Source organism: Culicoides brevitarsis, chromosome 3 (assembly GCF_036172545.1).
Source record: "Culicoides brevitarsis isolate CSIRO-B50_1 chromosome 3, AGI_CSIRO_Cbre_v1, whole genome shotgun sequence".
NCBI lineage: Eukaryota > Metazoa > Arthropoda > Insecta > Diptera > Ceratopogonidae > Culicoides > Culicoides brevitarsis.
The window spans coordinates 34,285,138-34,346,822 of NC_087087.1; the positions used below are offsets into that span (position 1 = coordinate 34,285,138).

A 61,685-nucleotide genomic window follows, 5' to 3' on the forward strand; every position below is an offset into this window, starting at 1 on the left:
GCATTTCATTTGTGAGAGCGACAAGCATAAAACATAACCAAGGTACCTTGGCAACAACATAAATGAGGCGTGTGTATGTGATTATGTGATAAAAGTGTTCGTCGACATGCAGCGCAAAAGAATAGTTTGTTAAGGTTCAACGGAAAAACAAATATGCATGGGAAAATGTTACATGATTTTTTTTTTGCAACGTTTTTTTCTAAGTATTTTACTACATGAATGACTTGAGAACAATTTGTGTTTGTGTGTGAATATTTGCGAGGAAAGTCACCTTTCTCTTCCTGTTCTTACGATTTTTTTCATAACTTAATTGCTTACGTTGTTGTGTAAAGTCATGCGGCAGTTAACCGAAACACCGCTATAGACATTTCCGCTAGATCACCTCCATTTGTTTATGACGTACCGTAATCTCGTTAACATCTCACTTACGCACAATGTTGAAAAATGATTTTTTTTTTTGATTGATAACATCAAAAATTTCGCGGTTTTTGAAGAAATAAAAAAAACTAAAGACAAGTAAAGAACGAAGCGTGAAAAAAATGCAAACAATGAACCGGGTCTTTAGTGGTTTTTATATCAACACGTTTTGTAGAGTAAACGAGTTGATAGAAAGGTTGCGCTCGCAGCATTTTATAGCTTTTAAAAAGAAGAGGAAAAAAAACGGAAAAACAAAATAAAAATCGTGATCAAATATATCTGTACTTTTGGTTCGTCGCTCGGTATCTAAGCTGAGCATTTGAAAAGAGATACGGTAGTCTGTGGTTTTGCTGTTATTTATGGTAGGATGATGACCGAGGAAAAGATATCAATCTAGAATTGAATCGCGAATGAGGTTTTGACAGGTTATTGAGTTACTTAGATCTCTATTGTTTTCAGTAGTTTTCTATTTTCTACCGGGTCAGCGTTAAATGTGTTGAAAGCTTTCACGAAAAAATGTTTCGTTAGTTATTTCATCGATTTGAAAGATTCATGGTTTTGTGAAGATGGAGTTCTTCATAATATAGAACGAACTTTTGGTTTTTATTGCTTCCGTAATTAGTTGACTGATTTTTAAGCTTCTTCTAATATGGTTTCATATTACCCGATTTAATCATTTCATATTAAAAAAAATATGACATGAGATTTTTTGATGCTTTTAAATTAGTTAGGCCTAAATTAATCGAAAAAAAACTAAATTCAAAATTCTGGCACGAGCTTCTGAGATTTTGGACATTTTTTAGTGGATTTGGGTATATCAAAGTATGTCTTTGACATACCCGAACTCACTAAAGATACATAGAAACACTTGAGCTCATTCCAGAATTTCAAATTTAGGTTTTTTCGACTGTTTTAGGCTTAACTAATACGAAACCATTAAAAATATCATGCCACATTTTTTTTAATGAAATGATGAAATCGGGTTATGTGGTTTGTTCTTCGTTGATGTTGTTGATAGGTTAATATTTCGATGATTTGAAGTCACTTTTCACGTATTTCAGGGCATTTTTCTTGAATTCATTTATATTATCACAGTTAGTTTCGTACAGTCTTGACATTTCATTGAATATTTTGACACCTTTGTACCATACTGATCCTTGTTCGTTGTATGATATATCTTACCATTATATGATACCTTATATGATACAAAAAAGTAATGATTGGACTCTCTTTGAAGCCTTCAATTAATTTTTATGCTTGGTTTGGATTAATTGATAAACATCTTAACCTTATTGGGTTATTTTTCTGTAATAAAAAAAAATGTAAAAATAGTTCCATATTTTGTTTAAATTTACCTCACTGATGATCTTCAAGTTAATTTTTTCTTCCTCCATACATCAAGTTGATATCTAAATTGAATTAAAACAAAAAAAAACAAGTAATTAAAAATTTTTCAAGTTTACTTCTTTAAAGAATAAAAAATAGAATTTTCAGACATGTAATTAAAAATCTCAAAGAATTAATTACCAATGTCGAAGTACCATGCCGAATCCCATAAAAAGTGTAATTGAATTAAATTATAATTGCTCGGGCAAAGCTCATTATAGCCATAACTTAAAATAAACAGATAAGCAACCGCTAATCCATTCTCTCTCTTTAAAGTCTTCCAAAGTGAATTTCTTCGCTCGCTAAATTTAATACAAGAGTAAAAACATAAAAAAAATAGACAAAAGCCATAAAAAATTACAACTTGCGCGTAACTATGAGAATTTAGCTTGTTTTTCCATTCAAACGCGTTGTGTACAGAATTTAAGTAGGAAGTGTAAAAGTGTAGCAAAAGAAATTTACAGTTGCATCAGTAACCTACTATGGGGCTCTGTGTGTGTTTTGAGAAAAGAAGCCAACAAGTGATGAAGAATTGTTACAAGAGGCGGTGTTGTTATACATTTTTTTTCGTTGTTTTTTTTCTATAATAATTAAGAAGAAGACGACGAAGAGAGATGATGGAAGTGTGTTACTAATTATAATAATTTCGAACAATAATCTTTAACGGATTACGGTTGTACAGCAATTAAAACGAGTTTGTTTGTTTGCCGTGACTCGTTTAGAGCTTTGTGCAACCTTTTTGTGGACTGCATTTGTCCACAAGTTTGTTAAGAAAAGTCGATTTAATTAGCAAACAATGCATTAGAAGAGTTAATGAGGTGTGAAGAGGGAATTGCAAAGGCCATGTCATCGTTAAAGAAACGAGATAATTACGAAATTTGAACCGGAAAAGGCATCAAAAGAGATCAAATGACACTTATGACATTGAAATTTGATACAAAAATGCCTTAATTTCGATTCTAACTCATTTTTGCTTTAATTAAATCTAAACTCACCAAAATCCATGGAGATGAACATCATTCAATGCCAAATCGATCCAATTGTAACTCGTCTGAATTTGTTTGAAGTCTGTAAAAAAGAAGAAAGAGAATCATTACAATTTGTACTAATTCGAAGGAAAACACGAAAAAACTGCCACAGACGTTTTGTGAACTCGACACAAACACACAAATTTCATTCAATTTAGTTTGTAGCAATTTGTAGCAACAACTATAACATCTTTTGTTTGCATGTTACAACTGTCAATAACAATAATTTCGGTGATTTCAACTGGGAAATTTCGTGTTGTGCGGAGAAAAATTTGCTTTTTTATTTATTATTCAACCGAGATGAAAAGGTTCATTTGAGTGAATTTAAATGAATTTAATTGTCATCTTTTGTTCGAGTGCGATGACGTTACCGCATAACGAAGAAGAAGAAGAGATGAATGACTTTTGAAAAAAAAAATGATGAAGTTTGTTGTTGAAGAATGCAAAATTTTTAGTAGATTTTTTTTTTACAGACAATTGTTTGAATATTATGTAAGATTTTTGTGAATTTTAAGCTGTAAAAAAATTAAAGAAATTAATTATTTTTTAAAAAAAAATTACAAAAAATGATTGAAATAATTTTTATTTTTTTTTATATTATTTTTAAAAAATTTTGATTAAATTGAAATTAAAATGAATTAAATTTTAGAATTAATTTCAATTTTTTTTTTTTTAATTTTTAGAATAATTTTTTTAACTTTTAAATCGAAATGAATTTTAAAATTTTTTGAAATAATTTTTAAAAATTTTATAATTATTTTTTTTAAGTTTTCAAGTTGAAATAATTGAAAATTTATTAAAATTATTTTCAAAAATTTTTAGAATAAATTTAAAATTTTTCTTAACTTTTCATAAAAAATTGAATAATTATTAGTTAAATTAAATTAAATAATTTTTTTAACTCATAAAATAAATTTCAATTTTTTATAAACTTTTAAATTATTTAAAAAAATTTTTGAATTATTTTTAAAAAATTTTAGAATTTACTTCATTTAAAATAAAAAAAAAATATTTTTAAAAAAATTAAAAAGTTTAAAAATTTATTAATTTTATCAATTTATTAATTTTAAAATTTTTTAATTTTTTTTATTTTTAAAATATTTTTTTTTTTAATTTTAAATTGAAATTTTTTTAAAATTATTTTTAAAATAAAAAAAAATTAAAAAAAAATTTTTACATTAAAAAAATAGCTTTAAATAATTATTTTTATTCGTTTCTGTTCATTGATGAGAAAAATTTCAAACCATGAATCTTTGAAAATTAACTTTGTTGCCGCATTAATGCACTTTTTACTCTTTTGAAGCGATAATCGTGTCTTTGCATGTCTGATAATGTCCCATTGATTCACACCTTTCTTTTTTTCTCATTCAGGTATTCAACCGCTTTATTGCAAATTTCAAAGCATATATTAGAAGCTCCATAAAAAATTGAAAAAAAAACTTACTAATTACAGAAAAAGTTTCGAACATCAAAGCGTGTGCGCAAACAAAAAAATATTAATAAATTGAATAAAAGAGAATTGCGTTCGCACTTTTACTTGTTGTTGTTGTTGGTACTTAGTCTCGATACCCATTTGTGCAAAAAAATAAAATAAAAAAAATAATATTAATTAAAAAAGTTGTAGGTAAGAGGTAATAAAAGTATCAAATAACAATGAAATGAACAACAAACACTTGTTCAAAAAAAAAAAAAAATTATTAATAATAAAAAAGAGCTTAACGGTGAAATTTCCCTTTTTATTCGTCGTCGTATGAAGAAGAAGGTCTCTGGACACGTACGTCGATCGTCAAGCGTTTCACCGAAACAATTATATAGAAAATTTTCTCATATCACTCGATTCCGCTTGATATGCGTTCCATGATGAACCGAGACAAACAAAAAAAAACAAGAAAATGCTGATGAAACAAATACATGGAAAATTTTTACATCGCAGACACTGCGTTGATTCCGACTCATTCATACTAATAATGATAAATAAAATAAAATAAAATAGAGATGATGACGATAGGAAAAAAAATACACAATAAAAATATTGACAAGCCAGAGGAAATAAATTTATAGGCAAACACAATTTGCGGTGATTTTTTGCCGTTAAAAAAAAGTAAAGAAGCAAGTGAAGAAAGCATTTGTCATAGTTTCTTGACTTTTACCTTGAGTAACAATAAAATAATGATGATCGATGAATTTCTCCCATTTCTTCGATGTTTTTACGTTGCTTTGTTGTTCTTCGAAGTTTGATGGGCAGTGAATGGGTGAATATTAAATTCATTAATTTTGTCTGTCTGAGTATTTTTAGTTGTAAGTTGGTCAAGTGAAACAAGTTGATGCGGCTATTGTGCAGCATTTGCGATGATTTTGTGAGAGATTTGCATTATTTAACGGAAGTTTGTTGAAGAATTTTTTTTATTTTATTTTTTAAGATTTTTTAAAATTTATTATTTTTAACGTTAAATTATTTTTTTTAGTTATTAAAATAAATTAAGTTAATAATTAATTAATTTTTTAATTTAATTTATTTTTTTTTAAATAAAAATAAATTAAATTATTTTAAATTTTTATTTTTTTTAAAATTTAATGAAATAATTTAAATTATTACAAAAATAAAATTTAAAAAAAAATTAATTAATTTAATTTTTAATTTATTGAAATTTAATTTTTTAAAAAAATTAAATAAAAAAAATTAATTAACTAAAATTTTAAAGAATTGAATTTTATTAATTTTTTTATTTATTTTTTTTTATAAATTTTTATTTTTATTTTTAAATTAATTAAAAAATAAAATTAATTTATTTGAAAAATTTTTATAATTAAATTAAAAAAATTAAAAATTTAACTAATTTAATTTTAGTTTTTTTTATTTAATTTTAAATTAATTAAATTTATTTTTATTCAAATTTTTTAAAAATTTATGAATTTAAAAATTTTATTTAAAAAAAAAATTAGAAAATTTATTAAAGAATTGAATTTTATTTTTTTTTTTTTTTATTTTAATTTTTTAATTTTTTTTTTTTTTTTTTAAAAATAAAAAAAATTTAATAAAATTTTAGTTTAATTAATTTTATTTAAAAAAATTAAACTAAAATTTTTTCCATTTTATTTTTTTTAAGTATTATTTTAAAAAAAAATTAAAATATCGTTAAAAACTTTTCTTTTTCGCAAAATAACAGCAGTTTAATGTGCTTTGACCCATGATCTTCTAAAGATCATAATTTTACTACCGACTGCATATCTCCGACAAATGACCCCCACTCCCAGATTTTTTTTAGCTAACGGCATGCACTCCCTCAAATGCATTTTTTATCATCGCAACATCATCAGATTATAAGGAGGTCATCAATATTTATTTATTTTTTATCTTTTTTACCGTTATTCAGATATTTTTTCATGTATTTACATATTTTTTTGTTATTTCTCTTTCTCTCGGAATATAATTTTATGTTCATGCATTTTTTTAAACAATTTTCTGTCCTAAATTCTTCACGTGTAATTTTTTACAACATCTTTTTTTTGACAGTCATCATCATTATCATTACGCACCATCGCTTAGTTGAAGCTCGTGTCATGCGGTTCAAACACGTTCAGAAAAACTAAAATATAATTCGGTAGAAAAACGTGAGATTAATCAATTTTTGTTTTTAGATTGGTTCAATTTTTTACCAATTTTAATTTTTTTTAACTAAAAAAAATTTTCATGAGTCCAAACTTTCATTTAAACATCGCGCGGCGTTTATGTGCACGATAAAGGTTCATGAACCCACAAATTAATCAACATTCACCTGCAGACTCGAAAAAAAAATGAATTACTGGTTACATGATGATAATTTTTTTTAATAAAATTAAATAAATCATCTCACGACATTTTCGTATTGACGTTTTTTTTTGTTGTGACGTGCAAAATTATGCAGTGCAAAAAAAAATTAAACTTACATAATTGAAATTTTCAACTTTTCGCAGTTCGATCCCGCGATGAAGATGACGCGATGTCGATATGTTGATGATAGTAAGTGCATAAATGTTAAAAGCGCTGTAATTATTTACATATTTTCTCTTTTTTTCTTGCTTATCATGGCCTTGCATTGTAGTGAAGAGCTATTATCGGCATAAAATTTTTAAACTTTTTTTTTTATTAAATTGTTATTTATGAGCAACAGGTCCACCAAAGTCATGTAAAAGTCATAATTTATTCATGTTCCATCATCGTCATCGTCGTTCGGCGGCATTGTAGGCAACGTGAAATTTGTCTGAAATTGGTTTCGAATGAATTATGTTGATGGTTGGCGGAGGAGACCTACAGAGTGGAGAAAAGTTTTCTTTAAAAATTTAGAAATTTAATGTGATTTTTGAAGAAATTTTATCATTTTTCTAAATTATTTTTTTTTTTTAAATATTTTTTTATTCTTTAAAGTTTTTTTAAATTTTTAAAAAAAATTTTTTTTATTTTTATTTAAAAATTTTTTTAATTTAAATTTTTTTATTTTTTTTTTTAAAGTTATTTTTTTATTCTTTAAAGTCATAAAATAATTTTTTTAAATTTATTTTTAAATTTTTTATTTCATTTTTTTATATTTCTTATTTTTTTTAAAGTCGTAAAATAATTTTTTTAATTTTTTATTAAATTTTTTTAATTAAAAATTTATTTTTTTATATTTTTTAATTTTTTTTTAAAAATCATAAAATAATTTAATTTTTTTAAAAATTTTTTAATCAAAATAAATTTTTTGAAATTTTTTTTATTTATTTATTTTTTCGATACTTTTTATATTTATTTAATTTATTTAAAAATAAAAATTTTTAAATTTTTTTAAAATTATTTTTTTTTTTAAATTCTTCAAATTATTTTTTTAACTTCACTCCCAAAAAAATCCAAACAAAATGATTTCTTTTTACTCGAAATTGAGTCATTATGTCGTTCTTTAACACAAATTCCGTTCATTAAAGCAAAAAAATTCTCAACTTTATCTTGTTTACTTTTTATTTTATCCGCGAAATTGCCAAACAAGAAGCACATAAACTCAAAATTGGTCATTAAAACTCATAAAATTGACATTTTAAAGTCATTTACATCAAAAGATCATTTAAAATCTGTGTCACTTTTCCTGTCTTTCGCAAAATCTAACCTTTTTTCAGGTAACTTTGTGCCCCAAGTGACAACGAACTGCTTATAATTACTCAATTTTAGCAAATTCTCACATAAACTGCATTGCAAAAAAAAAATCAAAGCACTTTGCAAACTCGTTTCGATAATATGAATATGACAGATATGCGAAAAAAAAAACAATTTAGTTCTCTGAAAAATACTTTAGAGTTCATTTCATTCAACAACAACAAGACAATCATTAATTTTTCGTTCAGTTACTTGCGAAATATCATAAATTCCTTCGAGACTCACACACAAACGTCGATCTATTAATAGTTGCAAGCAGCGCGCTTGTTGTATTAAATCCAATTTGAGTCAAGTGGTTTTTCGGTTTTGCACTGCTTCAACTACTGTTGTACTATAAATTATAAATATTTGCCTCAACTCCGCCGTAGACAAGTTCGGAATAATCATCGATAGACGTGCAACAACCAATTTTGATTTCACATGAGATTAACTTTTGTACTGCCTCTGACTCGAATGAGTTGTAGCCAGCTGTATTAACAACAAGCTCTTGGATTGAAATATTTCTCGAGATATTTATTCACAAAAGTCGAATAATTGCTGTGTTTAACGAAAAATATTTATAGTGCGAAATGTTTGGTTTGAGGCACATTTTTGTAAAGGAAAAATTTACGCTTTTGGAAGTTTCATAATTTTTTTTTTTAAATTAAAAAAAAAAAATTAAAAGAACAAAAAATTAACAAAATTTCAAAATGTGTATTGGGAAAAAGTTTAAAAATTTGCATTGGGTCTAAATAAAAATGTGTAAAAAATTTTAAAATTTGCATTGGGACAAAATTTTTAAAATTTGCATTGGGTCATAATGCAAAATGCTCATTGGGACAAAATTTTAAAATTTGCATTGGGTCATAATTCAAAATGCTCATTGGGACAAAATTTTAAAATTTGCATTGGGTCATAATTCAAAATGTTCATTGGGACAAAATTTTAAAATTTGCATTGGGAAAAGATTTTAAAATTTGCATTGGGTCAAAATTCAAAATGCTCATTGGGACAAAATTTTTAAAATTTGCATTGGGTCATAATTCAAAATGCTCATTGGGACAAAATTTTAAAATTTGCATTGGGTCATAATTCAAAATGCTCATTGGAACAAAATTTTAAAATTTGCAATGGGTTAAAATTTATTTTTTTTTAAACTTAAATTAATCAAAAAAATTCAAAAACTTACCTTGAATCTGTTAAAATCACGAATTATGGAGTCATGACAAGTTTTAATTCAAAATCCGCTTAAACTTCTTCTTATACTGTAAGTCAATTAACTTTGAAGTACTTTTAGTAAATTTGTTTCTCTCTCATGCGATGACCAAATACCTTCAAGTTATTGTAGGTGAGGGAAATTTTTGATTGATGAATAATGCCTAAAATAATAAATCAACGTGAAGAATGTCTTAATGATGTCTGAGTCGGCTTTAATGAAGTTGTTTCGACTTAACCAACTCTTTAAAAATAGCAACTTTTATGCATGCATGAATAGCAATAATTTAATGAAAAAAATTCTCACAACTTTATTCTAAAATAAATAACGCACCTCATTAAACATCTCATCATCATCACATATCGGTTGCACTTTTTTTTTGTGTTCACAAAAGCCTTTCAAAGCAAAACTTTGATGCAAAAACAAACAAAAAAGTAGATTTGCCTTTCGATTCCATGCCATTCACATGCAGACTGCGTATAGCCGTTAATCGTAGTGCAATGATCTCTGTTACGTTTTGTTTACTTTTTGCATCAAAATACTTGTCTTTTTATTGCTCTGCCATGCCATACGAGAGCGTTTCAGGTTCAGTTGCATTTTATTGCATTTAAAATATGTAATAATACGTAAATGACAATAAAGGCATGCGTCTCACAGGCTTTTTAATTGCAATGCAAGCGAAAAACTTTCATAATTGCAAGTTGTAAAATTTTCCACGTTGGTGTCTCTCTCTCGGATCTGCAAGAAATTTGATTTAATTTGAAATGTGAACATATGTGAACAATTTCATAATTTATGCAAATGCGAAAAACTGGTACTACGGCCTTTTGTTTACTTGGCGATTTCCGCACTTTTTGATTAAAAGCATAAACAAACGATGCAAGGTTGCGAAGAATTTGCGTTTAAATTCCATCTGCAAGTATTTCGCTGAATATCGCGTCAAATATTGAAATAATGCTCAAATATTGAATTACCGAGCAAATATCAAGTTTTCGTTTTTAGAGTTGATGCTTGGTTTGGAATAATTGGAATTGGCTTCGTTTATGAGTAAGTAACCAAATATCAGAAATGTTTGTTAAACTAATGAAGAGTTTCTTCAAATATGTTGTAATTACTTCATTTTTTAACCAAATACAGTCATCCGAGATTATTTGCTAATGAAGTTTCATTTGAAATTATTTCTGGAATATTTATATTTTAAAAAAAAATTAAAAATTAATTAATGAATAAAAAAAATAATAAAATAAAATTTAATATTAATTTATTAAAAAAATATTAATTCATTAATTTTATTTTTTTTTTAATTTTATATTTAAATATTTTTAAAAAATATAATATTTTAATAAATAAAAATTAAAATAAAAAAAAATTAATTAATTAATAATAATAAAAAAAAATAAATTAAAAAATATTTAAAAAAATAAAATTAAATTATTAAAAATAAATATAAACCTAAATATAATTAATTTAATTTTTTTATTATTTTTTATTAAATATATTTTTTTAATTTTTTTTATATTTTTTTTTAATTTTTTTAAATATTTTTTTTTTTATCAAACGATTATTATAAAATAATATTTTATCAAAATCTTTTAAATTTATAAATATTTCAGAAAAAAATAAAATCAAAATTAAATATTAAAATTAATTTTTAAAAAATAAATAAAATTTATTATTAATAATTATAAAAAATAAATAAATTTTTAAAAAATAAAAAAATTAAAAATTAAATAATTAATTAAAAAATAATAAAAAAAAATTAAATTAAATTAAATTAATTAAAAAATAATTAAATATTAATAAATTAGTAAAAAAATATTTTTAAATATCAATCAATTTATTTTTTATTAATTTTTCTAAATTTTTATTATTATATTCAAATATATATTTTTTTTAAACAATATTAATTAATTAATAAAATAATAAAAATTTAAAAAAATTAAATAAAATTAATAATTATTTTTTTTATTTAAATTTTTTTGATATTTTTTTTTAAGCGACTTTTCATATCTAAAATTTTATTAAATACCTTACCAAATGTGACGTCAATGATTTTCCATTTTATCTCCTTTTTTCGAATGGAATTTTCATTCATCCAGTAGCTATTTGAGAAAAGTCACTTCAAACTAACAACAACGTCAAGTACAACTTTTTTAATAAAAATATACAACAATCTGAACAAGAATTTGATATATTGCTGTTTTTGTTGCTTTATTGTCACAAGTATCGCGACAACGAACGAGCCAATGAAAAAAAGCAAAGCAAAAAAAAAATCCCCGAGGGAAAGGAGATGACATCGAATCCGATTGAGTAAACCAATAAGCTCGAATATCAAATGCTGTGAAAGGGCAAAGAATGTCTCTCGCTCTCGGATATTCGTAAAAGGCGTCAAGAGAAAAAAAAAATGTAAAACGAGTTCATTCAGAAGAAAGTGAAATTGCGTTATAAGAAGGATATTATGAGATAGTGATCTGAACACATTTCTCTCGTTTAACAACGTCGTTTTCGTTACGTATGTGCAATATTATTAATAATAATAAAAGTAATCATGTTTCCTTATTATTCGCAATATTATTTACATATTCGCGATTTTTTATTATTTTTTTCATTTTGTACTCCTACGAGACGCGTTATTATGTTGCATTCACATTTCGCTACACTCTATTTGTGTATTTACTCCAGAGTGACAGAGGTGAAAATAATTTAAATTATAAAATTTATTTCTCTCATGTTCGCACAGATTGCCAGCCAACCAACCAACATTACAATTAATTTGAACAAATAAACAAAAAATAAAATGAACCTGTTATTCATCGGTGAAATTCAACTTTTTTTTTCAGCTGTAAATTATATAAGTATCGCAACATTATCGCGCTCGCTACAAATTATAAATCGTCCCGTGTGCATGCGGAATGCAAAATAACGTAGCGAGAGAGAGACAGACAGGTCAACTGTAATCAAATTTTATGATTCAATTTCACATCGTTTATCGTCGTCGTCGTCGGCGCTGAGTCAGCTCTGAATGCGAAACAAAACTTTTTTTCTTTTTCGTAAATATTACCTGAGGACAATCACTTTCAAAAAAAGAGATTTGTAAAAAAATTACGTTGCTTCTTTTATGCTGTGATATACTTTTTAACTTTTTTTTTTTTTGACTAAAGTCGCCCGAGGGACGGTTTTTGCGTTTTTTCTTTTGTGCGTGTGGTTTGGGATGTTTTTGTGACAATTGCTGAAGAAGTGCGATTTTGGGAGATGAAGTGTCTGTGAAAGAGTAAAAAAGTTTAAAATTAATAAAAAAAAATAATTTTTAATACTTTTTATGAAAACAAAAAAAAAAATAAAATATAAAAAAACTCGGTGAAAAAATATGCGTTTAAAAAAAAAAAATTAATTATTTTGAAATTTTTAGAAAAATGAAAAAAATGTGAAATTTTTATAAAATTTAAATTATTTTGAAATTTTTATAAAATTTTAATTAATTTGAATTTTATTAAATTTTATTTATTTTGGAATTTTTATATAATTTAAAATATTTTGTAATTTATCAAATTTTAATTATTTTGAAATTTTTATTAAATTTTAATTATTTTGAAATTTTATAAAATTTATAAATAATTTTATATAAAATTAAAATTATTTTTGATATTTATAAAAAAAAAAAATTTTTGAAATTTTATAAAAAATTATTTTGAAATTTTTATATAATTTTTGTTTTTTGAAATTTTTATAAAATTTTAATTATTTTGAAATTTTTATAAAATTTTAATTATTTTGAAATTTTTATAAAATTTTATTTATTTTGAATTTTATTAAATTTAAATTATTTTGAAATTTTTATAAAATTTTAATTATTTTGAAATTTTTATAAAATTTAAATTATTTTGAAATTTTTATAAAATTTTGAAATTTTTAAAAAAATTTAATTATTTTGAAATTTTTTATAAAATTATTTTGAAATTTTTATAAAATTAAAATTAATTTGAAATTTTTATAAAATTAAAATTATTTTGAATTTTTAAAAAAAATTTAAAATATTAATTTTTCAAATAATTAATTTTTAAAAATTTTAATTAATTTTTCGAATAAAAATATTTAAATTTAGATCCTTCATTAAATGCGCTTAAATTGAACATTTTTATTGACTTTTTTTACATCACACGCACCTCTCATAATATCAATAATATTTCATTGGTTAAAATGATTAAATGTGTCTCGCTGAACTTTCTTTTGAATTGATTACAATTTATCACTTTTTTACGCATTATAAATATTCGGACAGGTACTTTTGATGTCTGCCTCGCCTTTTCATACCTTTCCTTTAATTCACCTTCCTTTAATTCAACAACACTCATTAATCCGCTTCAAACTTTTTTTTTAATTTTTACCTTCAAAGCCGGTTGCTGTAAATAAATAAATAAAAAAAGTGATAATTAAAAGGAATTTTTTATTTATTTTTTTTTTATTTGTAATTTTTTATAGGAAATCCAAATCAATCACCTTTTTGAGTGATGCGATGATGAGGAAAAGTACAATGACTTTTTTCCGAGCCAGTTTTGTAATGCAACACTTGCCATTGCGATCGCTTCATTAGATCGTGAGGAAGAAAGTTTTTGCCTTTAATTGTGTTTAATTTTTATAAATGCAACTTGTGTTACAAAAGAAAGTCGCGATACGAATCTTTACGGTTCATCATCGCCAACATTCATCATCCGTGCAGACAGACGCAAAAATTTAAGAGTCTTTGTGTCGCATTCATTGTCTTTTTATTTTGTTTCTTAATTTATCATTGTTATGCACAGGAAAAATTTTGTAATGAACGCAAATTAACATAATCCATAATACCTCATAATAATGAAAAATTGAAGATGGTGACTCGTTATGAAGTGTGTGAGAAGACAATTCATTGACCTATGATTTTATGATATCATTACGAACAACGCCTGTTACTTTACATTCACTTGAAAAAAATAAAACGCGTCGTCGTGTGCGATTCTGCAGATATTATGAAACACTTGAACTGATATCTGATATGCTGATACGGCGATAGTTTTGTGAGACGTCTTAACGTATCTTGTCAGAAAAGTGTTGCGAGATTAAATTTTATGGGTTGGAAGGGAATATTTTGCATTTAGAAAGTCGCTGGAGATGAAGTAAGGAATGATGATAAAATTTGATGTGCTATCAGTTTTCGAATAAAACTTCATAAATTTTATTTGTAACGTCTTTTGTAATCGAAAATGATGTTTTGAGATCGTTTTCTAAGTCATGTTAAAGAGAATTTTGCTAAATTTTAAAACAAAAGTCTATAAGTTTTTTTTTTCAAAAATATAAATAATTTAAAAAAGTTAATTTTAAAATTTTGTATATTTTTTTTAAGTAAATTTAATAATTTTAATTAAATAATTTAATTTCTTAAAATAGAAAAAATAATTTTACAATTTTTTTTTAAATTTTAATTAAAAATTTAATTGAAGTTAATCAATAATAATAATAAATAATTTATTTAAATTAGAAAAAAAATTTTTTTGAAGAATTTTGTAAAATTAATTTTTGAATTTGGCTTCAGTCATGTTGAAAAAAATTTTGCTAAATTAAAAAAAAATTTTAAAAATCTAAATAACTTAAAAAAATAAATTAAAAAATTTTTTTTTTTTTAATTAATTTTATAATTAACTATAATTAAAAATTTAATTTATTAAAAAATAAAATAATAAAAATAATTTTTTAAATTTTAATAAAATATTTAACTAAATTAATTAATTAATAATTTATAAAAATTTAAAAAAAATATTTTTAAAAATTTTGAAAAAAAAAACAATTTAACATAATCAACTCAAGTAAGTTTTATTTTAAAAATAAATTTTAAAATTTTGTATGTTTTTTAAATAAATTGAATAATTAAATAATTTAATTTAATAAAAATTAATTAATTAAAAAAAAATTGAAAAATTTTAACTCAAGAAAATTTTTGTTAATCTAAAGAAAATTATCAAAAAAAAAAAATCACTAAAACTATACAAAAAGTTACATCTTGCGCTTTCACAATAAAAAACCATCGAAAAAATTTCCAATAATTACATTGCATTAGATTTCATGTAGTATCTGAGATATGCCGAACGACACGTAAAAATTTATTAGTTAATAATATGATCATAAACTCATAAAGAAAACGCTCGAGGCCTTTAATTACCAAACCAAACTCGAACCGTTTTTCTGCTTTCGAAAAAAAAACCATAAAAGCAACTATTTCTAACTTTTTTTTTGCTTTATCAACATGCCACGTGATTTTAAATTTTTTATCTTGAATTTGTGTCAAGTCACCGGTAACTGTTCTGCTTTAATTATTATGTTGTAACTTCTTGCTGCCAGAGTGACACAGCGAAATTACTTCTTTCATCTTCATTTTTGTGAAGTACTTTTCTCTTGTAATTTATTTAAATTTTGAGTTCAGTGCAGACATGCATGTTTCAACTACTTTTTAATTGAAACAAACAGTAATGTTTGCGAAACAATTTCCACGAAAATCTTCAAAAGAAGTTTGTCATCCTTGCATCATTGTCGTTTGAAACGTGAAGAATGGCGAAAAAAATGACATTTTTATTAAATTAAATTTTCGCACCAAACGAAGAAAAAGCAACAAAAAGGTGAACAAAATTGAATTTTGTTTCGGTTTTTTCATGAGAAAGAAATTTTTCGTTGCAACAATTGCTGTCATCTAATGCCGAGCGGTTGTTGATCATGATGTTACAACATGTTTTATTGTCGTTATGTTCGTCGTTGACTTTATTAAATTTTTCGAGCAACTCTTCACTTTTGGATGGATGACGCTTGAGAACAGAAAATTTATGAAAAAATGTCAAAGTTGAAACTTTCCCAATAATTTCTTCCTTTATTTTATCTCTAAATCTCAATAAATCCGCATTTTTTTGTCTTTTCCTCGTTGCTACTTTAACCTTTATTTTTTTCTTCAATGCACGGCGGCGCGTAATTAACTCTCGTTTATGTTAATTCCCACTTTATTGACGGTTTATTATTTGTTAGAAGAGAAAATAATTTTTTTTTTTGCAAAAATCGTTAACTATTAGTCATTTGCTGTAAAGAAAAGAAGAAGAAAAAAATGTTTTGTCATAAAAAATAAATTTTTGAAGTACTTGAGAAAGAAAGTTACGGATTTGTAAACACAAAACACGATGATGGTGAAGATGATAAATGAATCGCGTATTAAAATAATAATAATTATTAAGAGAAGTTGAATGAATGGAGGAAGGAATGTTGATTAAGAAGGAACAGTCAAGGTGTTAATTTTGTCAGACAATTAAAATCAATCACAAATTATGAACTTTCTTCTTTTTATTTTTGTTGATGGAATGTTTTTGAGTGGTCGTTAAATACCAAAATTATTTAATTTTGCAAATAATGATGGTAGAAAAGTTTAAAATATTTGAAGAATTTTAAGTCTTTAAATGAATGCAAACTCGTTTAAAAGATAAATTTTGTTTAAAATAAAATTTTTAAAAATTTTGATAAATAAAAAAAATTAAGAAAATATTCTTAAAAGATTAAAAATAATCTTGAAAAAATGTTCAAGAATTTTTTTTATATTTTTCTATTTTTTTTAAATTAATTAATTTTGCAAAAAAAAATAAATTTTTAATTAATTTTGCAAAAAAAAACAAAATTTTAATTAATTTTGCAAAAAAAAAATAAATTTTTAATTAATTTTGCAAAAAAATAAATTTTTAAATTTGTAAAAAAATAAATTTTTAAATTAATTTTGTAAAAAAATAAATTTTTAAATTAATTTTGTAAAAAAATAAATTTTAAATTAATTGTGTAAAAAAATAATTTTGTTAATTAATTTTGTAAGAAAATAAATTTTTTAATTAATTTTGTAAAAAAATAATTTTTAAATTAATTCTGCAAGAAAACAACATTTTTATCAAAATTAAATCTAAATACATATTCTCAAAATTTTTAAAAATATTTTTCAAGATTTATCTTCAATTTTATTAATTCATTTTAATTAATTTTTTATTTTTTTTTTAATTTTTTCTTAAAAATTTTAGTTTGAAAAAATTAAAAAATTAAAATTTATTTAAAAAAAATTTAAACTTCTTCTTAAGAGACTTTTAGAGGTTCAAAAAAAAAAATAATGAGCAGGGTAAAAAAAATTCAATTCGTCACACATTTCCATCTCAATTTCAACTTTCTTCCTGTTTCACTCAAAAAAAAAATTTTTTCCGCACATTTATGAATAATTTAGAAAAATTGGCAGGAAATGTTTATCAATTCCCTTAAACACGAATTATTCACACAAGTGCCCCCAAAACTCAAACTCATTTCATGCTGCTTGCGTCGATCAATTCACCCATTGATTAAAGGTATCATACACTTATTATTATTATTTATTTGTTGTTGTTGTCGAACGAACGAACGAGCGATAAAAATTATACGAAGAGAAAAAAAACAATAAAAAGGCAATAAGGCATTAACTCATGCAAGCAGCGAGCAAGCGATAGATTGAACAGAAATTGTACTACTTGCTAATTGAATCAATTATCTGTACGTTCGCTTGCTTACTGCCTGCTGGCTCAGGAGTAATGGTAGCAAAACCAACTTCAATCAATTGTTCGTGTTTTCGTTATTTTTATTTATTTTTTTTTATTTAAAGTTATTGTGCTCGAACGAAGGAGAAATTTTTTTTCTCGCCAATGAATATTTTTTTTAATGTGATTGCATGAACGGATCAGGTGTTCAAAATCAATCGATGATTTGTTGAATCAATAAAACACGATATTTTATGATTTTTTTTCTCTTCTTTTTTTTCGCAGACTGACATGAAAAATGGGAAACTCTGGTTCGTTGCATAATCTCGCCCACGAAGAGCATTATCCGCCGGCATGGGTTCAGTCGATGCCACGCGATGCCTACCATCATCGTCAGTCGTCGGCGCATTTTCCGCATCATCAAGTCAAAGTTTTGCCCGAGTTGGCGGGCGGTCCCAAACTTCGTCCCACAAATAACGGGCAAATTTTGCAACAAGGCGGCACAATTAGCATCAAAAATCAAGGACTTCAGAGATCGCGGAGTGTTTCGGCGCCGCATCATTACGAACAAACGAAGCAAATGTCGACGTTTCAACCGCAATTTTTGAAAGCGCGATCACAGACACAGATTAATTTCATTCCGAGAGACTCGCCAACGCGAGATTTGAACAAACGTTTTGGGTCAGAGTCAGATATTCGGGAGAAATTGGCGAAAGAACAGCAGGAAACGCCGCCCAAATTGCCGCCAAAGCAGAATAAGAAACGACGAGCTCCTGATGTGCCAAATGCTAAGGTGAAAGAAATTTAATTTTAATTATATTTTTAAAAAAAATTGAAAAAATTATATTTTTTTCATTTTTTTCAAATTTAAATTTTCATTGAGAAATTAAATTTTAATTAATTTTTTGAATTAATATTTTTAATAATTTTTTCTTAAATTAATATTTTTAATAATTATTTTTTTTAAATTAATATTTTTGAATTTTAAAAAGAAAATATTTTTTAGAAGAAATTTAAAAATTTGATATTTTTTTAAATTAATATTTTTAATATTTTTTTCTAAAATTAATATTTTTAATAATTTTTTTTTAAATTAATATTTTTAATAATAATTTTTTTTAAATTAATATTTTTAATAATTTTTTTTTTAAATTAATATTTTTAATAATTATTTTTTAAAATTAATATTTTTCATATCTAATTAATTTTTTTTGAATTTTTTTTAAATTTTATTAATTTTATTTCTAAATTTTACCTTCAGATTCCTGTTCCTGTCTCTACAAGTTCCGTGAAATCAAGTCAAAATGGTTCAGCAGGTCGTAACGATGGCGTCAACCGCAAGCTGCGTCTCTTCAAAACAAAGGCTGAAATGAAAAAAGCTCAAGAAAACAACAACAACAAACAGTTACCACAAGAATCTTCCGACAACAGACCCAAAAGCTCTTACTTGCCTTCCGCATCCCGCAAATCGTCTCAAGAGTCCCCCGAGAGCCATAACAATTCGCATTTCGTGAGATCAACAAATCAAACCGCCTCCAAACCTGATTGGAAAAAAAGTGTTCCCAAAATCCCGAGCATCCCGCTGTTCCGTCGCGAAAAATCCTTCGACATCAGCTTGATGAGCGAGATGAACAAACGTCGCGAATTGTCTGAACAAAAGAATCGCGGCGCAATTTCACCTCCAACGCAACGTCGAAGCATCGGAGGTCGCATGGAAGACAGAAAGTTACCGAAAATTCCTGTTCCTCCGAAGATGGCAACAGAAAAACGAGCGGAAAGTAAACCTCCCGTCGTGAAATCTTACGTTCGGAAGCAAATCCAACCGATTTCGACGAAAAAAGATGATTTCCATGAAGAATTGTTGCGAGCGACAAAAAGACGTTCGTTAGTTTTGGACAAAGAACCGAAGGAAGAGACTTTTAAGAAGACCAGTAGTCCCGTGAAAGCTGAAATTGTGAAAAAAGAAGCATCTCCGACGAAGTTGCTACCAACAATTCCGAGCAAAAAATCCGTGTCGCCCGATAAAATTGTCATAAATGTCAAAGAAACGCCCGTTCGAGCAGTTACAGAGTCTCCGGATCGTGGTTCGGGTCCCAAAAGCTTCTATTTTGGGGGCGGGGTACCTTGCGAAGAAAAAATTCTTGAATCAGAAACCATTGAAGAAGATGTCGATCGTGAACAAATGGAGCTCATTGATCGTTTCGCGGAAAGTTTGCTCGCTATGAAGCACCAAAAATGCGCCATCTCGTCAGAATCCGCGCTTTCCTCCGACAACGAAGATTGTGACATAAGAAAACACGATTCAACGTTGCTTCAAGAGATAAATTTGCAACTTCGACCAACTTTGCCCCGAAAACAGTTTGAAATCCCTCGTTTTAGTCCCGCTGCTGCTTGGAGACTCCTCGCCGTCGAAGATGACAAACGCGATGACACCCTCGAATGGCTCAATAACGTCGAAAAGGCAAATAATTCGCAAATTATCGAAATCCGGCATGACGAAGCGGATCGCGGCGAGGAACGAATCGAACGAATTTACCGCGAACCCGTTCAAGGAGTTCAAACCGACAACAAAAGTGGCGATTCGGGCATTTCGGGAGATGCTGGTTTGGGTCCTGATCGTCTTACGGAGTCGCCGCGACGAAAAAAAGCTCTTTCCGGTGCATGGACCCCGCAACAAGATCTCGGCGAAGAAAGCAGTACCGATGACGATCCCGAGGAATCGATCAAACAACATCAAATTACGACGTATCATCATCGAGAGGGACACGTTTTTAGCTTGACACTGCCGCGAGACACACATACACCAACATTTAGTGACAAATCCGAAAAGCAGTCAAAGACAAAGATCCAAACGACGTACGAGGATGTGGATAATTTCAACACAATGCCAGTTATAGCATCAGATAATTGGTTTTTGAGTCGGTCCATTTCGACGCCAATTCCATTGGAAGCGCCCAAACAAATCGCGAATTCGTATCGGAATAGCGGCAATTTGGATAGATTGGAAGAAACGACGAAACCTGTGGATAATCACGAGACAATTAGTTATTTGACGAGTGGGAAGCACAAAATGTATCTGCCGAATAAGGAGGGATACAGTTTGCCAATTGTGGTGCCAAGTACGAGTTACGAAGATGAGATACAAGTGACGAAGATTCAACGTGCTCCGAGTTCGCCGAGGGAATTTAGTCCGAATAAGAGTGATGGGAGCGATGAAAAACGACCTGTAAGTAAATTTTTATTAAAAAAAACATTAAAGAAAATTATCTAAAAAAAAAAAATTAACGAAAAAAAAAAATTTTTTTATTGTGAAAATAATTTGCATTTAACTTTTTTTTTTTAATTCAATGATCAAATTTAATATTCCTCAAAAAAAAAAATTATTTTTTAGATTTAAACATTTTTTTAATTAATTTAATTTAACATTTATTAATTTTTCATATTTAAAAATTTTTTCAAATTAATTAAATTTGATGTTCATCGAAAAAAAAAATTTTTTTTCAAATTTTTCTGATCTTAATTTTTTTTTAAATTAATTTAAATAAATATTCATTAATTTTTTTTTTATTAATTTAATTTAATATTCATTGAAAATTTTTTTTTCTTATTTTTTAGATCTAAACATTTTTATTTTAAAATTAATTTAATTTAAAATTAATATTCATCGAAAAATAATTATTTTTTTTATTTAAAATTTTTTTAATTTAATTTTCATTGAAATTTTTTTTTGTTTTAAATTTTTATGATCCAAATTTTTTTTTTATTAATTTAATTTAATATTCATTGAATTCTTTGTTTTTAATTTTTCATATTTTATCTTTTAAATTAATTTTAAACTTACTATTCATCAAATAAAAATTTTTTTCAATATTTAATTTTCTTAATTTTTTTTTAATAATATTAATATTCATCAATTTTTATTTTTTAGAATTTTTTAACTTTTTTTTTATTTTTTAATTTTTTTTACTTTTTGTGTCAGCGTGTCAGTCAAAAATTTAAGAAAATATATAATTTTTTCAATTTCGGATGTTTTCAAGCCAACTTTCTTATTATTTTGAGCATTGAATTCGAAAAAAAAATTATTGTTTATTAATTTCATCTAAAATTTTAAAAATCTTATCTTACTATTTTTTTAGATTTTTAAAAGGCAAAATTAATAATAAATTTAAAAAATTTTTCAGGAGTTACCGATAAAAGTATCAAAAAGTAAGGGAAAATTCACATTCCAAAGCACCGTTCGCCAAGTACAACGCCGAAAAATTGCTGAAAAGCTCTCTAAAGAAGCAGAGGAGATGGAAGCGCAACGTTTGAGTGAACTTGAAGTCATGCGAAAGTAAGAAAAAAATTTTTTTCAACTTTTTTCAAGTTTAAAACTTTAAATTTTTAGGGTTGAAGAAGAATTCCAACGAAAACGAGCACGAGAAAAGGCAAATATCCGTCATCAGTTGCAACTTTTCACTCAAGAGGAGTCTCAACAGAATTTCACAAGCCTCCCCGTTGATTGGGATCCTGACACGGTAATTTTTTAAAACCTACAAGGCGTCTCCATTTCAATTTTTCATTAAAAAATTCAATTTTTAGAGACGTTCTGAGCCTGAAGGAGCAAGCCCGATTCCGGAACATTCGCCGACAGGACTGCGAAACACAGGAACGTACAAAAAGAAGTAAGTAACAGACTTGAAGGGCACAAAAAACGAACACAAGACAACTTTTCGAGACAAATACAGACAAAAAAAAGTGGGAAAAAAGTTATTAAAAAGTTTTCTCGTAATATTTTTAGCTCGAAAACAGAACTTACACGCATAAACAGCAACGAAACTTTCATTGACACAAAAACGCCATACATTTCTAGAATAATTGAACAAAAAAGTGGTAACCGCTTCGACGCAACAACAGCGAACAACAACAAAAACAAGGCAGTGGTCGACGTAAGTTGCCCTCTAAATGGCATTTAAATCGTAATTTGCACCACTTGTCATTCATATTTTCACGTTTTTTCACCATCATGACGCTCTTTTTCATTCACACATTGCACGAAAGTTCAAAAAACCCAAAAAAAACACCTTTGATTAATTTTTTTTTCGTAAATTTCGTTTCAGATTCAGCCATATCAGCAACGAACACTCCTTGGCGAACGACACCATCAATCTTCCGTCGTCGTCTCATCTGGCAGCAATTCGACATCCACACTAATTCCGGCGGGAAATCAATTTACTCGTGGTCATACATATCGCAGCAGCTCCGATAACAACAACAACAACTCATCCGAGATATCCGAGAAAAATTATCATATTTCATCATCGACGATGGCGACGAACAGCAGACACTTTGAGTCGTTAATGACATCTACACATCATCATGTAACGACGTCATACGACAAAATTTTTCAATAAATGGAAATTACTTTGCGATACATGAGACGGGGGGAGCAGAAATGTAGAGCAAAATTGTGACGCGACAGTTTTTATTGTGTTTTATTTTATTAGCTAGTCATCAAAGTTAATTAATGAAATTATTTTCTGAACTTGAGAGAAAAGATTGGAAATTATTCCTTATTTTTTTATTGAAAAAAGTTAGTTTAAGAGGAAAATAGGCAAGAAGTTGACAGAGTATCGTTAGAATGGAAATTTTTTTCAAGTTTTATCATTTATCTTACATGTTAATTGAAAGTCAAAAGAATTTTCAAGCAAAATTAAAAACAAATTTTTTCTTAATTTTTTTATAATTCAAAAAATTTTAAAAATTCGTATAAGAAAAGTTGAAAATTGCTCTAAAAATTTGGGTTAAGACTTCATCAGAGTAAAGTTAAGAAAATTTTTTAAATAATTTTTTTTTTTTTATTTTTTAAAAATTTTAATTATTTTTTTTTTCACTAAAAATTTATTTAAAAATTAAAAGAAATGAAGTACTAAAAAAATAATTTGAAAATTTAAAAAAATAATTTTCAAAAATTTTTAATAATTATTTAAAATTTTTATTAATTATTTAAAATTTAATGAACAGTTAAAAGTAAAGAAAAATAAAAAATAAATATATTTTTTAATTTAAATAAAGATTTTTCAAAAATTTATTACATTTTATTTTAATTTAATTTATTTTTTATTTTAATTTTTTTTTTTTAATTTAAAAATTGAAAAATAAAAATTAATTAAATTTTATTTCTTTTAATTTCTTAATTTCTTTTTTCCAAAAAAATATGCTAAATTTTAAAATTTTAAAGTTAAAAAAAGGCTCTAAAATTTTTTTTAATTTTTTTAAATATTTTTTTTTAATTTAAAAATAAAAAATTTGAGAAATATTTTTTAAAATTGGCAAAAAAAAAATTATTTTTTTTACATTTCTCTATTATGATTAATTATTTTTTTTAATTAAAAAAAATAAGTTTAATTACTAAATGTTTTTTTTTCAAAATTTTTCAAAGAGGCTCTAAAAATTTGGATTAAAATTTGATAAATGTGAACCTAAAAATTTAATAATTTTTTTAAAAAATATTTTTCAAAATATTTATTTAATTTTTTTTCAAACATATTTTTTTTATTTAAAAATAAAAATTAGAAAAATATTTAAAAAATTCTTTACTTTTAATTTTTAATTTTTTTGTTCCTTAATTAATTTTTTTTTATGTTTAATTTTTTTCTTTAAAAAATAAAAAATATCGAATATTTTTTTTTTTAATTTTAAAACGTAAAAAAAAAATCATTGAAAAAAATGTCATTGAACCAACAACTCCAAGTCAGACGCATTTTTTTTATAAAAAATTAAAACGAATGCAATTTTCCAAGAAACGAAAAATATTTACTCTGCATCAACATCTTGCCTCAAAGCATGAAACGAAAGTAATTTATCTCTTGTAACCCCTTTAAAGATGTCATTAACATTCGTCAGCATCTTCCATTGATTACCATTTGTCGCGTCATTTGTTATAAAAATTCATTTATTATGTTCTTAGACAAAACAAAAAAAAAAACAAATTTTTATTATATTGTACAGACAAAAGACCTATAAACATTGTTTTTAATATTATTTTATCGATTTATGATTTTTTTTGTATATTTTTACTTGAATTTTGTATAAATAGAGCAGTTATTAATATAAATAAACACTTTTTGTTTGTTTTCTTTATTAATTAATGAATTTGATATCTGGAGGCTAATTTATTCTAATTAGGGGAGTGTGGATGGAACAAAAAGCGTGGATGTCAAAAACAAGATTTCGAGTGTCGAAGCAATTTCCGCCCACAGAGCATTTCCGCAGGGATAATTTGTGTTTGCGCACACATTTATTTTTCGCAAATATCAATCACTTGTCGTTACTTGCGTCAATTTTGCACGCCATGTGTGTCAATAACTCTCGTACGAGGCGAAAATTTCCCGAGAAAGTATATTTGTCCTCGGCAAACATGGCAAACCGCATACAAATGACAACTCGGACTGTCTTCTTGTGTGCGAAAGTCATCAGAAAGTTATGATTATGATTGACTGACATCGTTTCATCATCATCTCCGTGCGACACACAGCAGAAGTAGTCGCAAATTAGTAGCTATTTATAGCTCATGTCTTACTTTTGCTCCGTTATTTTAAGGAAAACTGGTCAATTTGACGCCATTCAAGCCGATTTTCAAGAAGAAGCAAAGGGTTTGTCTGACGATGGGACAAAAAAAAAGATGTTTGTCGATGATGACGATGGGATATTTGCATATGGTCAAATAATGTGTGTTTTTTCAGGAAATTTGAGGCAAAAAAGGTTTATTCGATTTCAAGGGTAAGTGTGAGAAAGGACAAACAAAAACGAATGTTAAAAGGCAAGTTAATGTATTTTTCGTTTTTTTTTTGTGTGTCTGTTAAGGTCATGTTAAGGTGTTGTTGTTATCGGGTTCTGTTATCAGATGTCGTCAGTACAATAGAATTTATGTAGATTCGTATCAAGTTAAAGATTTTTTTAGATAAATTTTTAAGGAAAAAAAAATTTTTTTCGATTAAAAAATTAAATTTTTTTATAAAATTTCCTAAACTTTATTTTCAAACAAATATTTATATTTAATTTTATTTCAGATAGAAGAAATCTTTTAATACTTTTGATACAAAGAGAATATTTCAAATACTTGAGGAATATATGAAATCACTTACAAAGATTGTATCTTATGATGAAGATGACAAAAGAAGGAGAGCAACAAAAGAACATACAACTTTAACTTTTAAAAGTTACTTGAGCAGGTTAAGACAGGTCTTTCTCTATGAAAACTTTAACATATGAGTTTCTGAAAAATTAATTCCTTAAGTCTTGTGAAAAATTTTTGATCCTGAGCTCTACAAAAATTATTTTTTTTATTTAATTATTCTTTTTTTTAATTTTTTTAATTATTATTTATTTTTAGTTTTTTGAAAAATACGGATTTGATGTGATAAAATATTTGAACATAACATTTTTAATGACTTGACTCTTCATAAAAATAAATGAAGAAAATAAAATCTCAATTAGGTACAACAAAAATATTGATATTCTCGAAAATTTTATACAATTATGAATTTTTAATATAAGGCGAATAAAATTATTTTTTTCATTTTTGTCCCATAACAATTTTCATGATGGGGTGAAAAAAATTGAATAAAACAATTATTAAAATATGAAAATTTAATTATTAAATATTTTTTAACTTATTTTTATTTATTTTTTTCAGTTTCAATTTTTTGGCAGTTTTGATTATTAAAATATGAAAATTTAATTATTAAATATTTTTTAACTTATTTTTATTTATTTTTTTCAGTTTCAATTTTTTGGCAGTTTTGAGTTATAAAATGATTAAAAATGATAAATTAGAACCCTCTGATAAATTTTTATCCATTTGGAGCAATATTTGACAAAAATAGCTTTGACACAGTTTTTTTGCTCTTGATTTAGTTTTTAAAACAAAACTATGTCAAAGAAAAAATTTTTTTTCAGTTTCAATTTTTTGGCAGTTTTGAGTTATAAAATGATTAAAAATGATAAATTAGAACCCTCTGATAAATTTTTATCCATTTGGAGCAATATTTGACAAAAATAGCTTTGACACAGTTTTTGACACAGTTTTTTTGCTCTTGATTTAGTTTTTAAAACAAAACTATGTCAAAGAAAAAATTTTTTTTCAGTTTCAATTTTTTGGCAGTTTTGAGTTATAAAATGATTAAAAATGATAAATTAGAACCCTCTGATAAATTTTTATCCATTTGGAGCAAGATTTGACAAAAATAGCTTTGACACAGTTTTTGACACAGTTTTTTTGTTCTTGATTTAGTTTTCAAAACAAAACTATGTCAAAGAAAAATTTTTTTTTCAGTTTCAATTTTTTGGCAGTTTTGAGTTATAAAATGATTAAAAATGATAAATTAGAACCCTCTGATAAATTTTTATCCATTTGGAGCAATATTTGACAAAAATAGCTTTTACACAGTTTTTTTGCTCTTGATTTAGTTTTTAAAACAAAACTATGTCAAAGAAAAAATTTTTTTTCAGTTTCAATTTTTTGGCAGTTTTGAGTTATAAAATGATTAAAAATGATAAATTAGAACCCTCTGATAAATTTTTATCCATTTGGAGCAAGATTTGACAAAAATAGCTTTGACACAGTTTTTGACACAGTTTTTTTGCTCTTGATTTAGTTTTTAAAACAAAACTATGTCAAAGAAAAAATTTTTTTTCAGTTTCAATTTTTTGGCAGTTTTGAGTTATAAAATGATTAAAAATGATAAATTAGACCCTCTGATAAATTTTTATCCATTTGGAGCAAGATTTGACAAAAATAGCTTTGACACAGTTTTTGACACAGTTTTTTTGCTCTTGATTTAGTTTTTAAAACAAAACTATGTCAAAGAAAAAATTTTTTTTCAGTTTCAATTTTTTGGCAGTTTTGAGTTATAAAATGATTAAAAATGATAAATTAGAACCCTCTGATAAATTTTTATCCATTTGGAGCAAGATTTGACAAAAATAGCTTTGACACAGTTTTTGACACAGTTTTTTTGCTCTTGATTTAGTTTTTAAAACAAAACTATGTCAAAGAAAAAATTTTTTTTCAGTTTCAATTTTTTGGCAGTTTTGAGTTATAAAATGATTAAAAATGATAAATTAGAACCCTCTGATAAATTTTTATCCATTTGGAGCAAGATTTGACAAAAATAGCTTTGACACAGTTTTTGACACAGTTTTTTTGCTCTTGATTTAGTTTTTAAAACAAAACTATGTCAAAGAAAAAATTTTTTTTCAGTTTCAATTTTTTGGCAGTTTTGAGTTATAAAATGATTAAAAATGATAAATTAGAACCCTCTGATAAATTTTTATCCATTTGGAGCAATATTTGACAAAAATAGCTTTGACACAGTTTTTGACACAGTTTTTTTGCTCTTGATTTAGTTTTTAAAACAAAACTATGTCAAAGAAAAAATTTTTTTTCAGTTTCAATTTTTTGGCAGTTTTGAGTTATAAAATGATTAAAAATGATAAATTAGAACCCTCTGATAAATTTTTATCCATTTGGAGCAAGATTTGACAAAAATAGCTTTGACACAGTTTTTGACACAGTTTTTTTGTTCTTGATTTAGTTTTTAAAACAAAACTATGTCAAAGAAAAAATTTTTTTTCAGTTTCAATTTTTTGGCAGTTTTGAGTTATAAAATGATTAAAAATGATAAATTAGAACCCTCTGATAAATTTTTATCCATTTGGAGCAAGATTTGACAAAAATAGCTTTGACACAGTTTTTTTGCTCTTGATTTAGTTTTTAAAACACAGTTTTTTTGTTCTTGATTTAGTTTTTAAAACAAAACTATGTCAAAGAAAAAATTTTTTTTCAGTTTCAATTTTTTGGCAGTTTTGAGTTATAAAATGATTAAAAATGATAAATTAGAACCCTCTGATAAATTTTTATCCATTTGGAGCAATATTTGACAAAAATAGCTTTGACACAGTTTTTGACACAGTTTTTTTGCTCTTGATTTAGTTTTTAAAACAAAACTATGTCAAAGAAAAAATTTTTTTTCAGTTTCAATTTTTTGGCAGTTTTGAGTTATAAAATGGTTAAAAATGATAAATGGAGCGAAGAAGTGAGAAATTTCAATGAAGTGTGAAATTTTTAAAAATAAAAAAAATAAAAATTTTTATAAAAAATGTTTAAAATATTTTTATTTTAATTTAATTTTTTTTAATAAAATCGGATGGGGCAAAAATGAAAATATTAATTTTGTTAGCCTAATAAGCTTAGAATACATTAAAAACGGAAAATTGTTACCTCATGAAATCTGTTTTAATTTTGGAATTCTTCGTAGGTGACTTTTGCGTAGGATATCAAGCTCGAAACAAAATATCAATATTTCACATTTGATAAAATTTTAAAGAATGAAAGTCTTTTGTATCGAAAATCTTTGTTTTACGACTTTCTATTGTCTCGTCCCTCATCATCCTCAAATTTAAAGCATTAAAAGCAATAATTGCGCCAAAACGATACTTTTGCCAACATACGTCGCAGCTTCCGAACAAAAGCATCACACAAATAATTAATTTCATCACATGAGGTCCTTTTGTATAATTTTCCATTCAATTCGTGCAATAGATACCTTGGATGGTGCAAACAACGCGCTCGAAGGAAAATTGATTGAAACTTCCTGTGAGAATTGTCGTTGCGCTGCACGCACCGTCGCCGCACGACTCCTAATGGCAAAGGATTATTATTTATTGCTGTTTGGGCGACGAATCGTGGTTTGGGACGCAAAGTTGTTAATTAAAGTGATTCCGAGCAACAACTAATGTTCATTGCGTACCCAAGGGCGAAGATGTCGCACTATTTGCGGTTACATCCGTAACTGCTGCGGTTTCGAATTTATCTTCCAACGTTGCCTTTTATTGCAAAAGACATCAAAAGCAAACCCATTTGCGGAATAAATAAAAAAGACAACCAAAAATTTGATACACTTAACCCGTAACGGAGACATAAACACACAAATCAACTTTTTTTTTCGAGTCATATGCAGCTCATAAATTTTATCTAATTCCACAGAGAAATTGCGTATATGACTCTTTTTTGAAATGACATTTGGAAGGCATTACAATCGTCGTCGTCGTCGTCGAAAAAGCGGCAAACATTGGAAATTTACACAAAAACACGAGATGTACGGGAGAAATTTCGAGAGAGAGAGAGAAAGTTTTTACGGTACGTGAATGAAATAGAGAGACAAAGTTCGTCTGAAATTGAATGAATGGAACAAAGTTTGTTTGTTACATGAAGATAGGTATAGAGGAATAAACGCCCAAAAGATAAATGCCCAAAAATAATAAAAAATGTTTTTTTTTTTAATAAAAAATTTATTTTTATGTGTCTTATGAACTTTAGAATGAATATTTATTCAATTTTAGGCTTAAAACTGATCAAAAAGTGGCTTGTTAAATTTATCAGAGTTTGAACCTCCAAACTCTGATTTTTTTGTTACGTCAAATATCGACCCAATATGAACAGAAATGAACTTTAGAATGAATATTTATTCAATTTTAGGCTTAAAACTGATCAAAAAGTGGCTTGTTAAATTTATCAGAGTTTGTACTTCCAAACGCTGATTTTTTTGTTACGTCAAATATCGACCCAATATGAACAGAAATGAACTTTAGAATGAATATTTATTCAATTTTAGGCTTAAAACTGATCAAAAAGTGGCTTGTTAAATTTATCAGAGTTTGAACTTCCAAACTCTGATTTTTTTGTTACGTCAAATATCGACCCAATATGAACAGAAATGAACTTTAGAATGAATATTTATTCAATTTTAGGCTTAAAACTGATCAAAAAGTGACTTGTTAAATTTATCAGAGTTTTATCAGAGTTTGTACTTCCAAACTCTGATTTTTTTGTTACGTCAAATATCGACCCAATATGAACAGAAATGAACTTTAGAATGAATATTTATTCAATTTTAGGCTTAAAACTGATCGAAAAGTGGCTTGTTAAATTTATCAGAGTTTGTACTTCCAAACGCTGATTTTTTTGTTACGTCAAATATCGACCCAATATGAACAGAAATGAACTTTAGAATGAATATTTATTCAATTTTAGGCTTAAAAGTGATCAAAAAGTGACTTGTTAAAAAAATCAGCGTTTGAACTTCAAAACGCTGATTTTTTTGTTTCGTCAAATATCGACCCAATATGAACAGAAATGAACTTTAGAATGAATATTTAATCAATTTTAGACTTAAAACTGGTCAAAAATGACTTGTTAAAAAAAATCAGCGTTTGAACTTCCAAACGCTTTTTGTTACGTCAAATTTTTTTGTAATATCGACCCAATATGCACAGAAATGAACTTTAGAATGGATATTTATTCAATTTTAGGCTTAAAACTGGTCAAAAAATGACTTGTTAAAAAAATCAGAGTTTGAACTTCAAATCGCTGATTTTTTTGTTACGTCAAATATCGACCCAATATGAACAGAAATGAACTTTAGAATGAATATTTATTCAATTTTAGGCTTAAAAGTGATCAAAAAATGACTTGTAAAAAAATCAGAGTTTGAACTTCCAAACTCTGATTTTTTTGTTACGTCAAATATCGACCCAATATGAACAGAAATGAACTTTAGAATGAATATTTATTCAATTTTAGGCTTAAAAGTGATCAAAAAATGACTTGTAAAAAAAATCAGAGTTTTTACTTCCAAACGCTGATTTTTTTGTTACGTCAAATATCGACCCAATATGAACAGAAATGAACTTTAGAATGAATATTTATTCAATTTTAGGCTTAAAAGTGATCAAAAAATGACTTGTAAAATTTAAATCAGCTTTTTAAATTTTAGGCTTAAAAGTGATCAAAAAATGACATGTAAAAAAATCATCGTTTTTATTTCCAAACGCTGATTTTTTTGTTTCGTCAAATATCGACCCAATATGAACAGAAATGAACTTTAGAATGAATATTTATTCAATTTTAGGCTTAAAAGTGATCAAAAAATGACTTGTAAAAAAATCAGCGTTTTTACTTCCAAACGCTGATTTTTTTGTTACGTCAAATATCGACCCAATATGAACAGAAATGAACTTTAGAATGAATATTTATTCAATTTTAGGCTTAAAAGTGATCAAAAAATGACTGGCAAAAAAATCAGCGTTTTTACTTCCAAACGCTGATTTTTTTGTTACGTCAAATATCGACCCAATATGAACAGAAATGAACTTTAGAATGAATATTTATTCAATTTTAGGCTTAAAACTGATCGAAAAGTGACATGTTAAATTTATCAGCGTTTGTACTTCCAAACGCTGATTTTTTTGTTACGTCAAATATCGACCCAATATGAACAGAAATGAACTTTAGAATGAATATTTATTCAATTTTAGGCTTAAAAGTGATCAAAAAATGACTTGTTAAAAAAATCAGCGTTTTTACTACCAAATGCTGATTTTTTTGTTCCATCAAATATCGACCCAATATGAACAGAAATCAACTTTAGAATGAATATTTATTCAATTTTAGCATTGAAATTGGTCAAAAAGTGACTTGTTCAATTTATCAGCGTTTTTACTTCCAAACGCTGATTTTTTTGTTTCGTCAAATATCGACCCAATATGAACAGAAATGAACTTTAGAATGAATATTTATTCAATTTTAGGCTTAAAAGTGATCAAAAAATGACTTGCAAAAAAAAAATCAGCGTTTTTACTTCCAAACGCTGATTTTTTTGTTTCGTCAAATATCGACCCAATATGAACAGAAATGAACTTTAGAATGAATATTTATTCAATTTTAGGCTTAAAAGTGATCAAAAAATGACATGTAAAAAAATCAGCGTTTTTACTTCCAAACGCTGATTTTTTTGTTTCGTCAAATATCGACCCAATATGAACAGAAATGAACTTTAGAATGAATATTTATTCAATTTTAGGCTTAAAACTGATCAAAAAATGACTTGTAAAAAAATCAGCGTTTGAACTTCCAAACGCTGATTTTTTTGTTTCGTCAAATATCGACCCAATATGAACAGAAATGAACTTTAGAATGAATATTTATTCAATTTTAGGCTTAAAAGTGATCAAAAAATGACTTGTTAAATTTATCAGCGTTTGAACTTCCAAACGCTGATTTTTTTGTTACGTCAAATATCGACCCAATATGAACAGAAATGAACTTTAGAATGAATATTTATTCAATTTTAGGCTTAAAACTGATCAAAAAGTGACTTGTTAAATTTATCAGCGTTTGAACTTCCAAACGCTGATTTTTTTGTTACGTCAAATATCGACCCAATATGAACAGAAATGAACTTTAGAATGAATATTTATTCAATTTTAGGCATAAAATTGGTCAAAAAGTGGCTTGTTAAATTTATCAGCGTTTGTACTTCCAAACGCTGATTTTTTTGTTACGTCAAATATCGACCCAATATGAACAGAAATGAACTTTAGAATGAATATTTATTCAATTTTAGGCTTAAAAAATAAAAAATAATAATAAAAATTAATTAAAAACTTAAAAATTGAATATTTTTCATAAAACAGGATACCATATGGAGAAAGTTTCTCCTTTCAAATGATTGCTGAGGGAATTAAAAACTATTACAAATCACTCTTTGTATGAAGAAAAATCTCCTACGCCGTATCTCGAAGCGAAACAAAATAAAATAATAATCATGTCATAAAATAAAATAAAAATTAATCTCAAATTTAATCTTCCATAACATTTAACATGCATTTATTATCACTCCATTTCTCACATATGTTATCGCAGGGAACAGCCAATATTTTCCAAGTTTATCTTTTCCATTCAATTACTTGTACAACACCCGACTAACTCTCCTTCGACTAATAAAGACAAATTCTTCTTCGTTTTCATCTTCTTGTTCGGCTTCTCGACACTTAATCCGTGTCACAATAAGTTGATGCGAGTAAAGTGTAGTTAAAACATCAGGTTTGAAATATTAACTGGGCGTTACCTCTACCCACGTCGCTCTGTACGACGACGTCATTGTAATGCATTTTCCACTCTCGGAAAATTTATTTTGCTCTCTCTCGAGTTTTTCTCTCTCTCGGCACGGGATGTACGTGTTGGATGGAAAATATATCAAAAAGAACGTGCAGCGCGACGATTTTCTCATTCAAGATCATTCCAGCAATGTGGTTGTATCGCACGCCACAAAAGTAGCTACCCCGTAGTGTTCGTAGTGCAAAAAAATTATTTAGAACTCACAGAGACACAGACCCATTCACACACAAGCTTCACGTACGCAAATTCCCTTTTTTAATTTTTTTCCGTTTTTTCAAAATTTTTCCCTTGACGTAGTCGACGTTCGTAGTAGTAGTAGAAATATTATTATTTTTACCCACTCATTCATAAAAAAACGACCGACGCAGCCGTACCACACATATGCGAGTGTGTACAAGTGCATAAAAGACAGATTAACAGCAAGCAGCAACAACCCTCGTCGCAGACGTCACAACTAACTCCTAAAAAGTAATCATTCCTCATCGTACCACGTGAAAGTAAGGATCGTTCTCGGGAAAAATAAAAAAATATCTCCAACTTCCTCATTGAAAAAATTATTATTATTACAGCTTCACACATTCGTTGAAACACACACACGACCAAATTACCCAGAAAACCATAAATTTTCGGGGATTCAACAAGTGAGTTTTTTTTTGTTTGTTCATTCGTGCAAAAAAAAAATAAAAAATTAATAAAAAAAAATATTAAAATAAATTAAATAATCCCAAAGGATAAATTTCGCAACAAATAAATAAAAAATTAAAAAAAAAGTGACAAAAAAAAATTATGGAATTATCAACCATTTTATCTGGATTACTAATTTTATCCGTTGCACTTGTCTTGGTGCCCGGCAACGTTCATGCAAATTCCTTCGCTGATCCCGATGCCGTTAACGGTGAGTAGAAAAAAAAATTATATTGAATTTTCTCGTTATTTTTTTCCCATTCGTGTCCTGTACTCTATTTACTTGACAAGAAAAAAATTTACAAGAAAAACTTTTTCTCCGATGGAATTTCTGGGCGTTGCTCATGGTCTTCGTTTTTCTGCATTTCATGCTTTTTTTCTTCTCTTGCTTAGCATATGTCTCGTCATTTTATGGGAAATTCTTGTGTTTTGCGTGTGTTGGAACGAAAAATATGGTAAAAGAGGAATGTTGACAGATTTTTTTCTCTCTTTACGAAGGAGAACTGTGAAAAAAATAAAAAGTAAATGAACAAAGTTTGTTTAAAATGTGTATTTAAATGTACTGAACAGGAAATTTTTTGTGAAATTGGGAGACAGGAAAATTGAAAATAAAATATTGGAAGTATTTTAAAGGGATTTTGCTGTGTTGACATGGGGTTTTTATAAAATTGGGGATTTATTGAAAAATTACATTATTTTTTTTTTATTTAATTTTATATTTTTTTTTTTAAATTAAAAGAATTAAATAATTTAATTTTTATTAATTTTTTTTTATTATTAAATATTAATTTATTTAAAAAAAATGAATAAATAAATTATTTTTGAACTATTAAAAAATAAATAATTTTTGATAAAAAAAATTATGCTTAAAATTTTTAAATTAAAAATAATAAAAATTAAAAAAAAATAATAAATTTAAATAAAAATTTAAAAAAAATATTAAAATATTAAAAAAAAATTAAAAATAAAATATTTGATTCCATAAAAATGAAATTTTTTTTTTATAGATAAAAAAACAAAAAAATTTATAAAAGAATTATAAAAAAAATATATATATTTAATATATCAAAAAAATTAAATTAAAATTATTTTTTTTCTGATTTTTATTTTTTTATTTGAAATATTTAAAATTTAAAAAAAATTTTTTTAAAAAAAAATAATTAAAATTAAATTATTTATTAAAAAATTAATTTTAATTAAAAAATAAAATTATATTTTTTGCTACTTTTTTATAATTTAATTAAATTAAATCAGAAAAAAATATTTTTTTAATTAAACATAACTTTTAAGAAATAAATAATAATTTAAAACAAATAAAAAAAATAAAATATAATTTTTTGCAATTTTTTTTTTTAATTAACTATTTTAAATAAAAATAAAAAAAAAATATTTTAATAAAATTTATATTTTTAATTAAAAACAAAAAAAGAAAAAAATGTTGAAAAAAATCTAACTTTATTTATTCTAACTAAATTATCATTTGTTTATATTTATTCAGCAATTTTTCATCTAAACTTTTTTATTCATACAAAAATTAAAATTAAATTAAAGTAAATTTTTTGCTGCAAAAAAAATCTCTCGTACAAACATATTCAATTTATTTAAATATGAATAGCAGTCTCATCATCATCATCATCTGCCTTTCATGCCATTCATCACTTTGCTAAGCAGAAATGTACAATTTTTATTAAAAGCTCTTCCGAGACAAGTAGACACACAAACACACAAGCAACAATAATGATAATAATGATGATGATGACAAGGACTACCTCACTTCTTAATAACAGAAAAAAATAAAAATAATTGAAGTACTCTGAGGTAATCAGATCATAATTTTCCTTCAACCGAGCGACGACGACGGAGTAAATGGATTTCCATTAAAAAAAATGTAAAAATAAAATGTGTTTATTTGTTCTGACAGACACTTGATAACGGTAATTGAGGCGGCGGCTGTTCCATCGTCATTGCCACGCATCATCAAAATAATAACAATAATGGGAAGTAATCGATCTATTTTTTTTTTCGTTGCTGAAATAAAAGGTTGTTGTTTCTGCTTGGTTAAAAGTGTTTGCCCACACAAAAAGGGAGGAAAGAAGAAAAACAACCGTTGTTGGCAATTAACCTGCATGTGGCTTGTTCATCATCGAATATTTCATAAAATCTGGCACGTTCCTCGGTGTTTCCTGAAAAAAAAAAATATGAAAAAAATAAAATAAAAAAAAAATATAAAAAAAATATTTAAAAAAATAAAATTTAAAAAAAATATATTTAATTTTTTTTTTCAACTTTTTTTTTTAAAAAAATTTTTTTTTTATATATTTTTTTTTTAATTTTTTTTTAATATTTTTTTTTATTTTTTTAATTTTTTTTTCAATATTTTTTTTTGTTTTTAACATTGTGCGCTGACTCGAGTAGATAATTTTTCTCCATGAAACATATGCTCGGAGACGCATCGTTCTCGAGTTATAAAGTCACAACCGCTTTTTGTAGAGCAAATACAATAAAAATTTTCTAAAAAAAAAAATGAAAGAAACGAATTCCTGGAAGCATGTCACGTTGATCTCCGTTGGCAAATCACTTGAATTTTGACGAAAAGCACATTTGTGGATACCTTGTTGACACATGTCGTCACACAAAATCAACAACAGGTAATATAATCCGGAAAAGCATGATAATGATTTTATCATCTGCAATATTTTTCCATGACAGGCGTCGCAAAAACATCACGAACACGATAAAATCAACTATTGCGAAAGAGGAAAAAAAATCAAGCTTATCAGGGTATTTTGCCTAAAAACCGTTCGGATCAATATTAGCTCTTTTGCGTGCATGTCGTTCGGGTAAAATTTTCTAAAATGCGATACGATACGGTCATCCATCGGATCCATGCAAACATCGAAAGTGCCATATTGATTTCTGTCAGATAAATATTTTTATTGCGGAACCATTTCCAGATGGGGTTGTTTGTATCGTCGCTTTTTTTGCGGATTAAATGCCATTCCGCTCCTACACATGTTTGCGTTATCAGAGATAACGAATGACAACCTTTTCGGTATTTTATTTTTTTTTTCCAACAGCGTGTCGAACGATTTTTCCGACATTTATTGGACATGACACTGATGTAGAGAGAAATTCAGGCGAAAAATAGAAATTTTTAGTCGTCACATGTTCAACGTTGATGATGATCATGATGCTTTGAGGCATGAAAAATGGACACAAGAATGACGTTTTAGGGGGAAATGTGGGTTAATGGCGGTAGTTATGTAGATTTAGAGACATTTTTGATGAACATGCTGAGTTTTTGTTATTCATGGGAAGTTTTTCTTTTTTAAATTTTGTCGGTTTTGAGTTGAAATTTGTGGTTAAAATTATTTTTTAGACGAAAATTTATTAAATTTTTTTTAAATTTTAATTGAATTTGTCAAGAACAAAAAAAAAATACACAAATTAAAGTTATAATTTAAAAAAATAAAGATAAATAAATAATTATTTATTAAAAAAAAATAATTCAATTTATAAAAAAAAAATAAAATTTAGTTGAAAAATTTACCGATGAATTAAAAATTTAAATTAATTTTTTAAAATTATATTTCAATAATTTTAATTTAAATATTTTAATTAATTCTTGATTTTTTTTTTTAATTAAATGAATTTATTTTTTCAGTTTAATTTTTTCGCAGTTTTGAGTTATAAAATGATTAAAAATGATAAATTAGAGCCCTCTGACAAATTTTTATCCATTTGGAGTAAGATTTGACAAAAATTGCTTTGACACAGTTTTTGACACAGTTTTTTTGCTCTTGATTTAGTTTTTAAAACAAAACTATGTCAAAGAAAAAATGTTTTTTCAGTTTCAATTTTTTGGCAGTTTTGAGTTAAAAAATGATTAAAAATGATAAATTAGAGCCCTCTGACAAATTTCTATCCATGTGGAGTAAGATTTGACAAAAATTGCTTTGACACAGTTTTTGACACAGTTTTTTTGCTCTTGATTTAGTTTTTAAAACAAAACTATGTCAAAGAAAAATTTTTTTTTCAGTTTCAATTTTTTGGCACAGTTTTGAGTTATAAAATGATTAAAAATGATAAATTAGAGCCCTCTGACAAATTTCAATCCATTTGGAGCAAGATTTGACAAAAATAGCTTTGACACAGTTTTTGACACAGTTTTTTTGCTCTTGATTTAGTTTTTAAAACAAAACTATGTCAAAGAAAAAATTTTTTTTCAGTTTCAATTTTTTGGCAGTTTTGAGTTGCAAAATGGTTAAAAATGATAAATTAGAGCCCTCTGACAAATTTCAATCCATTTGGAGCAAGATTTGACAAAAATAGCTTTGACACAGTTTTTGACACAGTTTTTTTGCTCTTGATTTAGTTTTTAAAACAAAACTATGTCAAAGAAAAAATTTTTTTTCAGTTTCAATTTTTTGGCAGTTTTGAGTTATAAAATGATTAAAAATGATAAATTAGAGCCCTCTGACAAATTTTTATCCATTTGGAGCAAGATTTGACAAAAATAGCTTTGACACAGTTTTTGACACAGTTTTTTTGCTCTTGATTTAGTTTTTAAAACAAAACTATGTCAAAGAAAAAATTTTTTTTCAGTTTCAATTTTTTGGCAGTTTTGAGTTATAAAATGATTAAAAATGATAAATTAGAGCCCTCTGACAAATTTCAATCCATTTGGAGCAAGATTTGACAAAAATAGCTTTGACACAGTTTTTGACACAGTTTTTTTGCTCTTGATTTAGTTTTTAAAACAAAACTATGTCAAAGAAAAAATTTTTTTTCAGTTTCAATTTTTTGGCAGTTTTGAGTTATAAAATGATTAAAAATGATAAATTAGAGCCCTCTGACAAATTTTTATCCATTTGGAGCAAGATTTGACAAAAATAGCTTTGACACAGTTTTTGACACAGTTTTTTTGCTCTTGATTTAGTTTTTAAAACAAAACTATGTCAAAGAAAAAATTTTTTTTCAGTTTCAATTTTTTGGCAGTTTTGAGTTATAAAATGATTAAAAATGATAAATTAAAGCCCTCTGACAAATTTTTATCCATTTGGAGCAAGATTTGACAAAAATAGCTTTGACACAGTTTTTGACACAGTTTTTTTGCTCTTGATTTAGTTTTTAAAACAAAACTATGTCAAAGAAAAAATTTTTTTCAGTTTCAATTTTTTGGCAGTTTTGAGCTATAAAATGATTAAAAATGATAAATTAGAGCCCTCTGACAAATTTTTATCCATTTGGAGCAAGATTTGACAAAAATAGCTTTGACACAGTTTTTGACACAGTTTTTTTGCTCTTGATTTAGTTTTTAAGACAAAACTATGTCAAAGAAAAATTTTTTTTTCAGTTTCAATTTTTTGGCAGTTTTGAGTTATAAAATGATTAAAAATGATAAATTAGAGCCCTCTGACAAATTTCAATCCATTTGGAGCAAGATTTGACAAAAATAGCTTTGACACAGTTTTTGACACAGTTTTTTTGCTCTTGATTTAGTTTTTAAAACAAAACTATGTCAAAGAAAAAATTTTTTTTCAGTTTCAATTTTTTGGCAGTTTTGAGTTATAAAATGATTAAAAATGATAAATTAGAGCCCTCTGACAAATTTCAATCCATTTGGAGCAAGATTTGACAAAAATAGCTTTGACACAGTTTTTGACACAGTTTTTTTGCTCTTGATTTAGTTTTTAAAACAAAACTATGTCAAAGAAAAAATTTTTTTTCAGTTTCAATTTTTTGTCAGTTTTGAGTTATAAAATGATTAAAAATGATAAATTAAAGCCCTCTGCAGTTTTGAGTTATAAAATGATTAAAAATGATAAATTAAAGCCCTCTGACAAATTTTTATCCATTTGGAGCAAGATTTGACAAAAATAGCTTTGACACAGTTTTTGACACAGTTTTTTTGCTCTTGATTTAGTTTTTAAAACAAAACTATGTCAAAGGAAAAATTTTTTTTCAGTTTCAATTTTTTGGCAGTTTTGAGTTATAAAATGATTAAAAATGATAAATTAAAGCCCTCTGACAAATTTTTATCCATTTGGAGCAAGATTTGACAAAAATAGCTTTGACACAGTTTTTGACACAGTTTTTTTGCTCTTGATTTAGTTTTCAAAACAAAACTATGTCAAAGAAAAAATTTTTTTTCAGTTTCAATTTTTTGGCAGTTTTGAGTTGCAAAATGACTAAAAATAAAAATTATAATTAAAATATTATTAAAAAAATTAAAATAAACAAAAAAAATTAATTAAAAAATAAATAAAATAATAATAACAAAATTAAATTAATTAAAAAAAAATAAAAATTTAATTGAAATTAATTTTAAGAAAATTATCTTTTATTTTAATTATTTATTTATTTTTTTAACTTCATCTTTTAAAAAAAATTGTTTCAACTTTTAATTGTTGAAAATGTAACAAAAGAAAGAAATAAAACTTAAATTTCTGTAAAACAAAAACAAGAAATAAACTCGTAATCGGATAGTTGACATTTTTCGAACACCTACAGGTTCCTTAACTTCTTGTCAACCTTCTTCCAACTTTTGTTTTTCCTTAACTTTCATCAGGAACGACGTGATAAAAGAAAACTTTATTTCTTCCGCAACTTTAAAAAACTTAAAAGGTCATATAAATTCATTGTTGACCAACTTTTGCCACAAAACACACAGAATAAAAAGTCAATAGAACTTCCACAATAAAATGGAACAAAGTTTAATCTTACATCATTTCATTCCGAAAACAAAACCAGGAAAGAGATATTCATCTCTCCCAACTATGAAATTGCTCTCTATTTGCCTCATAAATTATTTAAAAAATGGGTTCGTGCACTTTTTCCGAGAAAAAACAAAAACTAGCCGCAAACTGTATTTACTTTACATGCCAAAAAGAACAGCCATAATGGGATCTTTTCTTCTATTTCTGTGGCTTTAAATTAATTATTTATTATTAAAACTAAAAATAAATTAAAAAAAAATTATTTCAAGCTGGAATTTTCACACTAACACGCATTGCTGCATGTGCGCATCACAGCAGGAAATAATAAAATATCACAATTATTTATACAAAGTTGGAGAAATGTCAAAAACAGCAGCCTTGTTGATATTTTTTTTTCGTTATACATATTTATGCACACAACAGTAATTACGAACAATAACCTTTAACTTTTCCTTTTGTCTTCCATACGACGACGACGACTGTTGCAGGAAAAATATAATAACATCATCAAATCCCACGAGAAGGGAATCATCGTCGTCGTCGTCGTTGTAGTTTAACAATTTGATAACAATTAAGAAGGAATGTGTGCGAAGAAATGTACGTGAATAAAACATGAACTCGGAGCAAAACTAAAATATACAAAAAAAAGAGCTGCAAACGAAGAAATATTAGCAGCAAAAAATTACCACTGAACTTTTCCTCGTTCTCCATTTTCTATCTCTACTGTTCTTGTTATCGCTACTGTTGTGTATTTATCACTTTTACATATGTGTGAGTTTCGTAACATGTAACCCGTGGATTTGGTTCTACCATAAAATTTTTTATTTTATTTTTAAAGAAAAAATTAAAATCCGAAAAGTATGCAATCAACATTTAATTTTAAAAATTCAATTTTTGGGTTCCTTGAGGTATGCAATGAACATTAAACTATATTTTCTTAATTTTTCGTGAATTTCCTCATGATTTCTTTAGTTTTTTGAGACATTGGCCTTCTTAAAGCTATTTCTGATCAATTAAAAAAATTTTCAAAGAAATCCATGAAACAGAACTCGAGTTATAGCATTTCAAATTCAGTATGGATTTAATTGAAAAATATCAATTTCTCACATTCTGAACGTTCCTCCCAAATAATCGCCTGAAAGTATGCAATCAACATTTAATTTTAAAAATTAATTTTTTAACTCCTAAAATTATGCAATGAACATTAAACTTGATTTTCTTAATTTTTCACGAAATTCCTCACGATTTCTGAATTTTTTTGAAACATAGACCTTTTAAAAGCAATTTTCGATAAATTATAAGAATTTCTAAAAAGATTCATGAATCAGAAATAAAGTTATTGCATTTCAAAAATTTTTATGGATTTTCAATTCAAATTTTGCACATCATGCGATACTGCAAACTTTTTCCTCTTCATGTGTGTCTGAACAAAGATAACATTTGCACAAAAAAAATTAATGTTCGCAAAATATAACAAATATAGCTTCAGCGGAAATGTTTGTTGTCTTTTTTCGTTGCTCTTTATTTGTTTGCTCGTTTTTTGTTCGTTCACATATAGTTTTCCTGGCAACAACATTGGACTTTCTCATGGTAGTTGTTTCTATTGTTTGTGTAAAAAATTCAGTGCGAAATTAGTCATGCCGCTTGTTGTATTTATATTGAATTGAGCTCGTTTTGTAACTAATGACTAAAGTAAAATCCTTTTCTTTATTATCAAAGATTTGCGAGTAAAAAAGGGTTATCAGAGGAAAACTTTTAATCTGCCTTTTCATGTGTCGAAGATCATTAATTTAACGAGGAAATGGTTAAAAAAAAGTTTTTAAAGATTCAAGAAGATAAGGAAATCTGGAAGGAAGTTCAATTTTTTAAACTTGAAAAATTTTAAAAAGAAAAATTCATTATAAAAATAACTTTAAAGTATTCGAGGAAATGTGTGGAAAGTTTATTATTTAATATTTTGCTTGAAATTCTTGTGGTTTATGGTTCATAATTTGCAGAAACAATTTTAAGTATTTTCCAAGTAATTTTTAAGTTTTGTTGATGTTTTCGAAGAAAATTTGGAAGAAAGGTAAAAATATCCAGAGGCTATTATTTGATGATTTTTGTTAAAAGTTTTATGGTTTTTAATAATTTTTCATAAAAAATAATTTTTATATTTTTAATATTAATATTTAATATTAAATAACATTAATTTAATAATTAATAAAAAATCAAATTAATCAAATTAAAACAAAAAATAGAAAATTATTTTAAAAATTAAGTTTAAATAAAAAATTCAAAAAATAAATTATAGAAAATTATTTTTGTTTTTTTTTTTATTTTAAATACTTTAAAAATAACAATTAAAATAAATAATTAAAAAAATTTAAAAATTATTCATAAAAAATAAAAAAAATTAAAATAATTACAATTAATTTTAAAAATTAATAAATAATAATTAAAATTAAAAAAAATAGTTTTGTTATTTTTTTTTTATTTTAAATATTTTATTGATAAAAATTAAAAAAATTAATTCTAAAATTAAATTTTAATTAAAAATTTAAAAAAATTAAATAATAAAAATAAAAAAATATGGCAAATAATTGCAAAAATTATTTTTAAAATTTTTTTATTAATTAATTAATTTTTAAATGATTTTTTTTATAATTTATGACCCTTATATAAATATATTTTAATTATTATTTTTTTTAGTATGGGTAAAACACATTGAAAAATAATAAAGAATTAAAAATAATTTTAAAAAATTATTAAAATAAATAAATAACTTAAAATTATTAAAAACTAGTTAAGATTTGAATGAAATTTATTAAAAAAATTGTTTCTTGAATGAAAAAAGTTCATTTTAGAGATAATTTAGACAAAAATAATCAATTTATAATCACATCGTTTATTGAACGAAACCTCTTTATCAATTTCGAGACATAATTTACCTTCCAAAAATTCATTTTCATAAACCATTAAACTTTTATGAGTACCATTAAGTCCTTTAATAGTCAAAATCAATCGAAAAATATCAATTTTCTCACTCTCTCAACGTCCCGCAGAAATAATCTCCTTCAAAATTGAAAGCAATTTGGTAAAAGCCCCGAAAAATTTTCATAACCGTAATTCACGAACCATCAAAAAGTGTTTCCAGCCAGCATAAAATCCTTTTTTTTATAATCTGAAACATATATGGAAGAACCCTCATCACACTCGGCAAAACAGACGCCTTTGTTTATCCGCACCACATATTGCCGTCATTACTTTAATCGCTGTCGTCGTCGTCGTCGCAATTCGCATCACTCATGGAAACTTTAGTAGAGACAATATGCGAGGCAATCCAATATTTATCCATAAAATATTTACTTTTATCATTTTATAGTAGCGTTCTGCAATTTTCGTCTAAAAATAGCTTGCAATCACTGAAATGCTCCTCTTTTAACTGGCAGCAACAAAAAAGTAGAGTGACAAATTATTTATTTAAAAGCTCATAAGATGACACTCATTTCTTCGTAACGTGTCTCTTTTGTATCTAAGCTCGTTCTCGTGATGTAATCAAAAACTAGAGAACTACTGAGGCATGCATGTAATGCCATTTATAAAAGGAAAAGGAAAATTAAATTGAAAAAAAAAAAAACGAAAGAGAGTCTTATGAAAATTGAATTTACTTTATTTTATTTATTTTGACGTGTGTAGATCATTGATGAAATGTAAACATCCTGCTGCTGGTTGGTTTTCAATTTTCCTTTTTGTTCCTCTTTTTTTGTTGCTTTGTCATTCAATTTCGATAAAATTCGTTCATGTTGGATTATAAAACATTTTTTTTTGTCAATTTAGTGCTGAAAATCACGTTAAAAGTCCTTTTCTCTTTTTTTTCTCTTTTTGGCTAAATGAAATTTAATAAATGATGAAAATACGTAATGAACGAGGATGACGGCACGTTTTAAAGGCGCAGCAAGAAAATCTTTATTGTTGTCATCGTTCCGTCGTAATTCATTTTGTCGGTGAATGTGCGGATGACAATACAAGTTGTTTGAGAGACGTTGTCGAGTGTTGTTGTTTGTGAAGTTTATCTAACTGGAGAAGTTAATTTATAATGAAGTGTCAGAAGTTTTTCATTATGTTTGCGCTTGTTAAAAAATTAAAATTTACAATGAAGTCGTTTGAAATGCTATTTTGCGAGAAAAATTAAAAAAAAAATTTTTAAAGAAAATTAATTTTTCAATATTTAAATATTTTTTTGTAATAAAAACGAGAAAAAAAATAATTTAATATTTTTTTGGGATTTTAATTTATTAATTTATTTTTGATAAAAATTTAACTTAATTTTTTTTATTCATTTTTAATTTAAAATTTAATTTTATTTTTTATTTGAAATGACAACATTTTTTAATGAAATTTTTTCGATCAAAAAATATTTCATTTTTTATAATTTTATTTATATTATTTAGTATTTAAAAAAATAATTAAAATTTCAAAATCATAATTATAATTTATTTTAAATTTTTTATTTTTTCTTTAATTTTAATTAAATATTTTTTAAAAATTAAAGTGAAGTGATTCAGATTAATTTAAATTTATTTATTTTTTAATTATTAATAATAATTTTTAAACAATTTAAACAAAATTTAAAATTTTAATTTAAAATAAAAATTTTAATTAAATATTTTTTAAAAATTAAAAAAATTTTAATTAAATAAATTATTTAATTTATTTTAGATTTATTTAAATTTTTTTTATTTAATTAATTATTTTTTTTAAATAGTAAACAATTAAAAAATAAAAAAATATTTATTTTGAAATATTTTTTGAAAAAAATTTTATAAAAAAAAATATTTAAAATTGAAAAATAAAATATTTTCATTTTGAGACTTTAATTTTTTAATTTAAATAAAATAAATTATTTATTTATTTAATTTTTAATTAATTTTTGAAAAAAAAACAAAAAATTATTATTTTGATTTTTTTTTAATTGAAATAATTTGATTGAAAACATATTTTAAATTAAAAAAAAATATAATTTTTAATAATTGTTGAAAAAAATTTGAATTTATTTGAAATATTTAATTTTTTTCATGAATTATTTTTTTATTTCTCACAAAACAGCAACGTTAAGCTTCACACATTTCTTTTGTTATTTTTCAATTTTTTCCTCCACAAAAGAATGTAAATGTGAAAAAAAAAATAAATTTTTTACACAGCAATTTATTGCAAAGAATTGAAAATTAATTTTGATGATGAAAACCAGACATCCCCCATCCCTCTTCTGTCCATATTAAAACCAATGAAAAAAACATTCTCAAGTTCAAGTTCGATGAAAAATCATAAAACCTTCATATAAAATTTTAACTTTTACAGGTAAGAACCAATTTTCATCGCGCCCCGTGCGTTAACTTTGGCAACAATGAGGAAAATTTTTTGATCGTTATCGAAAAGTTTTCCCGCCTTGCCTTTATTTATTTCAGAAAGCACACAAAAGGGAAGTTGATTGTTCATTTATCAGCAAAGTGATGCTTAGAAACGCCACAATCCATGCGGTGCACAACAAGAAACTTTTTTTTGCTCTCATCCCGCAATTATAACAATTACTTTTTATTTTATTTAGATTTTACACCGCACCGCAGATAATTGTGTCGCTTCTCAACTGTGAAATGTGCGTACATTTTATGACAATCAGCGGGAAATTTCTACTGGTTCGAAAAAGTTTTAATTAAAATTCGCTCGGCGGCGAGAGTTTACGTCTTTTCGTTGTCATTGTAATCTCCATGGGGAACATCGAAGCACTTGCTGATTAAAAAGGTTTCATTAAGTGAAAATAATTAACAGTCTTGAACTTTTTCAAATCATTGTTACTACTTGGTTTTTATTTTTTATTTTATTTTTATTTATTTATTTTTTTTTTTTAAGAAAAAATAAGAAAAACTGTCGTGTCATGCAAATGTAATGCGACACATCATCCAAGGCTGCAAAATGAATTAAATTACTTTGTATGCCTTGCAACACAAAAAAAAGAAGAAAATAACAAGTGCACACATTTCCGATCGATTCAAAGTAGTATCAATAAAAGACAGTTTTCTTTTTCTCGAGGAAATGAAATTTCCTTCATTTCGCTCGTCGCTCGGAGAAATTGCATCAGAAAACCATAAGAATCGAGGAAATATTGCATTTCAACTTGCATAAAAAATTTATAATGTAATATTGCAAATGTTTATTTTTAGCAAGACGTTTGCCTCTTTCTCGAGGGATTTCTCTTACAAGTGAGACAAAAAATAAAATTATTGATGCAGAACTTGAACTTTGAAAAAAAAATTTTTTTTTAAAGGAAATTTGCAAAAATAAAACATTTTTATGACAAAAGTGAAATATGTTTGAAAGTAATTTTATCTAAACTTTTGAAACTTTTAAAGATTGGTAGTTGAAGGTACTTCATTACAATTGGAGAACATGTTGTTCTTTGTAATAATAAAATTTGTGAATTTTAAATAGTGTGATGATAGTTACGATAATTTTTTGTACAAATTTTTGTTCGTGTCGATTTGGTAGTTGTTAGCGACATAAAATTATCCTGACACGGTTGTACTGAAAAAATTTTTTTATTAGAAAATTAATTTAAAAAATAAAATAAAATTCTATAAACATTAATTTTTTTTGTAATTTAATTTATTTTTAATTTTTTTTTTTTTTTTTTAATTATTAAAATATTTATTTATATAAAATTTCTTTTTTAATTAATTATTTTTTATTTTTAAATTAATTATTTTTTATTTAAATAAAAAAATTTTATAAAAAATTAAAAATATTTTTATTAATTTTTTTAAAAATTTTTTATTTAAAAAATTATTATTTTTTTTATTTAATTTAAAAAAATTTAAAAAAAAAATAAATTTTTAAATTATTAATTTTTTTTTTTAAAAAAAAAATTTTTAATTTTATTTTTTAATTTTAAAATTAAAATATTTAATTTTAATTATTATTTTTATTTAATTTTTTAGTTAAAAATTAAAATTTTAATAAAATTTCTGAAAAAGAAAAAATTGAAAATTTTAAAAAAAATTTTTCTTTTAAAAAAATTTTCAAAAAAAATAAAAATTTTTTATTTAATTATTGATTATAAATTAATGCTAAATAAACATCAAAAATAATCAAAATAATAAAAAATTATTTTTAAATCCTCAAAATCGCTAAATTTACTTCTTATGTTCAAACAATAAAAAATTGAACACAAAAAAAACTTTTAAAAGAAAAAGTTGAAAGCTGTTAAATTTTCCAAAACAAAAGAAAAATTTCACTTTCCCTCCATCCGTGCTGCGCTTAAAAGAAATTCCTCCGTGAACGAAAAAGTTTTGACACAACATAAAACATAATTGGATAAGTAAATGCATAAATGGAATTCCTCCAACTCTCTTTCGTCTCCGCAACACGAGAGACACACGGAGAACAAGACAACTTTTGCTTTTAGAATGCATAAAATTTCATTTATTTCTTGTCTGATTCAATTTAAATTAGCAGCAGAGTGCTACTTGCATGTTGTTGTGTCTCTTGCGGCATTTGTTTCTCGGAGACTGGCATGAGTGGCAGGTAGCTCGGAAACTTGAACATTTTTGCGCCTAAATAGCTTTCGGTTGTCGTGTCATCAAAATCGAGACCAGAAACTACTTTAACTTTTTCTATCTCTCGGTTTCACTTTTTTTTTTTTTTTTTTTTGACAAAATAAACCTAATTTTCTTGCTTGAATATGAAAGACCTTTTAGTTGCAGCGTGGATGGAATAAATTAGGAAACGATTTTCATTCATTTTTGTGAACGAACAACAAACCGCACGAAACTTTGACACTTGAACAAAATGCTTGTTTACAAGGCGCCCGAGTTGAAAAAGAAAAGTTTTTGTTTACCATTTAGTCCTTTTTCGTGTTAAAGAAAAAAGTTCGCTCGTCTTTGTTCCATAAAATATGTCTGGCTAAAAGTAAAAGATGAAAGATATCGTAAATCAATTAGATTTTTCGTCGCCACAAAATGTAAACAGAGAGAAGAAAAATGGAGACGCATGATCTTTTTATCCGCTTTGCGACATGAATTCTCCCCGAGAAAGACAAATATTGTCCTTTTTATCTTGCCATTTGTTCTACTTAGCGCCGCAAAAATGATAAAAATTTGTTAGTCGACTTAATTTAGGACACAGAAAAAAAGGTTCTTACTCGCCCATATCTCTTTCCCTACCCAATGGGCGAAAAACGGGTCAGATTGATTCCTTAAGGGGTCAGGTTGACCCCTTAGGAGTCAAAATGACCCCTTAAAGGATCAGGTTGACTTCTCAGGAGTCAAATTGACCCCTTAAGGGATCAGGTTGACCTCTCAGGAGTCAAATTGACCTCTTAAAGGATCAAAAAATTTCCTTAAGGGGTCAATTTGACTCCTGAGGGGTCAACCTGATCCCTTAAGACTTCAATCTGACCCGTTTTTCGCCCATAGGGTTCCTCCCTCGTTTTGATCCATTTTTATTTACTTGCCAGTCCTCGTTACTCATGCATCTGGAAAGAAACGAGGGTCGTAAATAAATAAATGTCAACATTTCCTCGAAATAAAATTATTCATATTTTCTTCGAATCTTCCTTGGGCGAAAATTTTCGATTTTTCTTTTTCCTTTCAACACATGATAAAAACACAAATTTATATGCATCGACATGAAAAATAAATATAAACACGATGATAAAATGGTTTCGCATGGATAAGTCGACACTTTTTGACAATCATTGCGAGCAAATACAAATTTTGCTTCAAAGGAACGATTTCTTTGATTTCGGCAAACAAAATTTTCCAAAAAACTATTGGAAAATTTAATTGGCCATGAAGAAAGGTTGCTTCACGAAAATTTGTACGGCTAGTTGCTTTTTCATTTTCTGTTTATTTATCCTCATTGAAAATTTCGCACACGTGAGTTCACTCAATTAGAGACACAAGAGGTGAATGATTGACTTCATATCGCCATTTTTCAATACCTGAAGAGGAGCAATACTATCACAACAATATGGAAGAATCAACAAAAATTTCATTATTATTACAAAAAAAAACTTTTGTGTGATATTTTTTTTGCGAAGCGAATATTTAGAATGGAAACCGCAAACAGACGATAAACCAGAATTTATTGACGAGAAAGAAAAAATAGGGCAATGGAAGAGTAAACAAAAGATAAATGACTGCGGGAATTGAAGAGTTGAATAATTTTCGTTTTTTGTGTCCTATTTCATTTAATGGAACTTAGTTTATGTTATTAATTATAGGGCTTTTGTCTGTTTTTTCTGTCTATGGAACATTTTTGTTATTGTTTGAAGGCATTTATGCTCGTTACATGACTGAAATATTGTGGAAAGGAACATAATTGATTTATTTGCATTGTTTTTCGCATAAATTGAAGTTGAATCTTTACAAATAGGGAAATTAAATTGATGAAAATTCGCCACAGAATTTAATTTTAAGGAATTTTATTTGTTTTTTAAAGTAGAATAATGGAATTTTTCAATTAATTTCGAAATTTTTCAATAAAAAAAAAAAAAAAATTTCATTTGAAATTTGTCAAAAATTGAATTTTCACAAAATTTCTATTTTTTTTTAATTTTGAGAAAATTCAATTTTCAACTAATTTCAAGTCTGAAAACGAAAATTTTGTAATTTCGTGCAGCAAAAAAAAAAAATAAATTAAAAAAAATGTATAATACCTAAATTTAAAAATAATAAATAATTTTTTTTTAAATAAAATAAAATTAAAATGAAATGAAATTATGAAAAAACTAATTAAAAAAATTAATATAAAAAAATAAATAAATTAAAAAAATAAAATTTAAAATTAATAAAAAAAATAATTAAAAATTATTTAAAAATAAAAAAAAATTTAGAATAAAATAAAAATATTAAAAAAAATTAAAAAAAAAAATAATTAAAAAAAATATTTAAAATGAATAATTTAATTTATAAAAAAATATACAAAAAATAAAAAATTATTTTAAAAAATAAATTTAAAATAATTAATTAAATCAAATAAAAAATTAATAAACAATTAAAAATTTTATATAACAAAATTTAAAAAAAAAATATTGTCCAATAATAACACATTTTTATGTACTCAATTTTTCTACAATGTTCTACAAGTTTTTTTTACATAATAAAATACTGCAAAATTATCTTCAAAACTAATAAAAAATTGATGCCAAGAAAAAATTTTTACAAGGAACCTCATTAAATTCATTACTCTTTTTTTATTTTTCAACTTTCTTGGATGAACCCCAAAAAAAAATAAATAAATTCAAGACACATATAAAAAATTGATTTTTCGTGCAATATCATAAAAAATGACTTCAGCCTGTGTAGGAAGTTAGCACCCACTAAATCTCTGAGCTTCTCATTTTTTCGTCTTCTTTCAATTTAATAGACTGAAAAACGCTTTCTGAATCGTTTTCTAATCCCGCGCCATTATTTATTGAGACATTCATACGTTTTTCATTGTTATTTATGTCTACATTGCGAATCCTTAAAATCCTTTTTACTGTCAGTTTACGAGTCATGACAGGAAAATTCATTTCATTAAACAGCTTCTGATGTTTACCTGGCGCTGTTTTTAACGAATTTTTGTTTTTTTTTACATTGAACAAAAATTGCAGTCAATTCGCGGAACTTGAAAGATATTTAGAGGGCGAAAAATTTTGTTAATTAAATTTGTTTCCATTTATTATTTATGCATGAACGCTTAAAATAACTCACGTTCCGTCGCTCATTATTCAAATATGTTTTCATTTATTCTCATAAATGTTAAATGGAATTAAAATTACCTTTTATTCAATACTTTTTGGCATTCAAGCAATTTTTTCATTGTTCGAACAGCAATTTCCTCTTCTCCTTATTTTCTTGATTTATTTTATTTAAATTGTGTTTCGAAGAATTCGGGGGATGAAATGCGATAACAAATTTTTTGTCTGTCTGAAAATTTTGTTAAGAAATTATTTCTTTTCTGAAAAAATGCGATCCAGTCTTATTTCTCACAAAAGCGATTTAATCTTGATTTTTTTCCCATATATTGTTCACTTACACAAAAAACATCCTTCAGGCGATTTAGTATAGTCAAACAAATGGTTTTTTTCCTGCTTCGACTTTTTATTTGATTTTTTTGCTCCATTGTTCCTTGCGAATAAAAAAGCATGAATTTTAATAATATTATTATACTTACCTCGTTTCCGCATCCCACAATATTTGCTACCGATGTTCCAATTAGAAGCAACACGCAAAAAAAATATTGCGAAAAAAGTATTGCCGATGATAAAAATCCCAAAAAAAAACGAGAGATATGCCAATTTATCTAAATTTTTTGTGATTTTATTCCTGCTTGGCTTACGCTCGAAGGCAGATTATTTATATTTTTTATTGCTTTTTTAGCACAAATTGCTTCGTCTTGAGCATTTTATCCAAGACAGGATATAATTTAAATGTGAATTTTTTGTCGTCGTCTAATGTCTTTCGTCGTAAGATGAGAAGCAAATACACACAAATAACAAAAAGTTGATGTATTTATTATGAGTCAGGAAGCGCAGGGAAGAAGAAGAGGCGGATGTGTTGACGTTTTTCCATGACGAACGGCTTACTTCCATTATTTTAATATCATAAAAGATAATAATATTTTGCATAATTTCTTCGTTTTTATCTATTTTGTAATCGTACACGACAACGACGACGGGTTTTCGACCGAAACACGAGCAATGTGAAAATTTATTAGATACCATTAATATTTTTTTTTTGTCTTTTCTCGTCGCATGGAAACTCTCGTTAAAAAGTGTCCATTCAGAGGAATGTGTTGATAAATTATTTTAACGTGTTCGGGAAATGTAATTTTTATGATATTTATAACGGAATGTTTCGAGACATTTTTGTGTGAGTGCAAAATTATTCCATTAATTTCGATTCAGAGGCGTTTTTGCAGAAAAATTTAAAAAAAACTTGAATTAATTTGAAATTTAATGAGAAAATGGAAATTTGATGCATTTTAAAGTAAAAAATTTATTTCACGAGAATTTTACTTCATTCTAAAATTTTATTTTGCTTTAAAATGCAACAAATTTTAATTTTTTCATTAAATTTCAAGTTCGTTTAAGATATTTTTTTACAATTTTGTGCAAAAACACATTTGATGCAACTTCGAAAATTATAGAAACTAATTTTCATAAAAAAAATTTTTCTTGTCTAAATTTCGTTAAACTGTCACTTAATTTTTGCATTTTAAAATTAAACTTGAAAATCCATTTAAATTTTGTAACGCTATAACTCAAGTTTTGATTCAAGAATCTCTTTAAGATTTTTTGTAATAGGTCAGTTTTTACTCTAAGAAGGTTTCTGTAAAGAAATATTTTGAAAAACATTTGAAAATTCGTGAAAAATTAAGAAAATAGAATGTAAGCTTCATTGCATACCTCAAGGAGGCATAAAATGCTTTTTTCTTTAAAAATAATTGATTGCATAATTTCAGGCATAAATTTGTTAAAACTTTCTATGGTAAAACAATGAAAATCCTTGACATTGCAATCTTGAATAATAATTTTTCCTCATTTAAAAAGTTTAATCCCATCAAATTTCTGTCCTTGAAACAAACAAAATTTTTCATGTCCTTCAAACTTGGTTGCTTCAAAAAAATGTTTGCGGTGTCCCATGTTGTTCATTGTGTCGGAAAAAAAATTTACTTAAATGCCAGATATCCCGTAATTCTCGCAATTATGATAATTTGAGCCCGACAAAAAAAAAGTAATGAATATTAAAGAGTAAGTGAGCATAAAAACTTGAATAACATTAAAGACAGATAATAATAAAAAGTAATAAAAATAACAGTAAAATTTTCTCGAACAAATCCGTAACACAACAAACAAAACGTCAACGTACTTAAGCATTCTCGAACGGGAAATTCTTGTAACATGAGAAAAAGTTTACCATAAAATTATTGCTGCCGAGCTTTAAAGAGAAATGTTTTGAATACTTTGGCAGAATTCTTCTTCTTCTTTATCATCATCGTCATTATTATTATTATTAGAATGTTGTTTACCTTGCGCATAGTTAGTTGTTTGTCTATCGAGTTAAGATAAACGTTTTACAGATTCTTGTCAGATATGAATTATTATTACGAGAACTTTTACTTTTTTGCTCTCTCATTTAATACAATTTTGGATTTCGAGGATTATTTTTGTGCAGAATTATGGAGTGATTTCCATTCGAGTCACGAAATGTGAGCTTTGATTCATGGCGTCACAACATCTCGATCCGTTTTTTGTGTAGGCGGTTCTTATAAAGTAAAGCATGAACACACTAAAATTAAACGAAATCCCCTATAATGCTCTTGGAAAAAAATAAGAAAAATGAGATTATTATAATTTTTTTATAAATAAACAAAAAAAATATGATTTTAGTTTTTTTTGCTACTTACATATCAATTAAGTACATGCCATGTCACTCACTCATATTTTTTATTTGAGAACACACATCTTTTAAATTTATTAAAAAATTTGTTGGTGAACGTCCTTGTCTTGAACATCATCGCATCCATGTAGTAGCGGGATACCTTTGACCTTTTTTGTGTAAATTTATTGCTTGCTTGGCGAATGTTTAGATACTAATGAGTTAAATTTACAAGCCTTGTCAAGTTGTTGTGTTCAACACAAGAAGACTTAATTGACCGTAGATTGAATGCTGCGTGTGACAATTTAATGAACGGCGTAAACATTGTCTTGCATGCTAATGAGGAAAGGGATCAGGGACAGTTTTACGGTATAATAAATATTAAAAATTAGTACTTTCCCTTCTAATTATTTTTTTCTAATGAGCCAAAATGCGGATAAAAATTCTAATTTTATGACTTTGAAAATTTTTTTCCGCATTATTTTGTGGGTTGATCTCATGTGTATGAAAATTAACTAAAAGAAAAATTTTTAAAAAATATTAAAATAATTAAAAAATTTTATGAACAATTAATTAATTTAAATAATTTTTAAAAAATATTTTAAAAAAATAAAATTTAAAAAAAAGTAAGAAAAATAATTAATAGGTTTATATGCAAGCGTTTATTTGTCAATTTGATTTTTAAAAAATTCATAAAAAAAAAAAATACCGAAAAAATTTCTTCCATCAAAAAATTTTTAACGCTAAAAATAATAAATTTTTTATAGAAGAGATTTTTTTGATAATTTTTTTTTTATTTTTTTTACGAAATTTTTAAAAATAAAATTGACAAAAATTTGTCAAAAAATATTAAAAAATAATTAAACGCTTACATATTTAATTATTTTTTTTTACTTTTTTTTAAATTTTATTTTTTTTTAATTTTTTTTTTAATTTTTTAAAAATTATTTAAATATTTTTTTGTTTATAAAATTAATTAATTATTTAAAAAAAATAAAAAAAAAATAAAAATTTTGACTTTTTTTATCAAATAAAATAACTAAATTTTTCGTAAAAATAAAAAGACAAAAATTTCACAGAAAATTAGTTCTCTTTTGAGACTCTTGCTACAAAAAAATATAAAAAAAATATTTTTATGACCAATTAGGGTAAATTGCACGTCCTTTAAAGAACAATTATTTCAAAAACTTACGTGCTCAAGAACTTTTCCTGACATTTTCTCTCCTTTTGTTGTTCCAACATTGTAAATTTCTGCAAAAAACGCGACTTTGGCGTCAAAAGAATTCCCCAACAGCTCTTGTTCAACTACACAAAAACACCTGAACCACTATTATTTTTCTTTGTTTTGCCATAAATTACTCCCGAAAGCATTTAACGCCTAAAATCCTTGAGAAACTTTTCTCTTTTTTTCTTATTATTAGTCAATTCATTCATCATAATTATCCTTGAATTACATTAACGACAAAAGTTTTTTCACAAACAACTTTTTTTTTTGTCTTTTTCAGAAGACGAGCTCGGATATCCACTCTCGGGCGGAGGAGCCAATTACTTAGATGACGTCGTTTCGCCGTATGCACCTGAAAAGTGAGTATAAAATTAATGTGTCTCAATTTAAATTTATGGATATTCTTATTAATTGTTGTTCGCTTTTATCTTAAAACTAATTCCGTAATTATTTATCTTCTTCGTCGGATGTCACTTGTTGCTCTCTCTCTTTGTGTAATAACAATCATTGTGTCATAATAATTAAGCTTATGGAAGTTTTTGACTCTGCTCGCTTGTCGTCATGTCTCGTAACTTAATTAATTAAATCTTTAATCCAATTTGTTTGGATGAGAAAACTAAAATGTTTTGTGTGTGGATCAAAAGGTGAAATCCGATTGTGTCTGACAGATTTATGTTAATAACTTTATTTGCTCTTGTCACTTAATTCCATTTTCAGCTTAAGACACCATCGGGACGAAGAACGACATTCTTTTTTTATCATTTTATTGTTATTATTAAATTTATTTTCGTTTCGCTTTAAAATCTCCTTTTTAAAAACGCTGTGACACAAATTTATTTGATTGCTCCCAATTGGGCTCCATTTTTCGTTTCGGAGTATAATCTGACATGGGTCGTATAATGAGAAAATTTTTCAGATCCTTTCAGATATTGAGACGACGACGACGAAGAAGAAGAAGACAAAAAAATGTAATCTAAAATTGATAAGATTTGTCAGTCGTTTGCGGTGTAGTTTTGTGTTTTGTTTTAGCAAGTTTAGGGAGAAATTTATTCATGTCAATGAATATTTCGGCAATGTCAGTAGTCTTTGTGGGTGTCTCAAAGGAGCTGAATTGGTCAAAAGTCTTCGTTTTTTGCTATTTATGGACATTAGATGCCTTTGAGAGTTAAAAAAGAGATTAATTTTGGACATGCATGACTTTTGCTTTGAGAAGAAATTAATGGATTTTTAAGATTTTCTTCACATTTCAAAGAAAAATTTCGGATTTACTTCAAAATGTGCATTGGGATAAAAATTTAGCGAAAAAATGCATGTTGTATATGGACAACAAAATTTCATTCTTTGAATGTTGTATTTGATATGCAAAATTCTGGGTCAAATTTTTCTTTGAATATCATAATGTTGACTTCGGCGAAATGTTCATTCATTGGGTCTAAAATTGAAAATATGCATTGGGGAAATTTTCAAATGTGCATTGGGTCGAAAATTTTTCTCATTGAATCTCATCTTTTGTTTAATGTTGACTTCGGCGAAACTTCAAATTTCATTCTTTGGAATGATAATGAAAATGTACATCGGGTCGAAAATTCAAAATATGCATAGGAGAAATTTTCAAATGTGCATTGGGTCGAAATTTTTTCTTACCGAATCTCATCTTTTTTTAAAGTTGACTTCGACAAAACTTCAAATTTCATTCTTTGGAATGGCAATATGAAAATTCATCGGATCTAAAATTGAAAATATGCATTGGGGAAATTCTCTAATGTGCATTGGGTCGAAAATTTTTCTCATAAAATCTCATCTTTTTTAACAAAAAAATGTCTTTTTTGTCCTTTCTCGCTTGTCATTCCCCCAAAAAAAAAATATTTATCATTGTACTTCATTAATTCCTTTCACCGCTTCACATTGTTGACTCGCATAATAAAAAGCGTTCGGTCTAGACAAACACCTTTAATTACCATTTTACGAGCGGCTTCATCAATGCAATTATTGACACTGATCTGCTGATTAGCTTCATACACAATTGATTACAAATGACAATAAAGGCATAAACTTTGACATACCCACGAGGCATGACATTGACCGAAACATTTCGCTTCTTTCATCACGTGTGAGTCACTTTATTCCCAAATTGTAATCCAAAATTTATTGTGTTTTTGCTGATATTGTTCGGCGCAGGTAAATATTTGTAAGAGGTGCGAACTTGACAAATTAACAACAAAAAAAATCCGATGACGAGTTGGGTTAAAAGGTTTCAATGTTAAATTTTTTTAGCTTTTTTTCTTCTTTTTCTTCTCCTTCTTAATTTTTTTTTTCTGAAATCAATGTTCTCTACTGATAAGGTGTCATTATGTGTCTCACTGTGTCGCTACCGTGAACACAATCAAAAATGTTCTAATTTCTGTCAGACGGTCTTCTTCTCTCATTTATCTTTTCAGACGTTCCTGCATTCGACGCAACGGAAATTGTGACCATCGCCCGAACGATTGCTGCTATCAATCCAGTTGTCGATGCAATTTGTGGGGCAGCAACTGTCGATGCCAACGCATGGGACTCTTCCAAAAGTGGGGAAAATAAATCCGTAAATTTTGTTTCTTCTTCTTGTTTGGAATGAGTCAAGAACGTCATTGACCTTAATCTGTAAGATGCAAAAATTTTATTATGTCAGAAAATTGCCCACACAAATTATTCATATTATTATTAAATTAAGCAAAATAATGCAAGATCGCACCTCTCAATTTTTTTTTTGAATTTTATTGACTTGAATTAACTAAAAAAAATGCAGTTTATTATTTTTAAATAAAATGTTTAAAGGTGCATCAAAGTCATGTAAATTTATCGTAAATATTTTAATAATTTTATTTTCGGAACTTTAAAAAAAATCTTTAAAAAACAACAATTTTTATTATTATGATTATTATGTTATAAAAAAGATACTTACGCTCCTTGTAACGAGACAGGATCATCTTTCAATGTTTGCCAAGCTTCTTTTCAAGACAACTCACGTAACGGAGAAGATAATTAATGACTTTAACGAAAATCATTATTTTGTTTGAAGTCATCTTTTATTTCTTTTTTAATGCAAACAAACAACGAACAGATTCTGTATACAAAAAAAGATAATGTTTTATTATTGTTATTATATTATTATGATTAAAATAAATTACAAAAAAAAAATAAATAAAAAAAAATATGATGACGACAAATGATGAATGACCTCTGGCCAAATGACTTTAAATAATGGAACATGAAAACAAAAATTATGAAATTTAAAGAAAAATATTTTTTACATAATTTTTTAATTTTTTTTTTTCAAATTTATTTTATTTTCAATCAAAACATATTATTTATTTATTTTTTTTTTTTTTAAAATTATTAAATTTAAAGAAAAATTTTTACATAATTTTTTTACTATTATTTTTTTTATTTACAATCAAAATTTATTTATTATTTTTTTTTATTTATTTATTTTAAAATAAATAAAATAAAATAATAAAAAAATATTTTTTTTTTTTTTTTTTATTTTTTTTTTTTTTTATTTATTTTTCAATAAAAAAATAACATTTTTTTATTATAATTTTGACTCAATTATTTTTTTTTATTTATTTTTCATTAAAAAAAAATTTTTTCCATGAATTTCCTGTCAATTACGAAAAAAATTTTTCAAAGGAAATTCGAATCGACCAAAAAAATATAATTTATCATCATTTATTTAATATTTTTACAAAGAAATGATTTAAACAATCAAATTCATGTCGAGAGTGACGACAATCACACTCCTGACAAATTATATTTTTATCACTCCTATGGTGATAATAATAATACAGAAAAAAAAAATCATAAAAATTACAAAGAAGCCAGACAAACAAATAAAAATAATAAATGTCGTTTGATTGATTGATTGAAAATAATAAAAATAAAAATCTTTTTCTCTTCTTCTTCAATCATCATCATCGCACGAAAAATAACACAAAAAACGACACAAAATAACAATTTTTCGTGTAAAAACGCGCATTGTTGACAAACATATGCCGCGTCAAATAAACAAAAAAAAAATCATAATTGAATTTTATTTTGGTGTCATTTTTCGAAAACAAGCGACTCCCGAAAAAAATAAAAAAAAAATTTTTTTTGAAGAATATAAAGGAGTCAATTATGTCATGTCGTCAATTTTAATATAAGATCAAATAATGGGACAAGATGATGACATGACATGATAAAGACTCGAAAAATGGCGAAGAACGAATTGCAATATGGCACACTTTGTTAAATCACCATTCCAGCCACGATGATTTAACAAACATGTTCAATATTTGTCAATTTACGTTTCTTCTTGTCTGAACATTAAAACGTTGTTCGCAAAAATTGTTTCGTCTTATAATAATAAAAAAAAAATTCTCGGGAGAAAGAGTGATGTTTAACATCAAAACAAGCACAGCAGCTTGATTTATTCAATTTTATGTAATGTTCATTTTTTCTACATTTTTTAGTCGAACGTTGAAAAATTTGTCTCATGATCGATCGATGGTATTCTGTCAAACGGAGATATTTAACAAAGAAAAAAAAAATTTTTTTTTTTTTTTTGAAAAAAAAGTGCAAAGAAATCTATTTTTCTCTCTTTTGAAACTAACACGAAAACGTAAAATTCCTTTCAACATGAAACGACGACAAGTTCCTTCAAGCGGAAATAATCCCAAATTGAAAGGTGAGTTACCTACGGAGAAAAGTAGATGAAAATTTGTTTATTCTCGATAATATTTCCGTAAATCCAGCAGACTTGGCACGATTAGCATATAGAAAGATAAACAAAAATTAGCATTTTCTGGGTATTTACGTCGTTGTCGCCATCAAATCGGTGTGAAAGTCCGAAAAAGATCATTAAAGAGATTTTGTCATAAAAATTTTTTTTTTTGGCGAAACATGAAAGACAAAGTTTTCTTTTGGGAAGTAATTGGAACGTTAAATTAGTTTACCTTCCATCACTTTGCTACTTTTGACTTTTCTTCTCTTTAAAAAAGAAAAATTTCGTTCTATGCAGGAAAAATTTAATTACAGAAAATCCAAGCGATATCTCGTTGCCATTATGCAGGATTTTTTTTACAAGTAACATGACGCCTCCTCTTGAATGACATCCATACAAAGTCAATCAATGTCAAAAGCAAAATGTTGGTTAAAAAAAATGACAAGCCCATTCATAATTTTTTTTTTGTTGAAAAATGATGATTTCCTTCCTGTTTTCAGCTTTTAGCTTCCTTCATGTAAAAATTTTCATTTGTCATTTTTTTTTCTATTTAATCCTGTGCAAACGATGACACCAAAATGAATATTTAATGATGATTTTTTTTTATAAAAAAAAAAAATTAAAAAAAATATGTGTGCATCAAAAAATATTCAATTAAATTATTTCTGGCAATGAATAAAAAAATAAAAAGTAACACCAGCAGTTCATTGCAAGAAATAATCCTACTTTATTACAAATTATTCCTTATATAAAAATATACACAATACATGTACTCAAGAAAAAAACAAAAAAAAATTCCACATGTATGAGTCACATTTTGCTATAAACATATATAATAATAAATATATATTAAACATCATATATAAAAAGAAAAATATATATATTTATTACACAAACAAAAAAATCATATATTTTTCTTCAATCAAACAGTCATTTTTGATGAATTTATGACTGAACAAGATCTATCGACAAGGTTTCCTAAAAAAAAAACAAAAAAAAGGAATTTAATGTCATAAATGTTCCACATAATATTTATAACGTCATCATATTCAACTAACTAATGGTTATAATGATAAAACATATGTAACAAAAAAAAAATACAGTACAGGAAAATATTTCCCTTTTTGCATAACAACAATATATTTGTACATGTATAACATTTCTGACACGATAATGC

The 61,685-nt window shown here is 25.8% G+C and overlaps 1 protein-coding gene across 3 annotated transcripts; it reads left to right on the forward strand.

Moving 5' to 3' along the window:
- The first annotated feature begins 33,866 nt into the window (after positions 1 to 33,866).
- On the forward strand, positions 33,867 to 59,004 carry LOC134834670 (U8-agatoxin-Ao1a-like). 3 transcript variants are annotated; one of them, XM_063849414.1, is made up of 6 exons: positions 33,879 to 33,973; positions 34,034 to 34,233; positions 34,306 to 34,377; positions 34,467 to 34,631; positions 56,048 to 56,126; positions 58,176 to 59,004. In XM_063849414.1, the coding sequence occupies exons 4-6, from the start codon at positions 34,523 to 34,525 to the stop codon at positions 58,342 to 58,344; spliced, it is 357 nt and encodes a 118-aa protein (XP_063705484.1). In that variant the 5' UTR covers positions 33,879 to 33,973; positions 34,034 to 34,233; positions 34,306 to 34,377; positions 34,467 to 34,522; the 3' UTR covers positions 58,345 to 59,004. The 3 variants fall into 3 exon arrangements, with proteins under 3 accessions (XP_063705483.1, XP_063705485.1, XP_063705484.1); XM_063849413.1 differs by having other exon boundaries at positions 33,867 to 34,233; XM_063849415.1 differs by having other exon boundaries at positions 33,867 to 34,233; positions 58,206 to 59,004.
- The last annotated feature ends 2,681 nt before the right edge of the window (positions 59,005 to 61,685 follow it).

What these genes read in the sequence shown, in the direction of transcription:
- LOC134834670 (XM_063849413.1), top strand. Translation starts at nt 34,523, where the DNA reads ATGGAATTATCAACCATTTTATCTGGATTACTAATTTTATCCGTTGCA. An exon ending in TGATCCCGATGCCGTTAACG is followed by an intron (nt 34,632 to 56,047) that starts GTGAGTAGAAAA and finishes TGTCTTTTTCAG; the next exon opens with AAGACGAGCTCGGATATCCA. An exon ending in TCGCCGTATGCACCTGAAAA is followed by an intron (nt 56,127 to 58,175) that starts GTGAGTATAAAA and finishes AATTTCTGTCAG; the next exon opens with ACGGTCTTCTTCTCTCATTT.